This window comes from Callorhinus ursinus, unplaced genomic scaffold (assembly GCF_003265705.2).
Source record: "Callorhinus ursinus isolate GAN/ISIS: 27379988/994484 unplaced genomic scaffold, GSC_fseal_2.0 scaffold14, whole genome shotgun sequence".
Taxonomy (NCBI): domain Eukaryota; kingdom Metazoa; phylum Chordata; class Mammalia; order Carnivora; family Otariidae; genus Callorhinus; species Callorhinus ursinus.
The window spans coordinates 3,537,795-3,608,499 of record NW_027397076.1 but is presented as its reverse complement, the minus strand read 5'-3'; the positions used below and the strand labels follow the sequence as shown (position 1 = coordinate 3,608,499).

The following is a 70,705-nucleotide window of genomic DNA, read 5'->3' as shown; positions in this document are numbered from 1 at the left end:
GGCCAGAAGCGGCCGACGGAGGCCCCCTCCCCCGCCGTCTATCCTCCCGAATATCACCTCGATTCACTTCTCCGCACGTCCTACCTTCCAGAAAGTGGTCGCTTTTCTGTTCAGAGAGTTGCTGCTACTCTCTTCTTCGATCTCCTGTTGAATTCGTAGGTGTTCAGAATGGTTTGATCCCTATCCAGCTGAATTCCTGAGACCAGAGGAAATCCAGGTCTCCTACTCCTCCGCCATCTTGCTCCGCCCCCCCAATGTGGTTTTAATTTGAATTTCCCCGATGGCTAATGATGATGAACATTTTTTCATGTGTCTGTTAGCCATTTATATATCTTCTTTGGAGAAGTGTCTGTTCACGTCTTCTGCCTATTTTTTGACTTATTTGTTTTTTGGGTGTTGAGTTTGAAAAATTCTTTTAAAAAAATCTGTTTTGTTGAACCTCTGTTTTGTGTTCATTCTTTATGAATTTCTGTTTTTATATTTTTTTTCTAACTTCTAAAGTTAGATGTTTAGCTAATTACTTTTTAGCCTTTATTCTTTTACAGTATATGCGTTTAGGGTACTATACATGTCCCTCTAAATACTCCCTTAGCCATATTTCATTAATTTTGACAAGTAGTGTTACTGTTCAGTTCTAAATATTTTCTAGTTTTCATTAGGAATTCTTTGTGCTGTGAGCTATTTAAAAGTATGTTTTTCATTGTGCAAGTGTGTGATTATTTGCTTTATTTTTAAAAATTTCTTTCTAAATTAGTTGCATTATAGTCAGAGATTGTGGATACTAATTTTTTGGAATTTGTTGAGAATATCTTATGATTAGTCCACAAGTGATTTTTCATAAATTACTCCATAGAGCCTGTAAAGAATGAATATTTTCCCATTCTTAGATTCAATGTACTATATATAGATATTATATCAAGCTTGATCATGGTTATTCAATCATCTTTATTGTCACTGACTTTTCTGTCAGTTTAAGTATAAACTTCTTTATATGTTTATGTTTAATTTCTTATCTTGCTCCAGAAAGTTGTGTCCATTCTATGTTTGTAGTGCGCCTCTTTTCAAGCCTCTGTTTGAATCCCATTGGGTGACTCTGAAACTTAATGATTTAGTCTAACCTTTGAAGGTCATGTGAGATAACAAACAACCCCAAAATCTCATACATGTACCCCGATGTTTATAGCAGCATTATCTACACCAGCCAAATTATGGAAAGATCCCAAATTCCATCGATAGATGAATGGATAAAGAAGATGTGATATATGATAAAATGTAATATTACTCAGCCATAACAAGAATGAAATCTTGCCATTTGCAATGACGTGGATGGAGCTAGATAGTACTATGCTAAGCAAAATAAATCAGAGAAAGACAAATGCCACATGGTTTCACTCATATGTGGAATTTAAGAAACAAAACAAATGAATATAGTGGGGGTCGGTGGTGGGAAAGAGGGACAAACCTAGAAACAGACTCTTAACTATAAAGAACGAATTAATGGTTACTAGAAGGGTGGTGGGTGGGCGGAATGGGTGAAACAGGCTATGGAGATTAAGGAGAGCACTTTTTTTTATAACTTTTTTTTTAAAGATTTTATTTATTTATTTGACAGAGACATAGCAAGAGAAGGAACACAAGCAGGGGGAATGGAAGAGGGAGAAGCAGGCTTCCCACGGAGCAGGGAGCCCGATGCGGGGCTCAATCCCAGGACCTGGGATCATGACCTGAGCTGAAGGCAGATGCTTAATGACTGAGCCACCCAGGTGCCCCAGGAGGGCATGTGCGATGAACACTAGGTGTTATACGAAGTGATGAATTACTAAATTCTTCATCTGAAACAAACAACTCCAAAATCTCAATGGTTACAACCACAAAGGCTTCCTTTTTCTCCACCTTACATGTGATTCCCTAGTCAGCCCTGCTCCGTGTCTTCATTCTGGGACCTAGTTGGTGGAGAAATGCATACCTAAGATAGGCTGCTTTGTGTTAGAGGGAAAAGAGCAACGAATAACTACTAAAAAGCTGTGGAAGTTTCTGCTTGGATGAGGCATACAACACTTCCACGCACATTGCACTAGGCAAAACAAGCCATGTGGCCCAGCCTGATGTCAGGGATGGAGGGGTGGGAAGTATAATTATATCACAGAGAGGGAGGAGAGAATGGTAGGGAACAATAATATAAACTACACCTGTCTTTTTGTTCTCTTTGAGTAGTCTCTACATAGAATTTCTAAACAAGATCTTTTGGTAACTAATTCAGGGTTGCCCCTGCCTGGCCCCAATTTTAGGGTACATCCAGTTCAGAGTAGCTGAGCTGGATGATTTGTTTATGCTTTGCTTAGATATGCTCATGGACATTTTGCATGTAGTATTGTCTTAGCTCAACCATTAGACTGAAGATGATTAAGAATGTGAAAACAGTGAAAAATGCGCATCAACAAATATATCCAGTTGTGCTTACCACTTAAGGGATGTTTAAGAACTACCTGAATTTCACACCTGAGCCGTAGGTCCCTGTTAATTTTGCAACAGCCTATGAACACATCTGCATTCTCCACCAGACCACACAGTGAGGATGGGTTGCATCTGTTTTGTTCACTATTATGCGCTGTGACTAGCACCCCATTTGGCATATAATAAGCCTTTGATGAAAACGTGTGCAATGAATAAGCAAACTAAACTGGAATTAGAACACAAGGCTAAGGTCCCATATCAAACGAACGGGGTCAAGTTAGTAAAGATAAGCTATGGTCATCAGAAGCCCATGATAAAATAGAGATAATATTTATACGAAAACAGCAAAGTCTTTGGGGGAGTGTCTGCTTCTTTTGTGTAAAGTCCAATGAATGACAAAAAGCCTGGACAAATTGAGGTGGCTTCCAAGTCGGTGTAAGTGAACTTTTTATTTATTTTTATTTTTTTGCCCTCTTTTCCCTGCAAGCATTCAGAGCCAGAGCTTGTCAGGCTGGTAATGATTATCTCTATTTTATGTCATACCCCTCTGAGAACAGCACCCTGGGAAAGCCCCAGAAAGGTAGGCAGGCTGATGAATGAGTGGGACCATTCTGGAGTTTTCTGTTTGAGAGCCAGTGTCTCCTATATGCCCAGAACCACCAGCAGATGTCATGCCTGGTTTCTGTGGTGATTCTGCTGTCTGCTTTTGGTTAACTGTTTTCATTACACCATGTTTTTCTATATGTGGCATGCTTTGGACACTCAGGGCATATTTTCTCTCTCATCTCCCATGATTAAGGACAGCTTTGATATGCCTATTTATTTATTCACGTGATAAAGATTTATCATGTGCCTACTCCATGTCCTGGACGGAGACTACTGTGGTGAGCAAAACAGGCACAGCCTCTGCCCTCCTGAAGAATTCCACTGGAGAGGACAGTTAGTTCAAAGAGTAATTTTGAAAATTAGGATTTGGGTTATGCTGGTTGAAGTAGATGGCTCCAGGAGAGCAAGTGAAACAAAATGGACCAAATGTAGCCTAAGGAACCGGGGAAATTCTTCCAGGGAAACACGGTTTCCAGTGAGTTCTGAAAGATGAGTAGGTTAAATGGACCAAGAACCAGGGAGAGGGCCTCTGCTTTACCTTTAGGGAATCTGTTCTTTTAAGGAGGAGAAAAGACAGTGTCCTGTTAACCACACAGGTTCTGGGCTATGCTCCCTGGAATTGAATCCTCCCTCTGAAATTTACTAGCTATGCTTCAGTTTTCTCATCCCTACGATCAGGAAAGTAACAGAACTCACTTCCCAGGGTTACTGTCAGGATTAAATGAACTAATTCATGTGTCTGGCATAAAGTAAGCACTCAGTGTCGGCCCCTGCTGTCATTTCCTGGAAATGCAGCGAAATCCGTTGCGCCTCAATTATTTTTCAGATTCAGAAATTTTCTGTGAATTGGAACAGTGCAAACCCAGTGGACTCCAATCTGCTAAGTTTTGTTTCCGAGGCACAGCCACCTTTTGACTTTGGTTGTTGTATATGTGTCTTGTGTAGATGACATATGAGAATCCAGCCACGTTTCATATAACTTCATGCCACGTAATTTAGCTATGAGTACCATAATGTAATCTTTTCTTCCTAATCCCATAGATACCCCGGCCACATTGATAGAGAGTCCTTGAATCTTAGGGTAGCAAATCACAGAGTCATTTCAAAGTTATTGATACACAGATCTGTGTAGTGTTTTATGTTCAATTAGTTTTAATTGTAAATTTTCCTCTCACCTGATAATATTATCCCTTCAGTCTCAGGGCTGCACAACATCTGAAATCACGTCACTTTCCTTTCCTGTTTAATGAGGATCTTTATGGTTAGATTTTGGGGAGCGCTTTGAAGTTTTAGTGTCCCTGTTTTTAATAACAGGGACACTAAAAAAGATGTACAGGGCATAATTAAGTGGTCTTAGGTTTTTGTAGAGATTAGAAGCAAAAAATACAAATAAACATAGGAGGGAAAAAAAGCCTCCAAAAAGAAGAGCACACCTTTTAAATTACATAGTTTTGTTTTTTTAAATTATACTGTATTACAGAATATCAGTCAAATGTCATCCTGAATTTTATTTTTATTTTTAGTTAAAGTATAGTTGACATACAATATTATTTTTGTTTTAGGTATATAACATAGTGATTCCACAATTATACACATTTCATAAACGTTTACCACAATAAGTATGGCTTTCTTTCTGCTACTATACAACATTATTGCAATGTTATTGACTGTATTTCTTATGCTGTACTTTTCATCCAAGTGATTTATTTATTTGGTAATTGTAAGTTTGTACCTCTTAACCCCCTTCACCTATTTCGCCCATCCCTCCACTCCTCTCTGCTCTGTTCATTTTCTATATTTATGAGTCTCTGTTTGTTTTTTTGTTTATTCTTTTTTTTTCCCTTAGATCATCCTGGGTTTTGAATATTGTAAGTTTTAGTTTTTTAACTTGTCTATTATTCATTCTTGGTCAATCTTTTTGACTTTCAAAGTATGCCAGAACTTTCTTTATAGCTATTTTTTTAAAAGGGTTAGAGACTCAAAACCAATTTTATTCACATCTACATACAGATAGAGAAAAAGATACTGTGAGACATTACTGACTGTTCTCTTTGGGTTCTGGGATTGAGGGAAGCTCTTTGGTTTTGTTATCATTTTTCTATTTACAATTTTAGTTTCATAATAAAAATGTGTGGTGTTGGTTTTCTAAGGGGACCTAGAAAATAGTTCTCAGTCCTAAGCAATTCCATTTAAATATAATTCACTTATTTTATTTTTTAAAGATTTTATTTATTTATTTTAGAGAGAGAGAGTGAGAGAGCGTACGCAGGAGCAGGGGGAGAGGGGCAAAGGGAGAGGGAGAATCTCAAACAGGCTCCAGGCTGAGTGTAGAGATGGAGGTGGGGCTCGATCTCAGGGCCCTGAAATCATGACCTGAGCCAAAATCAAGAGTCGGCCGCTTAATGGACTGAGCCCCCTAGGCACTCCTAATTCACTCATTTTAGAACAATACAAATCTAATCAAAAAAAGTTAGTTGGTAATGGAAATGCTAGAGTTTACTAGAAAATGCCCCAGTTCCAGAACGGTTTGCTTGTCAAGGGTTAATATACCATAGCTGCAATTTCCCTTCATGTGGTTCTTAGGGGTCTTACCTTTGGATTGATTCATTATTGAGACTAGGTTAAATTTTCTGGGAAAGAGAATTCCAGTTCTCAGCAGGCTAGTTGCCTTCAGACTGGCTACATTAACTCTACCTATCCCCAACGTAGCCAAAGAATCAATAAAAGCTGGTGGCATTAAGACTAGTCATGAATTTGATTTCTGTATCCAAAATCATTTCCATTCCAGACTGATCTCACAGTGGCGATCTGATCTTGATTACAAGGTCATTTTCCCACAGGTTGTACTCAGCGGTTTGAAAGGTACAATGTGTTGGTTAAAATCGGATCCTTGGGGAATATTTGCTCATTTTACAAGCTGCTCCTCAATTTGACTTAATTCAATCCAATGGGCAGTTGCTCCTTAGGGACCCTGATGTGCTAAACCTCAGAGTTGTTCCAGCCCTGCCTCAAGGTGGCTTGACATCCCTCACAAACCCCCCCGCCCCCCACCTCCTTCCGACTCAAACTTTTAATAACCATCTACAAGGAAGTCTTTGTGCTCCAAAAATGTTCTCAAATTTATGATAGCTCTAATATGGGGGGAAAATAATCTAAAGATTTGATTGGAAAGTATTTTCTTAGCCTCAAATAGTCATTTTTATAATAATAACATTATTCCATTACCCAGAACTTTACAACCACTTTAAATGCAACAGAGCTCATTGATTTTAATTTCAGAGATGAAAAGGACCAGGTACACTAGAGATATGATCTGGTAAATGAAGAAACTGAGGCTCAAAGAGAACCAACTGAACTAGCCTCCAGTTAGATGGCTAGTTCTTAGTGGAGCTGGGACAAAAACCTTAGGTTTCCTAATTTCCAACCCAATGCCCTTTCCAACTGCCTCATTCTGCCTGTCTAGTCCCATTATTGATGCTGGCTAATGGACTATTGCATTCAATATCGTTATTATTAATAATGAGCACTACCATTTATTGAGCCCCTTTTAGGTGTTCTGATGCTGTATGACACACTCATACACACAAGAGGTAGGTCCTCTTATTATCCCATTCTACAGCTGAGAAAATTGAGTCCCAGAGAGGATAAGTAACTTAACCAGTATTTTAAATAACAGTGAGTAAAAGGCAGGTCTGAGATTCAAAATCCAGTTCTTCCTGATCTCAGCACCCAAGCTTTTAATTCTTTGGTACCATGGCTGGGTTTCTCAGAACCTTCTTTCCTTGGCAAAATATATAAAACTGTCTTTTAAAGTGTTTCAGCTTCCAAGGCTTAAGTTAACCTACCTGATATGAATAGCATCATTATCAGGACCTAGGATTCCATTACAATGCTCTCTCTTTTTCTGGCGGACAAGTCAGAATAGAATTCTTTTAAAATAGTCTCTCTTTGTCATATTCTTCTAACGCCCTTAAGTCTATTTTACATCAAATTCTGCTCTTTGGGGGACGGGCTAGCAACAAACCCCAACAGAATTCACACAATGATTTCAAGCGCCCTAGTGTGGTAGTTGCTGAAGACAACGGTTAAGAAGTAAAGGATGCTTGAGCAGAGGCCTCTTGTCTGCAAAAAGACAAGAGTGTGGGGCCCATCTGGGCTGCCCACGGGATCCAGGCAGGCATAGCACATCGTAAATAGCCTCCCACACAGGCCTTGCTGCCAGTTCGAAATGGGTTTTGAGTGTATTTGGTTTGTTTTTAAAGAGAGTGTGAGCTAAAGGCTGTCATTTAAAATTGCCCAGAACCCACGTCACAAGAACAGGTGGGCCTTGATTGAAAAGAAAATAAATGAAAGGCTGAATTTACCAAAGCAAACATTAGGGAGTAATTATTTTGCTTTAGAACAGGATTACCCTTGGGACTCCTTAAAACAGTGATCTCCCTTAGTGCAATTAAAATGTAAATTTCCCTATTCAGATTTGGTTAACCCTCAAGACCTGTCAGGAAAGTGCTTGTTTTATTAAGCGAGGGATCCCTTATTCAGGAGAAGAGCAAATTAAAGGTTAGGTCTTTCTTCTAAATACTGAAGAAGGCATGCAAAGTTTTACTCCTTTTTCTTTCTAAATGTTAAGGCTGTTACGGTTGCTGCTTTGTGGGAGGATTTTTGTTTTTAAGTATTACCTGAATTACCAGAAACTCTTCCCTGAAACATACTAATGCTCAAGAGGAGGAGGAGCTAACCCTTCCAGAGCACCTTTTATCTGCTGCCAAAAATCCCTTTATCAGTAGGTGGCGCTCTAAGAATGAGATTACTATACCATGGTGCAACGCATTAAGTTTAGGAAAGCAAAATTTCACCCTTCTTTGGCATCTCCCGGATGGAAATGGTTTTGCCCTGTGGCCTTAGATTCCTCCCCTTCCCGAGCTGTCCAGCTTTGCATCTGCTGTTTGAGTGTAAGGATGCCCACACTGAACCCTTCTTGGAATCAGTCTGTGAAGGCTAGAGAACACCTCTTACGTAATGACTTGGCTTGCAGCCTTTGGTCCCAGAATCACAGGCTCTGTAAAGCTTGGAGGAACCTTAGAAATCATCTTCAACCCTCTCATTTTTTTGATGAGAAAGTTGAGACCTGACATGACGAACTGATCACTCAAGGTCACCTTGCTAGTTCTTAGCTCAGCCAGGATGGGAGCCCCAGTGGGCTTGCTCTACATCTGGTGCTTGTCCGCTAATGGGTGAACATTGCGGGGGCACGGGAGAGAGGGAATAGGTACCAGATGTATTCAGGGAGACAATGGCCTGTTGGGGAGACGGGGTGCAGGTGGAGATCATTGACCATGGGTAGGCGATGTTAAATATCTAATATTTTCTTCCTCTACTCTTTAAACTCATGATTCCCACTCTAGGAGGACTTATTATAAATGTTAGGTGCTGAATCTCTCTCTCCAATCTAACTTTCCCAGGCATCTTGTTTCTGCCAACCAAACCACTGTTTCCCATCACCCAGACTGGAAACTCTGGAGTACCTATTGGCTAGTCCCTGCAGCATGGATTCAACATGTGCTTGGAAATGTTTTATTTTATTTTATTATTATTTTTAAAGATTTTATTTATTTAAGAGAGAGAGTGAGCAAGCGAGTGAGAGAGAGAACATGAGCAGGGGCAGAGGCAGAGGGAGAGAGGGAGTCTGCTGCCTGCTGAGCAGGGAGCTGGACGCGGGGGCTCAATCCCAGGACCCTGGGATCATGACCTGAGCCAAAGGCAGACACTTAATAGACTGAGCCACCCAGGGGCCCCTTAGAAATGTTTTAGGCCCCAGAATATAGACGTGAACATAACAAACGAAAATTTCTGCTCTCATGAAGGAAACAGAAAATAAGTAGAATAAATAAGTCAAGTACATGGCATGTTATAGCATGCTGAGCTCTAAGAAAGAAAGGGAAAAAAGCAAGAAAGAGGGATATCAAGTGTTAGGGAGGGACTGAAAAGTGGGTCAGGGAAAGCCTTACTGAGAAAGTCACTTTTGAGCTAAGACTGATGGACAGAAGGGAGCTAGGTGAAAGCTATGGAGAGATAGAAACTTCTAGGCAAATGGAACAGTAGGTGTGAAGGCCCTGAGTCAGGAGCAGTCTTGGAATTTTAAGAACATCAAGGAGACCAATAGATTATTTCTAAATTCTTACCAAGTGCAATTTTTTTTCCATTATCAATATGTCTTCCCATTCATTCCTGTTTTCATCTCCTTTGGCTTAATCCCTAAACCTGGATTCTTACAATTCTCATCAAACTGGTCTCTTCACTTTGAGTTCCTTTCTCAGGTTACCAGATCTTTGACTAAATGCTGAGCTTGAGATGTGGCAACTCAATGCAATGTGACACCCTGCACTGGATCCTGGAAAAGATACAGGACGTTAGTGACAAAACTGTTGAAATCCAAAGTCTGGAGTTTAGTTAACAGTCATGTAGCAATGTTGGTTTCTTAGTTGTGATACATGTGAGATTTTTTTTAAATTATTTATTTATTTGTTTGACAGAAAGAGGGAGAGAGCCCAAGCAGGGGGAGCAGCAGAGGGAGAAAGAGAAGCAGGCTCTTTGCTGAGCAAGGAGCTCAATGTGGGGCTCGATCCCAGGACCCTGGGATTATGACCTGAAGCCAAAGGCTTCACCGACTGAGCCACCCAGGTGCCCCTACATGTGAGATGTTAACAACAGAGAAATCCAGGTGAGGGTGTACGGGGACTCCGGGTACTATCTTTGTAACTTTCCTATAGATTTAAAGCTATTCCAAAATAAGTTTATTTTTAGAAATTCTATTTGTGATATGTCACTTGCTGCTCTGGAATTTTGAATGATGCCCTAGGGCTTTTGGGATGAAGTAAAAACGCCTCACTCTAGCATGTAAAGAGGCCCATAGATAGTCACATACCCAATCAACAAATAGTTTTTGGATCTCCTACAGTGTTCCAGACACTGCTAGACACTGAGTGGTGAACAAGATCAACACAGTCTTTTTTAAAAAAATATTTTATTTATTTATTTGACAGGGAGGGAGAGAGAGAGAAAGAAAGCGCAAGCAAGGGGGAGCAGCAGAGCAAAAGGGAGAAGCAGGCTCTCCGCTGAGCAGGGAGCCCAATGTGGGGCTCCATCCCAGTACCCTGGGATCATGACCTGAGCTGAAGGCAGATGCTTAACCAACTAAGCTACCCAGGCGCCCCAAGATCGGCACAGTCTTGCTCAGGCAACTTACTGCCTGGTGGGTGGGGGGCTCTGGCAAGTAGACAATGAATTACAAAGTGCTGGGTACTAAAATGGAGAGGCACTGTATGAAGTACAGTAGGGACCAGTGAAGGGAATCAGGGAAGTCATCCTGGCAGAAATGTCTAAGCTGAAACTGAGCAGATGAGTAGGAGTAAGCTAGGTGTAAGCAGTTGGGAGGGGTGGAGAGAAAGAAGGGATAAGAGGAAAGTTCTAGCATGCCATAAAGTTCTGTTGTTCCCAAAGACGCATTTTGAGCCAGACTAGAGGATTTACTGTCTTTGGAATCCACATTGTTCATTCTTCTTTTGTGGCCTTGCTGATTATTTCCCCATTCCACCTCTTGGGGTCCTCTCTCTCTCTCTCTCTCTCTCCAGGCTTAGTCTTCCACTAAGACTTGGACCATCTTTTAGGACCCACTAAAAATGCCATTTCTTTCTTGAAGGCCTGGGCTGTAACCCCATCTTCATATGATCATTCCCTACTTTGAGTCCCATAAAGTTATAGACTATGTATTTCATTTGCTTCTTAATCATATTATACTTTGATTTATTACTTATCTTTGACTCGGCTGTGTGTGACCGCACTGTTGTGAGCCACAGAAAGCTGGAGCTAGATCTTTCTCACACACATGCACACACACTCGCGCGCGCACACACACACACACACACACACACACACACACAGTACTCTGCAGATTGCCAAACTGGGAACCTGCAACAAGAAAGGCAGTTTCCTCATATGTAAACTGCAAGTAGGACAATCAGCCTCATAGGAGAGTTATAAGGATTATATAAGATACTGTAACTCAAGTCCTTATATAGGGTCTGGCTGCACTGTAACCATTTATTAAAAGGTAATCGTGATAGTGTGGTTAGTGGAACTAACTAATAGGACTTCTAGTTCAGCTTCTGGTACTGCTGCGTATCAGCTTTGTGACCTTGGACAGGGCATCTATCCAACAGGGCTTGTGGGGTTCTCTTCTCTCATCTGAGAAATGGGCTAATAATAATTCACCTCACAGAATGATTCTAAAGTCCGAATGGATAATCACGTGTGTGTAACAGTTCTTTGAGGGGCTCACTCTATGTAGGTACAAAAAACAGGCAGAAGTTTTATTTTTCCCAGTCTTGCTCGCAGCTGGGGTCTTTGTATTCCTTTCCTCTTGGGGAGGACCCCCTTGGTGATATCTTGGACAGATTTAATGACTTTCTAGTCATCTTGGTGATGTGAGCAGTCTTGTTTCAGCATTTAGGACCTAGTTCTGACCCCATGTCTTCATGACCCCAGTTAATGTCAAGCCTTATTAAAAGCTCTGTTCCCTCGATTCCTGGCCCTGGGGCAGATGACTCTCTTTGTGGCCCCAGGAGCATGGAGTGGAGGGCCAGAGAGGGCTCTGGGAAAACTGCCCCACCCTCTTCCCAGAGTTCTCCTGTGTCAATAGTGCTGGGAGGAGGCTAGAGGAGGCAGAGGTATTCTTTTGTGATTGCCTGCAAGAGGGCGGTATCTAGCTTCTCCCCAGTTCTGGCAGGTTCTGTCTAAGGCTAGTGCTGTCTGTTGGAAGTCTCCTTGCAAATGATGTGTGTGTGTGTGTGTGTGTGTGTGTGTGTGTGTGTGTGTTTGGGATGGTGTCACTGATGACTGCTTCCCCTAGTGGGCAGCCCATCACTTGTCCCCCAGTCGTCACTGGGTGAGGGTCACTCAGAGACTTCTGCTCTATTGCTTACCTTGGTATTGGTCCACCCAGGGGAGCCACAGAAATTTCCAAGGTTGTCTTCTGTACCCTCTAAAGGTGATAGAGAACTGGGATGGAGTGGGGTTTCTTCCTAGCCATATCTTACTGCACCATAGATGCTTCCAGCCCTGTGGGTATGACCCAGCCCATCAAGATGCTTATCTTTAGAAATTTTTCAGTGAGTACCAGTCTGTTTCCAAAGACTCCTGGATCGAAGGCTATATACATCAAGCACCCATTTTTCTTTACCATAGTGAAGAGAAGGATGATAAAATTGCTGGGCTGTTTCTAGGCTTCTAGAACATTCTCCAAGAGCTCTTGCACTATAGTATGCTTGGGAACAGTTTGATAGTGCGTCAGTGGATACAAGGATCCTCCACTGGGGAATGGGGAGTCTCTTCTTTTTACAAGCACCCCTAACTTCACAAGAAGTTTTACCTGGCTTAGAAGAGGAAATATCCTCTCTCCACAAATGCTGGATTTTCTTTAAAGCCAGTGATTGTCTTCTCTCTCCAGTTCTCTTATGGGCATTGAGTCCTATGTGAGGAGTGACCAGGTGGTGGTAGATGGAGGTATTTTACCAATCTGGAGCCTCTTCAGCAAGCCCTGCAGGGAAATAGCTGGAAAAAGCAAGGAAGGATTCTCTATTAGCCAGAGGTCTCCAGAGAAATAGAGCCAATAGTATGTGGGAGGTGTGTATGTGTGTGTGTGTGTGTGTATTATTATATGTATATAATAACATATATATAATAATAATTATATATATAATCTATCTATCTATCTATCTATCTATCTATCTATCTATCTATCTATGGAATTGGCCCACACGATTATGGGGGCTGACAAGTTCCCAGATCTGCAGTCGGCAAGCTGGAGACCCAGGAAACACCTTTGAACCAGGAGAGCCAATAGTGTAGTTTCAGTCTGGAGGCCCAGAGGCTTGAGACAAGGGAGAACCACTAGTTCAGTTAGAGTCCAAAGGCAGGAGAAAACAAAAAAAACAAAAGAACCCCCTACAACTTCCCAGTTTGAAGACAGGCAGGCAGGAGGAATCCCCTTTTATTCAGGAGTCAGCCTTTTTTGTTCTATTCAGGTCTTCAACTGATTGGGCAAGGCTCACCCACATTGGGGAGGGCAATCTGCCTTATTCAGTCTATCAGTTCAAAGTTTATCTATTTATAACCTCTACACCCAATGTGGGGCTCGAACTCATGACCCTGAGATCAAGAGTCGCATGCTCTACCATCTGAGCCAGTCTATCAGTTTAAATGTTAAAACTCATTGCAAAATACTGTCACAGAAACCCAGAATATTGTTTGACCAAATATCTGGACACCTCTGTGGCCCAGTCAAGTCGTCACATAAAGTTAACTATCACAACCAAATTGTCCATTTACCAATTTGTCAACTTGGCACCCACATGCCTCTCCTTAAACCATAATCAGTCTCCAGACGAAGACAATTACAAAGTCATAATTCCACCTAACATGGTATAACTGTCCTGCATGCAACCAAAACTACACTGACTCCTTCCCCAGGAGAGGAGATAAATGAGTGATGTTTACTCTTGAGTGATGTTTGCTATTCTCCTTGATATTCCATAACTTAAATACTATGATGTAAAGTTAACAAAACTTAACTATATTATGATATAAAGTCAATTCATCTTATGTTACATGATAAGGGAATAAGAGGGAAGAAAACAAAGATATTTGACACATATACACACACAAACATATTCATTACAAAATAAGGAGGAAATACTCATGACAATTACAGTCCTTGTTTCTTAACTGTTCATGTGGTCATAGCCAGTATTTGTAACTACCTTCTACTACCCATTCCGTATTCCCTTTGCCTTCAGCAAGTACTTCAGCTGGTTGTTCTTTACCTGGTGAGGTGACCCAGAACTTCGTTCTTGAAGGATCTGGACCATTAGTAGTCCTGCCTGAATTAGGTTGTTGTAGTTTTCCATTGGCTTTAACCATAGGGCATGGTAATACTAACAGAGGCCTTAAGGGATCTCCTGATTCTCTTCCTTAACTTCACAGTGAAATAGTAATCCAATTTCCCCTTGGGAGTCAGGACTAACGACCAAGTCAGCACAGTTACTCACTTCTTTATTAATTCAGAGGCATGAGGAGTACAAAGGAGCTGGGTAACTGTCTTAACTTCCAGTTCAGTGGAAGCATTGTGTCTCCTGGTAGAAGCATTCCTCCCTTTGGAACTAAGACCTCTAGGCCAGCAGAGCCTGTGGGAACAGGAGGCAGACATTTTGCTAGTGGGTCACTAGAGGTAATTGGGAACAGTGCCACTCCTATTTCCACCCCTTGATGCCTGGACCCATAAATTCTGGCTATAGGAGAAACGGTACCATCTACTGGACAATGATTCAGAGAATACACAGCCTTCTGAAGAACCTTGCCCCAGCCCTCCAAGGTATTGACGTCTAGCTGGTGCTGTGAGTGAGTCTTCAAAAGGCCATTCCTTTGTTCTATGAAGCCAGCTCCTTCACGGTGGTGGAGAACGTGACAAATCCAATGAATTCCATGAGGATGGATCCATCTCCCCACTTTTTTTGCTGTGAAGTGATTCCATGATAGTGGATAAATAATTCTGTAAGTCTATGGATGGTAGTTTTCGCAGAGGCATTGTGTGCAGGGAAGGCAAATCTGTACCCAGAGTATGTATCTATTCCAGTAAGAACAAAACGCTGCCCCTTCCATGGTGGAAGGTGTCCAGTGTAATCAACCCACCATCCAGTAGCTGGCTGCTCACCCCAGGGAATGGTGTCGTATTAAAGATTCAGTATTAGTCTCTGCGAGTGGCACTCAGCAGTGGCTGTGGCCAGGTTGGCCTGGCTGAGTGGAAGTTCATGTTGCTGAGCCCAGGCATAACCTCCAACCTTGCCACGACGGACACTTTGTTCATGAGCCATTGATGATGACAGGGGTGGCTGGGGAAAGAGGCTGACTGGTATCCAAACATGGGTCGCCCTATCCACTTGATTTTTAAAATCCTCCTCTGCCGGGGTCATCCTTTGGCGAGCATTTACATGGGACATAAATATCTTCATGGTTTTTGCTCATTTGGAGAAGTCGATCTACTCTCTTCCCTGAATTTCCTTGTCACCAGTCATGTTCCTTACAAGTTTCTGACCATCCAGCCATATCATTGGCCACAACCCATGCATTGTTATAAAATCACATGTTTGGCCACTTTTCCTTCTAAGCAAAGTCAACAACCAAGCTCTGCCCACTGAGAGGATTTCCCTTCCCCACCTGTCCTTCAGGGACATCCCAGAAGGGGGCTGGAGTGTTGCAGCTCTCCACCCTCTGGGGATGCCTGTATATCATGCAAAACCATCTATAAACCAGGCCTGAGTCTTTCCCTCTGTCAGCTGATCATGGGGGAACTTCCCAGAAGGCCATAGGTGCAGGCTGGGAGAGAGACGGTGTAGCCTGAGGGGGACCTTGGGCATTTGGGCCACTTCTTCAGGTCACTTAATTGTGTCTTCAGGGCCTGCCTGCATCCTATGATGGACAGCTCCTCTGCATGCCCACCTCTGTGGCTTTGTGTGGCAGATAACACCCAGTGCATGATGAGCAGTTCGGGTCTCCTGGTAACTTGATGGCTCATGGTTAAGTGTTCCATCTCTATTAAGGGAGCAGGCCACAAGCCGTTTCTCAAAAGGAGAATAGTTATCCATGGTAGGATTGTGCTGCAATTCACCCAAAAGGACCTTCCCAAGGCTCCAAACAGCGTCTCTGGCTTCCACTGACATTCAAGCACCCCTGGATCTGCTGGATCGTATGGTCCCAGGTGTCAGAGCGCCTGGCCTGCCCTCCTGGACCCACTGCAGAGCCTTCTCATTCTGGGCCCCTAGCAGCTTTTGCTCTGTGATGCCTTACTAAGGCATTTCTTTCCCCTTAAAAGCATTTCCTTCCTCTTAAAGGCATTTCCTTCCTCCCTCTACCTTTCCATATTGGCTTTAGAGGCTTAGAGAAGTTAGGTAAAGTGCCCCCAAATAAACAGATAAATATATGGTGAATTGCAAAGAAGGAACTTGGAACTAGTCTAATTCCAGAGTCTATGTACTTAACCACTATACTTTGTAGGATATATCACACATTGGTAAACTGCCCCCCACTGAATAATATATGATAAGCATTTTCTCATCATATGTTTCTCATAACATTAAAAATATAAACAAAAAAATAAAACAGAGCGTTTCTCATAACATTAAAAATTCCTCAAAAGCATAATTTTTGTGACTGCTGAATAGTCACTGGCATGACCTTTTTGGCTATTAAAAACAGCATATAGTCAACATCTTTTTGCATGGAATTTTTGTCTGGCTTTCCAATTTATTTAGAGTAATCTTGGAATGAGATTACTGGGTTAAAGAGATGAACATTTCTTAAGGCCAGATTTCTTTCCACAGCGTTCTTGGATTCTTTGTCTTGGGCACTTCTTGGGAAAGAGATGATATGATCTGTGCTGTTAGGCATCACTTCTAAATTTCCAGGTCCTCATGCAGCTCAGGGTATAGCTCCACATACATATGAGGCATGTCGTATAGTTGGGTTGGTTGAAATGGCTGGAATGGAATCACTTGGGGTGCCTTATTTTGCGTGGAGGAAATGAGACCCAGGTGGAAAATGACTGGATAAGAAGCAGGGACAATTCAGTTCAACCAGCTTGATCCATGTAATTAAGGGGGGAAGTGCACATAAAAAGGGACATATGTCCCATGTTAACAGTGGCTGTCTCTGGACAGAAGCCATAGCAGACATGGTTGGTTGGCTGATCCTATGCCCATATTCCAGGCCCCAACCCCCATGCATGATCTCCTTAATCCATCGACAACCTTATTCTCCACTGCCTTCCAGCCAGATGTGAGCATATGACACAGTTCTGTCTAATGAGATGAAAGCAAAGTCTGCTAAGCAGGACTGTCAGCGAAGCAACTGTAGTCTTGATTTTTAAAAAGCCAGATTTAGGGCACCTGGGTGGCTCAGGTCATAATCCAAGTGTCTTGGGATGGAGCCCCACATCAGGCTCCCTGTTCAGCAGGGAGCCTGCTTCTCCCTCTCCCTCTGCCCCTCCCCACCCAGTTCATGCTTTTTCTCTCACTCTGCTGTCTCACTCTCAAATAAATAAATAAAAATCTTAAAAAAAATTTATGCACGTGATGTGATGAGCACTGGGTGTTATATGCAACTGATAAATTATTGAACACTACGTGGAACAAATGATGTACTGTAAGTTGGCTAATTGAATTTAAATTAAAACAAGAACAACAACAATAACAACAAAAAAAAACAAAAAAAAAGAAAGAAAGAAAGAAAAAAAGCCAGATTTAGCTGGCATGCCATTTTCATATCTTTCCCCTTCTTCCTGTCCAGAATGCTATATGATGCCTAAGGATGTGGCAGCCTTCTTGAGACCATTAGGAGCCAAACATGAGGACAAAATCCAACTTGTTAAGGCTGGCAGGATGTTAATATTAACAACTGTAACAACACATGTTGCCTACTGCACTATTCTAGTGGTTTGTTTATATTAAATTATTAATCCTTTCAATAGGCCTGGGAGGTGGGGGCTGTTATTATTATTATTAAAATGACATGTTTTAGAGCAGTTTTAGGTTCATAGCAAAATTGAGGGGGAAGATACAGAGATTTCCCATACATCCCCTGCCCCTACACATGCATAGCTTCCCCCACTATCAAGATTCCTCACCTGAGTTGTACATTTGTTACAATTGATGAGCTTAGATGGACACATCATAATTACCCAAATCCCTAGTTTACTTTAGGGTTCACTCTTGATGTTGTACATTTTATGAATTTAGCCAAATGTATAAATGACATGTATCCATTATTATAATATCATACAGAGTGATTTCACTGCCCTAAAAATTCTCTGTGTTCTGCCTATGCATCTCTTCCCTAACCCCTGGAAACCACTGATCTTTTTATTTTTTCCATAGTTTTTCCTTTTCCAGACTGTCATATATTTGGAATCATGCAGTATGTAGCCTTCTCAGATTGGTTTCTTCCACTTAGTAATACGCATTCAAGATCCCGCCATGTCTTTGCATGGCTTGAGAGTTCATTTCTTTTTAGTACTGAATAATATCTCTTGTTCGAATGTAGCACAGGTTTTTCATCCATTCACTTACTGAAGGACATCTTGGATGCTTCCAAGTTTTGGCAAATATGAATGAACACCTGGTTATAAACATCTGTGTGCAGGTTTTTGTGTGGACATAAGCCTTCAACTCCTTTGCACAGATACCAAGGAGCACGATTATTGGATCGAATGGTAAGAGCATGTTTACTTTGTAAGAAACTACCAAACTGTCTTCCAAAGTGGCCGTACCATTCTGCATTCCTACCAGCAACAAATGAGAGTTCCTGTTGCTCCACATCCTCACCAGAATTTGGTGTTGTTAGTGTTGTGGATTCTGGCCATTTTTTTTTTTTTAAGATTTTATTTATTTATTTGAGAGAGAGAGAGAGAGCACCAGCTGGGTAAGGTGGGGATGGTCAGAGAGAGGGAGAAGTAGGCTCCTCGCTGAGTGTGGAGCCCAACTCGGGGCTCAATCCTGGGACCCTGAGATCATGACCTAAGCCGAAGGCAGACACTTAACTGACTGAGCCACCCAGGCGCCCCAATTCTGGCTATTCTAATGGGTGTTAGAAACATGTCATTATTGTTTTAGTTTGCATTTCCCTGATGACATAGGACATGGAGCATCTTTTCATATGCATGTAACCATCTTTCGTGACATGTCCGGTAAGGCTTTGGCCTATTTTTAAATCAGGTTGTTTGTGGTCTTACTGTTGAGTTTTGAGTTCTTTGCATATTTTGGATAACAGTCCTTTATCAGATGTGCCTTTTGCAGGTATTTTTTCCAGTCCATGGTTTGTCTTCTCATTCTTTTGATATTGTTCTTTGCAGAGCAGAAGTTTTTAATTTTAATGAGGTCCAGCTTATCAATTATTTCTTTCACGAATCGTGTCTTTGGTGTTGTATCTAAAAAGGCATCAGTAAACCCAAGGTCATGTAGGTTTTCTCCTGTTACCTTCCAGGAGCTTTATAGTTTTGAATTTTATATTTAGACTGGTGATCCATTTTGAGTTCATTTTAGTGAAGAATGTAAGGTCTGTCTCTAGAGTCACTGTTTTGCAAGTGGATGTCCAGTTGGTCCAGCACCATTTGTTGAAAAGATTATTTTGCTGGGCGCCTGGGTGGCTCAGTCATTAAGCGTCTGCCTTCGGCTCAGGTCATGATCCCAGGGTCCTGGGATGGAGCCCCTCATCGGGCTCCCTGCTCAGCAGGAAGCCTGCTTCTCCCTCTCCCACTCCCCCTTCTTGTGTTCTCTCTCGCTGTCTCTCTCTGTCAAATAAATAAATAAAATCTTTAAAAAAAAAAAAAAGAAAGAAAAGACTATTTTGCTCCATCGTATTGCCTTTGCTTCTTTGTCAAAGACCAGTTGACTGTATTTATTGTGTGTGGGGGGTCTATTATTTTTATGGCCACTTTACAGACAAGAAGACCGGAGAACTGGAGAGAAGTTAAGTAACTTTCCCAGCATCACACAGTCACAGAGCCAAGATTTAATACTACGAGTTAACAAGAGTAATTGTGCCAGCATCCCTGTACTTAACCATGGTACCACACTCCCTGTCTAGATATATAGGCTCAGTCTGAGTTCTGGTGTCACGTTCGAGCGGTTGCACCTTCCCTGGATCTTATATTGATATTTCTCTGTATGGAAAAATAAATCTCTATTTACTCGTATTTCTTGTCGTGTGTGAAAAATCAACCTCTGTTTGTTTAAGCCACTATTATTCAGATTTTCTACTATAGGTAGCAGAATAAAGTCCTGAAACCCAAGCCATAGTGTAGCTCATCCCCTAAACCACCTTGATGTACCTTTGTAGTACATCACCTTTCCCCCTGTTAGAGTGTTAGCCCAGTGAGCGTGGGGACCACACCCACCTTGTGCAATTCGGTGCCTTAGTACAGTGCCTGTACATATGAGATGCTCAATAAATAAGTTGGAATAAGATTGATAGTGAAGACTGAATAAATAAGTAATCTCCTCTTCCTGCCATACTTAGCTTTGTACTAATTTGCATTCACTGTATATAGGCTAGCAAAGAAAGAGGGCAGGAGTTCTGTATTTTGTGCTCATGTCAGTCTAACCTGGCACTAAAAAAAAAAAAAAAAAAAAAAGAATAAATCATCAAGTCCATGAACTGTCGAGAGGTAAGTGTACTTTCGGGTTTTTGTTTCTCTTGCCATTTTTTGTCCCCTTTCAGCCCTGTCCTGACGTATCAGTTTCCTACTTCCTTTTAATCCCATACCACCTCTCACATCAATTTAGCCTTTTGATTCATGTATCTCATATATGTTCTTTTCTTCTTCCTTGTCTCTCCTTATTTCCCTGGACATACTGCACAGCTCCTCTTCACTTCTGATAGAGTAATTTCTCTAAGGTATAGAGAACTGTTTGCTTCCCTCTAACGTACCCAGCCTGTGCTATCCTCACCACTCATTTCAATTTCCTGGTGTGATTTATCCAGCAATCAGACCAGTGCCCAAAATTGGCTTTGCAGAACGGCTTTTAATGTGTTTGTCTTATTCCTTCAGGGACTGCTTCTGATTATCATACAGAGAAGCTCAGGTCCCCATTTTGCTGATCCTTCACTTGGGCCAGATCAGCCACGTGAGCCATTTCGTTTAATACCAAATTGAGCTATTAATTCCCAGAATAACGTGCAATATGTGGAAGGAGTCCTGTGCCTCTGTCGGCAGGAAGGGATTCTGTTTCTTGCCTGTAATGCAGCGTGCATTTTCTCCCTGTGATGCGCTAGAGAGAGCGCTGGGACACTGGTGAGCTGGAGCCTAGGCTCATCTCAGGGAGACACTGATTTTGAGCAAGTCATTTGCTTCGTTTCCTCCCTGGACCTCAGTTTCCTAACCCTCAGAGGGTTGAACTTCATCAACCCTAAGATATCATCCAGCCTTATAATTTATGATTTTATAAATAATTAATGGAAAAATAACTTCTAAAAATCAATATTACAAAGGCAACCTCAGTCAAATGTTAGGAAAAAGGCTCCAAACTCTTCCCATAAACATTTATTACGATATTAATCACATTCAATATCATAGCTCAAGTTCAGAAAATTGGACTATAAGAACCAAATAGCAGGTAACATCAGAATCCAGAATTCAAAGTTAGATTAATGACGGGAATCAAGAACAAAGGATCAAGTCTAACCAGTGACTTGGGTGGGGTGCAGGGGAAGGAGCTTCTCAGAGGTGAAATGTGTTCCTGCTATTCATGTTCTCCTGTTCCCTGACCCCTGCCTTCCACTGTCCTTCCTCTCCTTCAACAAGCACATTTTTTATATTTGTTATTTAACTTATTTTAATGTTTTTACAGGAAATTTCTAAGATAAGAAAGTATGTATTTTCTTGTTCTCCCATGATCGTATTTAGGTATGCTCAGCCTTCCTGGGCTATAGCATCTAGCCACCAGGCAGCTACAGTTGTGGTCCCAGGTCAACAGGTAAATGAGCTCCTTTTTTTTTTTTTTAAGATTTTATTTATTTGACAGAGAGAGACAGAGCGAGAGAGGGAACACAAGCAGGGGGAGTGGGAGAGGGAGAAGCAGGCTCCCCGCTGAGCAGGGAGCCTGATGCAGGGCTTGATCCCCGGACCCTGGGATCATGACCTGAGCTGAAGGCAGACGCTTAACGAGAGCCACCCAGGCACCTGGCAAATGAGCTCCTGACAGACTGCTGGAAGTTTCCCTCCAGGTGGTGATGCCAATGCGCGGAGCCAGGCAAAACATCATGGATACATAACCACATGACTTATTATCTGCATGGACTCCATCTGAAGTCAATAGGAAAAAAGAGAACATCATTTGGAAACCAGAAGCTCTAACTGCACAAGCTCAATTTAAGCCATTTACACATAACTCACATGAGTTCCCCCTAGTACACAAACCTTTCCCAAACCCCCTCCTTGACTTCCTCCCATGGTGGATCCAGTTAGACCACACAGCTCTTTTTTTTTAAATATTTTATTTTTAAGAGGGAGTGGGGAGGGGGCAGAGGGAGAGGGAGAGAGAGAGAATCTCCAGCAGACTCCCCACTGAGTGCAGAGCCTGATGTGGGGCTCAATCTCATGACCCTGAGATCATGACCTGAGCCAAAATCAAGGGTGGGGCACTTAAGTGACTGAGTCACCCAGGCACCCCCACACATGGCTCTTTGATTTTGCTTGAATGGAATTGCCTCATCACGAAGTAGGGGGTCCCTTAACTGAAATCCAGCTGTTGTGATGGTTAATTTTATGTGCCATGGTTCCCGGATATTTGGTCAAACATTATTTATTCTGGATGTTTCTGTGAAATCGTGTTTTGGACAAGATTAGTATTTAAATTAATGGACTGTGAGTAAAGCAGATTATGCTCCAGAACATGGGTAGGCCTTGTCTAATCAGTTGAAGATCTTAACAGAACAAGACTGTGGGTCCCCAGCAAGAGGGAATTCTGCCAGCAGGTAGCCTTCAGTCTCAAAGTGCAGCTGTTCCTCAGTTCCCAGCCTCCTGGCCTACTCCATCAGATTTTGGATTTGCTAAGCCTCCATAATCATGTGAGCCAACTCTTTAACAGAAATCTCTATTTATATGTGTATATACATCCTATTGGTTCTGTTTCTCTGGAGATCCCTGACTAATACAGATTTCCAGGGCAAGTCTTGTACACAGAAAGCCTCTGGGCAGACAGAAAAAGAAAGCCCCTGGCCTTGAAGTATAAGTGCAGATAACGCAAGATTATGCCAGTGCAGAATTCCAAGTCTTGGAACCAGGACCATTCGCTTAGATGACCTGACTGACTGAGAAGCAGAGTTTCGGCCTTCTATGGTAATATTCGTTGTTTCTAGCCTGCCCTGGCTGAGGGTGGAGGAAACCTCGAGCTGGTGACTCTATGCTCCTCTGATCTGGCAGATATTGCATTCGTGTGGGCTAAGTCTAGGTGCACCTCTCTGAGATAAGAGAGAATGGGGGCCAAGTCCATGGTCCTGCATACTTGTACTATTCATACACTTTCTGCTGCTTCAGGAGTAATGCTGAGGAGAAGGAATTTTTAACTGAGTGTAACCTAACCTAGAACCCAGACCAGACGTTATGGTCTGGCCAAGTACATGTAGTAAAGTTAAGTCCTGCAATTGTCAGTCTCACACGGACTGGCTGCTCCATTTGGTCAAACTCCAGCTGCTCTTGGCTACCTGGTTTTCATGGTCATAGGCTGCAAACATTCTACAGTTTTTGGTTTCCTTCTCCTTATTTTATCTGAATTTCCGCTTGTTTTTATTTGCATTTGTACCCATTGCCTTAAATTCACAGATTCCTTATCTACTCTTTATTCCTGAGTCCACTCCCTTCTCTAATATGATTGATTCTTCCTCTGATCAATGCTGCTCATTCAACAATGCAAAGAAAAACAAACAAACAAACAAAATTACCTGTGATTCTACTGTCCAGGAACAGCCCCTACTAATAGATGGGCCTGGGCAATAAGGTGAATGGCAGTGCCCACTTACTTAGATTGGAAGTGCAAGTTTCAGAGATGGATCTTGGAGGGGTAGAGGAAATTATGAAATCAATTTTGGACAAGCTTGCATTGCCTATTAGATATCTAAGTTTAGAAGGAGAGTAAGCAGTTTGATATAGGAGTCGGGAATTCAGGACAGAAACTCAAGCTGGAGCTAGAACTTGCAAGTCATCATAGTGCATAGAAAGTGCATACAAGGCATTTAAAGTCATGGGCAGGATGAGACCCCCAAGAGAGTATGAAAAGAAAAGAGACCTGAGGACTGCGTTCTGGGCACTACAATGTCCAGAAGTGAAGAGAGTGAGGAGGAACCAGCAAAAGAAGACTAAGAGACAGTGAACTGGGAGGTAGGAGAACAAGAAAGAATCAAGTCTCAGAAGCGAAGTGCAGGGAGAATTTCAAGATGCAAGCCATCAACTGCGTCAAATGCTGCTGTTAAGGTCTAGAAAGATGAGGAATGAACATTGGTCAAATGGACTTGCCAATGTGAAAGTCATTGGTGACTTTGACAAGAACAATTTTGGTGGAGCAGAGCCTGATTAGAGAGGATTCCAGAAAGAATGGGAAGAGAAACTGCTGACAGTGAATTTAGGTAAACCCTTCTAGTAATTTTGCAGAAAAGGGAGAACAGAGGTGGGATGTGGGATGGAGGTGGGTCAAAGGAGGGTATCTTTTTAGATAGAAGAAATATGACACAACATGTTTGAATGCTGCTGGTAACAACAATAATACATTCCATTTGTTAAGGAATGTGTATTTCATTTATGGGTGTACCATAGTTAATCTAATTGATCTTAAATTAGAACACATTTTGTGTCTCCAACTTTTGCTCTTATAATTAAACATCTGCACTACTTCAGGTGCAAGGGAAACCCAACTTGAAAAATAACTGGCCATCCCTGGACCAATAAACGACAATTGGTCAAGGGGGTGTGGGAACTCTCACTGGCCTAGGCTGGGTCAGGTGCCCAGTCCCACTTCCTCCAGTCAGTGGTGGCCAGGGGGTCGGATGGGTGGAAAGATGACATATCAACCATGAGAGAAGGAGAATTTCCACAAAGGTACGTGTGTGTAGTGGTTGTGCTGGACAGATTTCAGAAAAGGTATTTATAACAATATCCCTGGATGCCAATCATTGTTTGCATTTCTAATTATTTCCTTAGGATAAATTCTTGAGTGAAATTCATGGGCCAAAGAAGATGAACCTTTTAAAGGCTCTTGCTAAGCTGTTTGCCAATCTTTGTGCCCAAGCAGTAAGTCTGAGAAAATCATTCCATGCCCCTACCTTATCTCAGCATTGACTACTATAAAAAAAAAAAATCAAGTATTTGAAAAGTGGGAAAAAAACCTCTCGTTGTTATGATTTTAATTTAAAAAACTATCATTGAGCTTAAATTCATGCAAAAATTCTCATTAACCAACATGTGCTTTATAGTCCAGTCATTGGGCTATTTAACATGGCGGAGCTGAAAGGTGCTGACCCTCTGCCCCAGCCACTTCCTGTCACAGCAGCACTGCAGTGGAATGTTTCAGAGACCTGTCTCTCTTCTAGAAGGCTACAGCTTGAATTGTTGGAGACTCCATCCATCCACTTCAGGGTCACAGTGAAGAGTAGAGGCCAAGGAGACGCTTGGGGAGCCTGTCTCGATGTGACTGTAAGTGAATTCCAGCCTGAGCTCGGGATTTCTTTTGTGTCCTCTGTTCACCTCAGTGACTTTTCCTGTCAGCTGAAAGAGAACATGCCTGAGGCCTCGGAAAGCAGCAGCTGATAGCCAGTCAGCCCTGCTCAGTCTCCTCCTTTTTCCCAGGGGCTTTTTCAGATGTCGGTATGATCCATGGGCCCCTTTCCATTCCAGGTACCTCTAGCCCCAACCTCTGAGTCCCTAACACATGAACATTGTTCCCAGACGATCTGCTGTAGTGAGTGAGTTCCTCAGGAATGAAAAATAAGCCTTTATTTCAAAAAGGGGAGAGGAGCAGGGGAAATAAAGGTTCATCTTTAAAATGTAAGTCTGAGGCCTCTGGGAGCTTTTCAAGCTCAGAATTATACAGAAGAGCTCCATCTTTCATCTCACTGCTAAACAGCCCGGACTAGGGTCCTAGGGCACCCCGCCAAAATGTATTTTGATTACTTAATTGTATTTGGGTAAGTCTCGTGATCTCTGTGCATCCAAATTGGTCAAATAAGGAGAATAATGGGTGTCACTCTCTTGGGTGTCATTAATGCCTGTATGAGTGGATTTATAGAGTGTTTGCTTCTAATAGTGAGTTGAGCATTGGATGACTAAGATGTATTGAATGATGTCACCTATTTTCTGGCTTTTTAGCGGGTTAAAAACGAGGGACCTTGAAAAACGTTAGAAAAATTAAATTTCTCCCCAGTATACAGCAGTTCCGGAGTGAGACAGACGCGAGCTCAAATTTCAGTTCTCTCGCTTCCTAGCCGCGTGGACCGGGGGCGGATCCCCTAACCTCTCCTTGCCTCAGGTTTTCACGTATGAAATGGGGACATGAGTTGTAACTGCTTCACGAAGTTGTTAATGTCAATACATATACAATAATAATGCTATTATTACTTAAATTATCAATAGTTAGAGCTAAGGCTCTGGCATGAGCTGGACCATGGTTCAAATGCCAGATCTCCTGTTTATTTAAAATTCCTGTGCCTCAGTTCCCTCATGTGTAAGATGGGTTTAAAAACAAGACCACCTAATCTCACAGGGATGTTGTAGGGATTCAGTGAAATGATGTGAGTAAAATGCATGGTATAGAATGAATGCTCTGTAAACATTAGTTATCTTGCTACTGGTTCCTCTCCTGGGCCCACCTTAAGGTAAGCTTATGAAGCTGGTAAAATATGTCATCTGGGCCCTAGTGCCCACCTGCTTGGCTCTGGCAGGAGCTCCTATCCCTTCAACGCCCCCTCTGCCCCAGATGTCCATCCATTATCACGTTCCTTCCCCACCCCAGACTGAAACCCAGTTCAAGCTCAAGAGAATAAACTTCACTTCTTGAGACATCTCTCTCATGGGTATTTGCAACATAAGCCTTATCTTGAGTGCGAAAACAAGACTCTGGCCACTATCCCAGGGATTTTAGGCATCAGCAACCAGGTGAGTATATTTCTCAAGCAGACGGCTATTTCAGTGCTTTTAATATCGCAGTACTTTGGTGGCAGCTCTTGGAGAAGGCCAGACCCAAACAGAAGAGTAATTCAAAGTCAGGTGTATAAGGTGATGTATCAATTAGGAATTGTGTTCAGCTGCTAATAGCAAGCAGAGACACAACTACAACCAAATAGGGGTTTATTCTTTCACATACAAGAAGCCTGTGGGCAGAAATTTTAAGGAGAGGATAGCATCTCTGTGATAGCATTAGGGATCTGAATGTATTTTCAGCTATGCCAACCTTAGCCTGTGACTTCCATCCTTAAAGTAACTCCATGGGTCCAATATGGCTATTGGAGGTCCAGTCATCACATCTCCTTTCCAAAAGATGAAAAGGAAGGGCAAAGGTTAAAAAAAAAAAAAAAAGCCCCCTCCTGTTGAATTAGTATTCTTCTTTAAGGAGCTTTCCTTTTTTTTTAAAAAGATTTTATTTATTTATTTATTTGAGAGAGAGAGAATGAGAGAGAGAGAGCATGAGAGGGGAGAGGGTCAGAGGGAGAAGCAGACTCCCCGCTGAGCAGGGAGCCTGATGCGGGACTCGATCCCAGGACTCCAGGATCATGACCTGAGCCGAAGGCAGTCGCTTAACCAACTGAGCCACTCCTGAAAGCCCCACCCAAAGATTTGCATGTACATCTCCCTAGTTGCAAACGAGGCTAAGAGAAGTAGACTTTTAGCTGAACACATTATTACCCTGAATAAAATCAGAGTTCTGTTCATGATACAGAAGGCGAGAAAGGATGATGGGTAGGTAACTTTTGTCGCCACCACAGATAATATTTCTTTTAAACCAGCTACCTTCTTTATTTTGTTTTGTTTTTCAGGGCTAAAGGTGGACATAGGCTAATGCACTTGGCAGAGTTAGGTCATCATCAAAAAATAAGTAGTTTTCCCCCAGCTGATTAGTTTTCTTTCAGCCAGATCAAAGGTCTGAATTATAGGAGATGCAAAAAACAAAACAAAACAAAACAAAAAAACTACACTGTAATTTTCTCTCCAAATCCCTAACCATGCCTTTAGCGTCTTCTCCCTTCTCCGTAGCTTCACTGCAATTTGTTTTTTAAGCCTGAAATTGCTCCTATCAACGTCCCTTTTGACTTTCCTAATGGCTAGATTTCAGGGATCCACTTCAGTTCGTCTTTTTCTTGAACTTGCTGTTGCTTTGACACCAGTGACCATGTTGTGGTCTTAAAACCATTGACTCCATGCTGCTCAGTGCTCTTTCAACTCTTTCTTCATTGTCTCCTGGACCCCAGGGTTCTATCCCAACCCCCCTTCTCCTCTTCCTTCAACACACTTACTGAGGAATGTCAGTCACTCCAATGACTATGTGCCATTGCTGCCAAATCTGTATTTCCAACTCAGACTTCTCTCTTGAGATCCTACGTTATATGTTCAGAGGCTCACCAGGCATCTCCACTTGGAAGACTCACAGATAACTCCAACTTAAGCGTCACAACTGAGCTCCTCTTCTTTTCCCTCAGATCTGTTTCTCCCCCTTTTTTTCTGGTGAGAGCACCCCTACCCACTCCAGATGCCCAACGAGAAACTTGGTAATCACCCTTTTCCTTGTCTTCCCTCCCCCACAACCAATCTCAAAATCCTCCTGTTCCAATTTCCTTTCTATCCCTTGCATCTGTCTCCTCCAATTTCCCCTTCTGTTATGTTGGCTCTCATGTGAGTAGTCTCTCTCATGGATTTTGCAATAGCCCCCTTCCTGACTTCTTTCCTTTGTCTCAAATGCATTCTCCCCACTACTGACAGAGTTGGCTTTTTTAATACAAATATGGTTTTGTTGTTTCCCTGATGAAAGTCTTTCTATGGCTTCCACTTAGGCAGAGATAAAATTGAAAATTTTGGCACAACACACAGGGATCTTGATGATATGATCTCTTTTGCTTGTCTTGTCTTGCTTCCTAACATTCTCTCCTGAGTGTTTCACCACCAGACCTATAACCTGAAGTCCTACATTGATCAACTAGTTTAATCCATTCATTAAACAAATATTTATTGACCTGTAATTCTGAGTATGGGAATACAGCAGTGAAGAAAACAAAGTCCCTGCCCTCCTGGGGCTTCCATTTCCAGTGGTGGTGTTGAAAGGCTATAAATAAGTAAATAATATGTCAGGTGATGCTAAGTGTCACAAACAAAAATAAAGAAACCCAGAGAGTGCTGGAGGGCGGTTGCTATTTTAGCAGGGTGGACAGGGAAGACTGCTCTGATGGAGTGACTTTTGAACAGAGACCTGAAAATAATAAGAGGGGGAGCCATGAGAATGTGGGAGGAATGGCATTCTGGGTTGAGGTTGCAGTGATTGCAGAGGCTCTGGGTCGAGAGCGTGTCTGGAAAGAGCAACAAGGAGGCCTGGAGAGTGGGAGTAGAGTGAGCAAGGGGAACAATGGTTGAAGATGGGGTCAGAGAAGTAGAAGGGAAACTGGATCACATAGGATCTTAAGGCCGTAGGAAGATTTGGCTCTGAGTAAGATGAGAAGTCCCTGGAGAGTTTTGAGAAGAAAAGGGACAAGATAAGACGATGGTTTGAAAGGACCTCACCAGGGCAGGTGTGTGAAATACACACTCTAGTGGGCACGTGTGGAAGCAGACATGCCAGATGGAAGACCATGAAAATAATCCAGACAACAGATAATGGCGGCCTGGACAGGGTGGTTACAGCAGAGATGGTGCGAAGGGGTCAGATTCTGGACATAATCTGAAGGTGGAGCTGATAGGATTTGCTGAGGAACCGGATACGGAATATGAGAGGAAGGGCAAGGATGACCCCAAATTTGTGACATATCAGCCAAATGGAATGACATCGCCCCACTACAACCGTGATTATGAAGACTCTGTGGAAATATTGCCAAATAGTTATGATAAGATGTTAAGTGAAAAGAGTAGAATTCAAAACAGCATGTTTCTGATGATTATAAGCCTGTAAATTGCCAACAAAGGGTAATATGCCAAAATAGTAACAATTCTATGATAAATAAATTCTAAAAATTTATCAGCCTTAAATCCAAGGGCAATTCTGGCGAAAGGTTAGTATGCCCTTTTCAGGATTTGGCCATCATGTAACTCCCTAAATTGGCTCTCTTGATCTCAGCGCATAAGAAACAGAATCACAGAATTTAGACATGCACGGGGTCTTGAAGATCACCTGGTACGATCCTCTCCCCTTACAGATGACAGAACCAAAGACCTAAATGTTCCATAAGGTCACACCGCTAATTATGAGCACAACCCAACCAAAAGTGCAGCCTAACTCCTGATCCCCTAGGTCATGTAAATCCTTGCACCTAATTTTATTTTCTGCTTTAAAAATGATCTTGGAAATATGTTTCTTACAGCTTATTGAAACCTTGTTTCTTGGTGATTTATTCAAAAGCACTATACTCACATAGATTTGTTTGCATGCAAAGTATACCCTATTTTCAAAGTTGAGAAGACGTGAAATGTCTTTTTCTCTGCAAAGCCTTGCACAACATGTGAATCCTAATATTAGACCTTCAAATGCAGAAACTTGGTAAATCCCATATGTGCATAACAAATGCTTACTCCACATTTTTTCAGGGTCTCTGATTTATTCAGCAGGGCAAGTTATTAGTAACTCTGTAGTGTTGGGTGAGATAGAATTACCTGTCACAATACATTTGAGTCTGGAAATAAGTGAAGTAAAAAAACTGGGAAAACCCCACAAACCCCACCAAGATCTTACATTTATTAGATTTCCATCAATGTCACATTCCTATTACTAAGGTATTTGGATAAATACTACAGAGGGAATTGGAGAGAAAACCCTCGATAATAAGATTGGTTATAGATACTGCAGGGAGAGAACAATGATTCTTGGAAAGAATGAAGAACCAAATACTCATATAACTGGATTTATGGTATTGAGGTGGTACTAGGTAGTGGATGGGCTGAAACCCAGCCTACCTAGGTCCTAGTCCCGTTCTACTACCAGGATGAACTTAGACAGTTAACTCATATCCATCTCCCCTTCTTCTCTGCTCATAGAACCCCGATTTTTGTGGAGGAGGTAATGTGTTCAGCTAAAAATTCTCTTTTCCAGCCTCCCTTGCACTAGATCATGTGACCCAGTTTTGGCCAAGGACACAGAAGCAAAAGATAGCTGGATATTTACATGGAGGTCAGAAGTTCTTGGAGGGACAGAGAAGACTTGGTGCCTTCCTATGAAGCATTCAGAATCTGGTTCTCTCACCAACATGTTCCATGACAGAGGAAGGGTACCCCACTCAGCTTGAGAGAGGGAAGAGAAAACTGGAAAAGCTTATTGGAGGAGGTGATACTTAAATTGGGTCATGAAGTATCTCTGGTCTTCTGGGCTTCTGTTTCCTTATTTATAAAATGAGAGGATTGAAGTAGATCCACTATTTATGTCTTGAGGTTTAAAAAAGACCTAGTGATTTAAAAAATCCTACTTATAAATACAGAAGAAATTTAAAACAACAAAAGGCACATTTTATTTGGAATAATAAATAGGGCATCTGGAGATACACACACACACACACACAGACACACACACACACTTTTTGGAGGGGGTGGAATGCATAGAAGTCCAACAACTTCACTGAGAAACTACAGCCCAGGGCAAAGAATGAGCTGTATTGTAAACCCATGGTCTTACAAGGTACAGAAGATATTTCTATTAATTTGTTTTTGGACCCAGTTTTTAAAATCATTCTTCCTTGGGCAAAGCTCAAATTGCAAAAATTCTGAACAATAAAAAGAACTACTTTCTTGTTAATAGAGGTGAGAGAGAGTGGAAGGAAGTGAACCTCACCATCTGAGAGAAAAGGAGGGAGAGCTAACTTGACAACACCATGACCATGCATTTAAAAGGCAAATGCAAGTTGACTCCCTGTGCCTGGAGATTAGAACTGATTTTGTCTGAAGCTTTATTGTGAACAAAGTTTCCATAGCCCTTATCTTATTTGATCCTCAAAACAACCTGACAGAGAGGCATTATTAATATCCTTGCTTGACAGAGATGAGGGCTGATGGGACCTGCCCAAGGTCAGGCGGCATAAGGAAGTGGTAGAACTTGGACTCAGATACTCCGAATACAATATTCTTTATATGATTCCAGGACTGCATCAAACTGCAATTTTACAAAAAGAAAATAACGTGGATGTCTTTTAACAACAAAAACATTCAGTGCAAATGTTTCTGTCACAGAATGGTCAAACAGTAAAATCTTGGTGAGGCAGCTAGTGGACAATTTTTCTACTCGTCTTTTATTCTGACTCCTATAATTTGAAGCCAAGGGTGAGGAATTTGAAAGTGAGATTGCAGGAAGTAACTACAGAGTAAAGGGTCTTACATTTGTTAGGATAGGCTAACAGCTGTAACAAAGAACTAACCACTCTTAATAAAAGTTTACTTGTCACTTTTTTCAAAATGTGGATATTCTGGTCAGGTGACTCTCCTGAGTGGTGTTCATGGAAGTGGCAACTTAGGAAATTGGGTCTTTCCATCTCATGACACCACAGTCTTCACACATGACCCCGAGTATTCATTATAAACGGGGAAGTGAGCATGCGGTCACACCTTATCCCTAATGACTTTGGCTCTACAGACACAAATCACCTTTGCTTTCGTTCCATTGGTTAGTACTAGTCACCTGACCTTCCTCTAGAAGAAAGTGAGGCTGGGTAATGTAGTCCCTCCCTGGCTGGCTGCTTCCCACTACCAAGGCTGCATAATGGGAGGGAACAGGGCTCTTTGGTGCCAGCTGTCTCTGCTGTTGGTTTCAAAGTAACCAGGCATCTGGTTCTTACCCTCTTAAAACCTAGTAAGATCTAAAGACATTGTTCCATTGCAGCTATCTAGAAAGAAGGCATTTTGTACAAGAACATTTGCAGAATTGCAGTGAGTAGCACTGTCAGTGTTGGTTCAGGTGTAAGTAATAGGTCAGAGAGAGAGCAATAGCTAGAGCCAGGGAAATATGTTGGGAAGACTCTGCTTTAAGGATGTTTTGCTAGTTACTATCCGGTGCCTATTTTACATGGTAATTGTAGACACACCAAGACATTGAGGCATGTGCCAGCTTCTGCGGATGCCCTGGATTCTCTCTCACCATTTTTGGCTCCTCTCTCTGCCCTAGGAGTTTCCCAGTCTGTTCTACACTAAGGTCTCCGTTGCCCTCTGGGTCCCAGCTGGATTTAGCCAATGGCAAACCTTGCAGGAGGCTGAAGGGAGAAAGGAGGCAAGGGCAGGGATTTACGCTTTCTTCCTGTAGGGCAGCCTTGGGTTTTGCATCGTCCCTCTGCTGAAGGTTACTGCTCCTCTCAAGGCTCCCCGCTCTTTATGACCCTCTCCCCCTCCAGGTCCTGGTAATCTCTCCCCTTGGATTCCTTCTGTCCTCCAAGTGGCAAACAACTCTTCTGTTGCTATTCCAGGATTTCTGCACTATCTCTTGTGGTTCCCCTAGTTCCTACTGGACATTTTCATTCTTAGTTCCTTTCTAAACATATTATTTGATTTTGCCAGTTGTTTCCATTTGTTGCTTTTTATTTTTAAATCTGTTAACAGTGTGTTTTCAGCCCCAAGCAGCAGGCCTAATCTCTATAAACTACAAGAATCCTTTTTTTTTTTTTTTTTTTTTTATCATTCGTAGCATTTTTAAATAAGCTTTAGAGATCCGGGCATTATTCGTATAGGGCTTTGCTCGTCTTCATGCATTCAGTCTTGATTATGTGTCCCTCATCCCCTCCTCTTGTATGTACTGTCTGAAAACCTGAGCTCATCATCAGCACACTCTCCACCCAGTCACATATCCCTAATCATTGCTCCCTGGATCTTCTAAAAGAAGAAATTGCTAACAAGGCAAGTGGAGGATTCAGCAAATGTTTTGCTTTTGCAGAATGAGAGTTCCATCAGATATCAGAAAAGCTGAATTAGGAAGAATCTAGTATGGGAGGTAAAAACTTGTTTTGAGATTTCCTGTGATACCAGAGAAATCCAGACACACTGGGTATTAGAATTCAACAGTTCCTTGTCCAGTTCTTTTTCTGATTATTTTAGAAGCCTGGGTTTTTTTTTTTTTTTTTTTTTTTTCAGTTTTATCTGTTTCTATCCCAGCTCCAAGCTAAGTTGTCTCCGTCCCCCAATTCTCTCAAATCTCCAAGGAAGTTTGTTTCCTTTCCAATTCCTCCATGTAGCCTACACTTCTCCGATCCTGCCTACCTGAGAAGCACCTTTCTTCCAGCCTAGACAGTTCCAGAACCCACTCCTCCTGTTCATTTTCCTCTTTTCTCCCCCTGTGGAGTGTAGTGGTGAACAACAAGATTTTTGACTCAGCTAGAACTGAGCTTGAGTCCTGGTTCTGTTGCTTTCTAGGTTGAGTGACCTTGATGAGCTTACTCCACTGAATTCTAGTTTCTTCATTTATAAAATGGAGCTAATAAAGAGTTGTTACAAGGGTTAAATGGAAAAAAATGAATATACAATATGTGGCACATAGTGAGCACTCAATAAATATTGGTCATTTTTATTATAACCCTGTGTACATCACCCAAATACAGGGTTGTAACTGTGATCTATCGTTCAAAGTGGACCTCAGGTCTTTATGTCTCTTCTGAAAGATCCCAGAAGAGTTCTTACTGATTTCTTGAGAACTGGTGCCCATCAATTAGTTCTGGTTGTTTCTCTAAGTAGAGAATAGTCACTTAAAATATGTTAGGCAAAATCAGATTCAACCAATATTTATGGAGTACCTTGTAAATATCAGATATCTTGCTCACAGATTTTTTACCAAATCAGACGCGGGCATTGGATAGCTTTGTTTTGGGTAGGACCTGCAGGCAGTCTGCAATGCCTTTATTCCTTATTCCAGTTTGACTTTCAACTTGTTCTAATCATCTGATCATAGGCGATATTTTCTGGAAAAATGGAGGCTATAAAAAGCAACCATAGACGCATAAAATTTCGATGGGAAGAGATCATTTTGAAGTCACTTGTCTTTAGTACTCTTTTACTTATCAAAAGACAGCACTTACTTTGAATGAATATAATTTCAAAAGACTTTATGGTCATTTGTTTCTCAATAAAGCCATGCATTTGTTCAGGGTATATTTACTGTCTAATTCTGATCCTACGGACTTGCACCAGCTCTTTTCCTTCCTCCACAGGGACCTGACCTAATTTTCTGTTCATAGGGGCATTTCAATTTGCATTTCCACGTTTTATGCCATGCCTGTCACCTGATTGATATATCTAAGTTTAGCCCACCTCCAATTGTTTCTTCTCCTTTTAAAACTTCTATCACTTCATATATTCCCTGACAATTACTTTTTTTTCCTTTTTGAAATGTTATTTAATACTCTGACAATTTTGGATCTGGAAAGACTTCTAAAAGTTATCTACTTTGTTAGTTAGGAATGTTTTTGGCTGCAAGTAAAAGCATATGCAGATGAAGTGGTTCAAACAACGGGGATGCACATTTTTCACATAACACTCAGACTGGACATAGGTTGTCCCAGAGTTACTTCCAGGGCTCAACAATATCACTGAGGACCCCAGCTCTTCTAATCTTTCTGTGCTGGATCTTCAGTGTGTTTGCAAGTTCTCCTCTCAAGGTGCTAGGCAAGGGACAGTGGCTCCAAGTATTGCAATCTTACTTTTCAGCAACCCAGGAAGAAGGAAATGGATAGGGCCAAAAAGTCTTCTATCTTGTGCAGCTTCCTCTTTTATCAAAGAGGAAAAACTTTTCTCAAAGTTCTCTAGCAGATTTCCCCTTAATCTCATTGGCCATCACCTGATTACAAGCTTACCTTTAGACTAATTAGTGTCCAAATACAAATTGCCATTGTTGGCTTAAATCAATCACAATTAATCCTCTGAAGGTGGGGCAGCTGACACCTACTAACAATTGGGGTTCTGTTATCCAAGAAGAAGTGAAAGGACTACTGGATAGGCACCTGATGGTCTCCATATATCTCCTCCCACCATTTGTTTATTATTATTTTTAGAGAGAGAGAGACAGAGAGAGTGCATGGGGTGGGGAGGAGCTGAGGGAGAAAGAGAATCTTTTTTTTTAATTTTTATTTTTATGTTAATCACCATACATTACATCATTAGTTTTTGATGTAGTGTTCCATGATTCATTGTTTGTGTATAACACCCAGTGCTCCATGAAGAATGTGCCCTCTTTAATACCCATCACCAGGCTAACCCATCCTCCCACCCCCCTCCCCTCTAGAACCCTCAGTTTGTTTTTCAGAGTCCATCATCTCTCATGGTTCGTCTCCCCCTCCGATTTCCCCCCCTTCATTCTTCCCTTCCTGCTATCTTCTTCTTCTTCTTTTCTTTTAACATATATTGTATTATTTGTTTCAGAGGTACAGCTCTGTGATTCAACAGTCTTGCACAATTCACAGCGCTCACCATAGCACATACCCTCCCCAGTGTCTATCACTCAGCCACCCCATCCCTCCCACCCGCCACCACTCCAGCAATCCTCAGTTTGTTTCCTGAGATTAAGAATTCCTCATATCAGTGAGGTCATATGATACATGTCTTTCTCTGATTGACTTAGAGAAAGAGAATCTTAAGCAGGCTCCATGCTAATGGGGCTTGATCTCATGATCCTTAGATCATGACCTGAGCCAAAATCAAGAGTCAGATGCTTAGCCAACTGAGCCACCCAGGTGCTCCACCTCTGACCCTCTTTGTAGATGAGGAATCTGAAGTGCGTTAAGGTGAAAAGTTTTGCTAAAGACCACATACCTAGAAAATGTCAAAGCCAAGACCAAACCCTTCGTCTTATGTTCTAGAATTAATTTCTCCATTTTGTGCTCTCTAAAGTAACCTTTTAAACCATAGAAGTTCTGGGGGAAGAAATGGAAGCTGGTGAGGAGCCAGCTCAAGGAAAATTTCTTTCTTTTTTTTTTTTTTAAGATTTTACTTATTTATTTCACAGAGAGAGACACAGCGAGAGAGGGAACACAAGCAGGGGGAGTGGGAGAGGGAGAAACAGGCTTCCCACTGAGCAGGGAGCCCGATGTGGGGCTCGATCCCAGATTCCTGGGATCATGACCTGAGCCGAAGGCAGACACTTAATGACTGAGCCACCCAGGCACCCCTTTAGGAGAATTTCTGTTTGTATTCCAAGTCCTAGACTTATAGGTTGATGAACTTTCATGTCCAAATTTGTGAGGTTAATTAATTTATTAATTCTACAAATATTTAGTGCTCTCCTACAATACGTTATGAATAGTGTTTGGTGCAAGGGATATAGTTCACTTGGTTCATTTTCATAATTACCTCCTTAAATATTAAATGGAAATCTAGGGGTAGAATTGTAGAAGTCACCATAATTGGGACAGAGATAATCTATACATTTCTCAAAGCCTGTTTTATTTTCCTCTTCCTAGTCACACAGGAAGACTTCATTTCCCAGCCTTCTTTGCAATTAGGTTGGACCATGTGATTAGCATCTGGCCAATGGGATGTGAACAGAAGTAATGTATGCCATTCCAGCCTGGCTGTAAAACCCTATACACCCTTGACAGGGGTCTCAAGGTTAAAGCAAGGCCATCTCTGCTAGTCATTTTGCCTGTAGTTTGGATTGTCACACAGTACCTCCACCTTTTTCCCCTATAGCTTTATATGGTTTAGAAAACTGATAGCTTTGGGATTAGTCTTGAACTCTCACAGCTTTTTCCCATGGATTCCTTTTATTTTATTGATTGATTGATTGATTGATTAGTCTTGAACTCTCACAGCTTTTTCCCATGGATTCCTTTTATTTTATTTTATTTTTTAAAATGATTTTATTTATTTATTTGACAGAGAGAGAGACAGAGAGAGAACAAGAGAGCACAAGCAGGGGAGCGGCAGAGGGAGAGGGAGAAGCAGACTCCTTGCTAAGCAGGGAGTCTGATGCAGGCCTTGATCCCAGGACCCTTGGATTATGACCTGAGCCAAAGGCAGACGCTTAACCGACTGAGCCATCCGGGCACCTCTATTTTATTTTATTTTTAAGATTTTATTTATTTATTTATTTGGGGGAGAGAGAGAGAGAGCATGAGCAGGGGGAGCGGCAGGCAGAAGGAAAGGGAGAAGCAGGTTCCCTGCTGAGCAGAGAGCCAGAGGTGGTGCTTGATCCCAGGACTCTGGGATCACGACTCAAACTGAACGCAGATGGCCAACTGACTGGTGTCCCCCCACCCCCATGGATTCTTTTTTTTTTTTCAAGATCAGCCTCCCTTTATTTATTTATTTATTTATTTATTTATTTATTTATTTATTATTATTATGTTAATCACCATACATTACATCATTAGTTCTCGATGCAGTGTTCCATGATTCATTGTTTGTGCATAACACCCAGTGCTCCATGCAGAACGTGCCCTCTTTAATACCCATCACCAGGTTAACCCATTCCCCCACCCCCTCCCCTCTAGAACCCTCAGTTTGTTTTTCAGAGTCCATTGTCTCTCATGGTTCGTCTCCCCCTCCGATTTCCCCCCCTTCATTCTTCTCCTCCTGCTATCTTCTTTTTTTCTTTCCTTAACATATGTTGCATTATTTGTTTCAGAGGTACAGATCTGTGATTCAACAGTCTTGCACAATTCATAGCGCTCACCATAGCACATACCCTCCCCAATGTCTATCATCCGGCCACCCCATCCCTCCCACCCCCCCACCACTCCAGCAACCCTCAGTTTGTTTCCTGAGATTAAGAATTCCTCATATCCACGTCGTTGCAAATGGCAGGATCTCATTCCTTTTGATGGCTGCATAATATTCCATTGTATATATATACCACTTCTTCTTTATCCAATTAATAGCTTCATCTTGTTTCACTTCAGCTTCTTTAAAATGAGGAAAGGCTTTCCTTTTTATTTATTTATTTATTTTTTTTAATAGATTTTAAAGATTTTATTTATTTGACAGAGAGATAGAGAGAGCACAAGTAGGCAGAGTGGCAGGCAGAGGCAGAGGGAGAAGCAGACTCCCCGCTGAGTGGGGAGTCTGACATGGGACTCGATCCCAGGACCCTGGGGTCATGACCTGAGCTGAAGGCAGATGCTTAACGACTGAGGCACCCAAGGCTTTCCTTTTTAAAATCTGAAACAGAATTCAACTTTTCCATCCAGAGAGAAAGGTCTAGAATTAATAACCCTGTTAGTGGAGGTTCAAGCCCAGCCAGAGAGAGTGGAGAAGGCTCGTATCAGGGGTTGTGCTTTGTTATTGTTTACTTCCCCTCCAGTCTTGAGATTCTGTGTTTTTTTGGCATCCACTCTATTTCTGCCTCCTAATGCCAACAGCTAAATGGGAGAAGAAAGAAAGCAGAAACAGGTAATAAGATAAATCTCATCTTTTATAGTTCTAGACTCCTCACCTCTAAAATGGCAACAGCAACCCCAACTTCACTGGGTAGCTGAAAAGTTTAAAGGAGATAAAAGATGGTCTCAGAATACTACTCAGCACCTGCTAAGAGCTGGAAAAAAAATGATGTCATTCAAATTATTGTTAAGAGATGCCAGAGTGCAGTGGTTAAGAACCTGGATGTTGGAGCCAGACTGCCTGCATTTGAATCCCTGCTCAACCATTCACTTGTCATATCATCGTATAACTCACTCAGTCTCACATTACACGTTGTCCCCATCTGCAAAATGACAATAATAATACTATCTGCTTCACCAAGTTGTTGTGAGGATTGAGTTAATACATTTAAAGTGCTTAGAACAGTACTTAGCATAGTTAAGCACCCCAAAACGTTAGCTATTAGTGTTGTATTTTTAAGTTCCTGTGTCCTAATTACATCTCTTTCTCAAATGAGGCAGCATAGCATCAAAGAACTGTCAGGACTTGATAGGGGCTAAGTAACATTGGCCTTTTTGAGTTCTCTGTTAGAAAATGGGTAAGTCTCCCTCCTGGTTTTGTATATGCAGGTTACTCTTGACATGTTTTATAACTCTCTGTCCAGTACTTGGTATAAAGAGTAGGTCCATAATTAACCATGTATTAAAATTCTATACCTGCCCTTCTTTTTTTTTTTTTTTTAAAGATTTTTATTTATTCACTTGCGGGAGAGACAGAGAGAGAAGAAGCAGGGGGAAAGGCAGAGGGAGAGGGAGAAGCAGACTCCCTGCTTAACAAGGAGCCCGATGCGGGACTCGATCCCAGGACCCCGGGATCATGACCTGAGCCGAAGGCAGACGCTTAACCATCTGAGCCACCCAGGCGCCCCCTGCCCTTCTTGATATATATATATATATGAACTTTTATTCTGTGATTATGCCACATGTTCTAGTATTCAGAAGTGTTCAATCCTTTCTTTCTTTCTTTTTTTTTTTTAGAGCACACGTGTGCGAGAGAGAGAGAGCACGAGCATGGGAGGGGCAGATGGAGAGGGAGAAAATCTTAAGCAGCCTCCACGCCCAACACAGAGCCTGACGCAGGGCTCGATCCTACACCCTGAGATCAGGACCTGAGCCAAAATCCAGAGTCAGATGCTTAACGAACTGGGCCACCCAGGTGCCCCCAGAAGTGTTCAATCATTTCTAAAAGCCATTTAATACTTACCTGAAAAAAACCATGTTCTCATAAAAGTGGAAGAAAATACAAATTGGTGGCCTTAGCAAATTTAATGTATCATGAGATGCTTCAAGTTTTTATTTTTCAACCTATGCCATAACTTTTCTGAGTAATGGTTCAGTGTTAGCCATTGGCTACATATAAAACATCTCATAGGGACGCCTGGGTGACTCAGTTAAGCGTCTGCCTTCAGCTCAGGTCATGATCTCAGTCCTGGGATCTAGCCCTGAGTTGGGCTCTCTGTTCAGCGGGGAGTCTGCTTCTCCCTCTCTTTCCCCTTGCCCCCCTCCCCCCCAACTCATGCTCTCTCTCACTCACTTACTCTTTTTCTCTTAAATAAATAAATAAATAAATAAATAAATATCTTTAAAAAATCTCATAAGTAGGGGCGCCTGGGTGGCTCAGTCAGTTAAGCGTCTGCCTTCTGCTCAGGTCATGATCCCAGGGTCCTGGGATCGAGCCCTGCATTGGGCTCCCTGCTCAGCAGGAAGCCTGCTTCTCCCTCTCCCGCTCCCCCTGCTTGTGTTCCCTCTCTTGCTGTGTCTCTATCAAATAAATAAATAAAATCTTGAAAAAAAATCTCATAAGTAAGTACTGGAGACTGAAAACAGTCTTAATCAATATGTCATTAAATGCATGGGAACATTGGGGCATCTGGGTGGCTCATTTGGTTAAGTGTCCAGCTCTTGTTTTGGCTCAGGTCATGATCTCTTGGGTGATGGGATAAAGCCCCATTATCATGCTCCGTGCTCAGCGAGGAGTTTGCTTGAAGAATCTCCCCCTCTACCCCTCCCCCCCTCTGTTTATCCCCCTCTGCCCCTCCACCCTCAAATAAATAAATAAATAAATCTTTTAAAAAATGCATGGGAATATTGAAAAGGTAACTAATGATAACCAGTGACCAATGTTGTATATGGAAATGTCATCTAACTTCTAGGCCATTTATAACAGATTTGGACATAAAAGGAAGGTAAACTACAATAGCTTTTGAATCTTTTGAATAGACAATAGAAATCAATTCCATATGTCTTTGCAGTCTGTTCTAATAACACACAGCATCACATGTTTAAGCTAACCTTCTGTATGTTTCATTAAAGGTGATCTATTTGTGGGAGATTAAAAGCAGGGACAGAGAAAAGCAATAGATTGACTGTCTCTCTACCTCTTCAGTTTAATAGGATCTATGTCCAAAAGGACCCAAGAACAAAGAAGCCAGTGGAGGACTCTGCAGAAGTCAATGATTCACAACCCCTTATGTTGTCTTACTTATCTTACCCAAGAGGATGGGAGATGAACACTGGTTGTTACAATACAATGAGTTATTGACTCTGGGAAACTGCAGAGAGTTGTTCCTTTAACTTTAAGCCTGGACTTGAGTCCTGGCTCCATTGTTTCCTGGTTGTATGGTTTTGGGCTCGCTGCTTCACCCTCATAGTGTCACGTTTTCCTCATCTGTAAAATGGGGATAACAACAGTCCCTATGTCTGTGAGTAACTGTGACTATAGTAATGGTGAGTAACTATAAAGCCTTTCACAATGGACCTAATGCTTAGTAAATGCAAAATAAATGTATCTTTTATCATCATTATATTTAATTTTTATTAGGTAAGTCACTTTGACTATCTGGGCCTCAGTTTGTCTCATAAGTCAAAAGGAGCATGACAATTTATACTCATTTGAGGGCACAAGGCTGCATTAGATGACCTCCCAAGGTCATGTCCTGTGATTTATAGATGAATATATATATATTTATCTCTTTGTCTTCATGGCATAGGATTAAAGCTGATCTCATAATGAATCAGGCTATGGGCAGACCCAGCCCGAGATGGAGTCACTTTGACACCTCTCTCTTCTTTACACTTCATATTCAATGTATTATTCATTAAACAAATACATAACAAATATATATTGAATACGGGTTATACAGTAGGCACTATTTTAGGAACTGCACATAAAATGAGGAAAAGAAAAGTCAGACCAAACAAAACACAAAGTTCTGGCCCTCTTCGAGGTCATTTTCTACTGCCAGACATGGCCAATAAATAAACAAGTAAATGAATACTCTGGCATCACATCTTGTGAAAAGCATCTTCAAAATATATCTCAAACCTGACCAAGCTCCCTGCCTCTCCTGCTCCTACTGCACAAGCCACCATCATTTCTGGACTTTGGTTACTGAACCAGCCTCCTAACTGTCACCCTGTGTTCCCTCCTGGTTCCCTGATGCCTGTTCTCTACCCAGCAACCTATGTAGATATCACACCATATCACTTGCTTACTCAAAACCCGTGATCGGCTGCCTGCCCATCACTCTTGAAACAAAAGCCAAAGTATTTCCATATAGATCTAGCCCCTGGCTACCTCTTCCATGTCTTCCTGCCCCTCGTCTCTCATCTCCCCTCCAACCACACTGTTCTTTCTCGAACATGACACACACACTGCTGACCCCAGGGACTTTGCACTTCCTGCCCTCCTGCCTGGGGTACACTTTCTGTACCTTTCTCCTTCACCCTTTTTGGGTCTCAGCTCTTCAGAGAGGTCTTCCCAATGACCCTTTCACAAATAAGCCCTCCAACCCATTCTCATTAGCCCCTTATCCCGCTTTATTATCTTCGTAGCACAATCGCATGGCATTCTATAGTTATTGGCTTGCTTGTTTGCTGCTGTCTCCCTGCAGTGAACTGTAAGCTCCAAGAAGATCAGGACTGGGGTGCACTGCTGCACCCCCGGTCTCTAGTACCATGCCCGGTCCACTGTGGTCCGCAAGCACAGGTGCAGCGCGCAGGTTCCAGAGCTGTATGGCCCGGGCTTGAAGGCTGGCGCCTCGCCTACCAGTTGTGAGATCTTAGGCAAGTCCCTCAACCTCTCCTCATCTGTGCAATGTGGAGAAGAACAGGAACGCAGGCATCAGGTTGTAATTATGAAGATTAGGTCGGTTAATACTTGTAGAATGCTCAGAAGAGTGCATAATGCATAAGAGGTCTATACAAATACTTTCCATATAAAATGAAATATCTCTGAAATGAATGATGTCAGAGGGCTCACCTGTCCAAAAACATCTCACATGGCTTGCCTTTGTCTCTTCAATTCTATCATCATTGATGCATTAATGAATTTATTTATCGTACTGCCTAAGGAATACTTACATACGCTGCGTTTTTGTTGTCTCGCTTTTCCCCTCTGTCTTCCGCTCATGCCTCCCTCCTTGCCTTGGATCCACACACAACAGCATATGATGCTTAAGGAGTATTCCCCAAGGTATAGCACTCAGGGAAGGAAGGTTTCTTCGAGGCCATCAAGTGACCAAGCCCTGATCTGATCTGCGGGTCCCTCCACATCTCTGCCGACGTGGCTGTCTGCTTTCATGCTTCCAGTTACGGGGAACTCACCTCTTTTACTTTTTAACTGCCATTTTATTTTACAGCAATTTATTGAGTACTTGCTCCACGCTGAGCGCTGCAATAAGAGTTTGATATGCATTATCTTCTCTAATCCTGACAACAACTTCAGGGTACAGATATGGACATTACCCCCGTTTTACAGATACAGGAACTCCGTAGTGGAGCCAGGCGGACAGTCGGACTGCTCACTGTATACCATAGTGTCCCCCCAGATTTCTTCCTTAAAATGATCTCTTTGGTCTTGGAAGGCTTTTTTACTTTCTTTTAATCTTCCCGATCTGTGTCAGGGTGTTTGTTCTGACGTGTCTGTTGACTCCGTCACCATGAGTCTTTGAAGCCGGAGATGAAGTTTTATTCGGTTGTGCATCTCCACCATCCAGCAGAGTCTGGCAGGTAATAAGCATTCAGTAAACGTCTGCTGAACTGACCTCTATTAGAACTTGCAGTGAGCTGGGAGGAGCGTCCGGGCAGAGTGCAGCCTCACTGCCTCCCCCCCTTCTCCCCATCACCCTTGCCCATGCCTTGTCAGTGCCACACTGTTCAGAAGTTTTCCAGGATGTGGATTTTTCAAACTGAAGATCACAAATGATAGCGACAGAAACTGAGGTTCTGTTTGGCTCTGCTCTCATCTTTGAGTTCAGAGCAGCAGTGGGTGGGTGGCCGGACCAGGAGTGGCTCTTACTTGTAAGTTCGGTGGAGTGGAAAGCGTGTACACACAATATATACACACAGGCACACACGTATACTTTTATCTACAGAGAGGGACAAAGCAAAAGAGGTTTCACATTTCTCCAGCTCTAACCACAATATGTTGTTTTAGTTTACTGGAGTAAGTGATTATCCACTCCACAGAAAATTACTATTTTGGTTTTTGCTAAAGGGTGGTTTGTTCTACAGCAGAGAAGTACAAAAAGACTAAGTTTCCAAAAAGAGTATTTTTGTCCTGTAGCAGAGCCCCAGGGTGTGGAAAAAAGAGGATGGGCTTGGGGGTCAGAACTCCTGCATTTACTCCCCTCTCTGCCCTGGATACCCTGCTGTGTTGGGGGCAAGTCCCCCTTCTGAAGTACAGACGCATTTGGGATGATTGCTCATCTATCTATAAAAGAAATATTAAAGAAGAAACCCTTACCTTCCACTTTCTACTGTGCAATCTGACCCACAGTAACCCTGGGACACTGAGAATGCAGGTTTGGGGTCAGATGGAGCCAAGTTAAGATTCAGCTTGGCTGCTTCAGGCCGGTGACTCAGCCTCTGGGAACCCACGTTTCCTCCTCGATGAAACAGGGTTAATAATGGTACCCACTTTCTAGGGCTGCTGTGAGGATTAATAAAGGGGTGCATGTGAACACTTGGTTCAGTGTTTGTCACATGGTATGTCCCTGACAAGGGTGACTGTAAGCATGGTGGAAATAATTAACAAAATAGCACAATATAAAAAAATTGTCAAATAACAATAATTATCAAAACTGTGTGCCAGAAAAGATGGGAGGCACAAAGCAGAGGACAGTCTGTGACCTTGAGGAGATAAATGTATAAAACATGAAAACAATAAAAGCCAAAATGAACTGAGTGCCAGGGAGGGGTGGCGAGAGGTGATGTCAGGACTCAGAGGGGGTGAGAGCCCCTCGGACTGATGTGGTCAACAGAGGCTCCCCGGATGTGGGCGGGAGAGGAGCTGGGCCTTATTACATCTGGGCGGCAGTAAGGAAGATGGTGAGAGTCCCAGGAGGGGATGTAATGGGCTTTCAGAGGTCAGTACACAGACTGCTTTGATGGAGCAGAGGGTTTTTAATAAAATATAAGTGGGGCAAAGGCCTGTCTAGTTTCTTTCTTAGGGAAATAAATAAACAAGCATGTCTTCTTACACAACATTCTAAATCTAAAATTTATTTCAGTGAATGGCTGGCTTGGTACAGGGGACTGTGTTGCAGTGGCCAGAGCACTGAGATGTCTGCCCCTTCCTGGGGCACGTGTGTCACTTACAGACACAGCCGGGGGCTGGGCTGGGGGCAAGGGGACAGTGGATGTGTTCACAGGGGCCAATCCCAGCTGTCCAGCTGGGCAGGGCCTCCAGGTAGCCAGAGATTTTGGCTGGAGAGTACTAGAAGCTGAAACCTCCTTGGTAGGTCTCTTTTATTGGCTTGCTCTGTTATCTGTGGTTTGGATCCTCTAATGTGGCCATCTAGAGGTCCACATGCCCAGAATTATTCTGTTGAACAGGTTGTGAGTCTGGGTGCTGAGTCTATGGTTTGTAGAGATTCTGTAACAGGATAAATTATTCACACACACACACACAAGACTAGCGTACTTAGCCTCTACTTTCCCCACCCAAACCCAGGAAATAAAGCCAACACTAGATTTCTAAAGACCCACCACAAGTTGGGATGCCTGGGTGGCTCAGTCAGTTAAGCATCTGCCTTTGGCTCAGGTCGTGATCCCAGGGTCCTGGGATCGAGTCCCGCATGAGTGGGGAGCCTGCTTCTCCCTCTGCCTGCTGCTCCCCCTACTTGTGCTCTCTCTCTCTGACAAATAAATAAATAAAATCTTAAAAAAAAAAACCTTAAAAAAAAAGACCCACCACAGATTATGGTGAGGGGAGGAGCTTGTGGGCAGGGGAGGTGGGAGTGCTCATCCAAGAACCGGGGGAAGTGTGGAGATGGGGTCCGAGATTGGAGGGTGACTGCAGGATGCCATGTCCTTGAGCCATGGGGACCAGCCCTGAGAGGTTATTTCTGGGGCCATTTGCAGAACAGCATCCACGAGATGGTTGGTGGAGGCCAGTGCTCAGCAAACAAAGCATGGAGAGGCAGTGGTAAAGCTGGTGACCACCCCAGTGTGGTCACCTATCCAAGTTTTCTGGCCAACTCCTATCCAAATTTTCTGGCCTCACCAATTCCAGAATTATTGAATTACCCAATGCAGAGGGACAGAGGTCTACCCTTCCCCAGACACACACCAATTACCGAGTTCCCAATATGTCTCCTGCCAGCCAAGAGAAGGCTGGGGAGCTCGGTGCAGATTACATTTGATTTCAAGAAATGGGATACTTTGACATATCTTGCACCCTAGATTTGTGGACTAATTTCTTTTCCCACTAAACTTCTGTTTATCTTAAGTTAACTATAAGCAATTGGGTAAAGGAGCCAATTGATTTGCTGGCATCTCCACTGTTTCTCCATGTGGAAAGCCCAGGCTAACCCAGAAATCTCTGTGGCTAACCTTTCAAGAAGGCAACCAAGTCTCCTAGGTCTCTCACCATGGTCTAAAGATCAGTTGTTGGGTAGGCCTGCCCCCTGAGAGCAGAGACTGCCCAGGAACCAGGCCAGGTGACAAGCAAGTATGGGATTTGTACTCACCATGCCCACACAGTTCAGTGCCTCAAGGCCAAAGGGCATTTGCAACTGCAGAACTTACAAAGCAAATTTCCAAGAACAATCCTGTGACCCTTGAATTCCTGGACCAGATCAAGGATGTAAAAGGGGTCAAAGTGTGGGAGAGAGAATCTGGGAAAAAGGTTCCTTGGGCAGGTGCTTTGCAAATCCTGTCTGTCCCCCAGGAGGGTGGGCAGTTCTTTCTCCTTCATCCCAAGACTAGTGCAACCGTTGCTACAGTCAATTTTGTAACATTTGCATGACCCCCAAAAGAAACTCCATACCCATTAGCAGTCACTCCCCATGTTCCCCCAAGCTCCACAACCCCAGGCAACCCCTCATTTATTTCCTGTCTGTATAGATTTGCTTAATCAGGGCATTTCATAGAAATGGAATCCTATGTAATGTGGTGTTTTGTAACTTGCTTCTTTCACATAGCATCTTTTCATGGTTCATTCATGCTATCTCATATATCAGGACCTCGTTCCTTTTTCCTGCCCGATAATATTCCATTATATGAACGTATCACATTTTGTTTATCCATTTACCAGATGATGGACATTTGGGTTGCTTCCACTCCTGGCTATCATGAATAATGCTGCTATGAACATTGGTATACAAACTTTTGTTTGGACATATGTTTTCATTTCTCTTGGGCGTACACCTAGGTCTATGTTTTAACCTTTTGAGGAACCACCTGGCTGGTCACTGAATCATAGAATCACTTTTTTTTTTTTTTGTCACTGAATCACTTTTAAAGAAATGGTAGGGGACAAATATAAAATTGTGTCTTGATTATGTCACGTGTTGTGCTTGTTTAACATACTGATCACAGATAACCTCAGCCTCCACTACCCCCCCATCACCCACCCTGTGTGGCCTTGGAGTTCAGGCCCAGAGGGAGGAGGACAGAGGGAGGAAGGGAGGGAGAGAGAGAGAGAGAGAGAGAGAGCGAGAGCAAGGGCAAGGGAGCAAGACATTGCAGGCAAACAGAAGCTTAAAGACAAGGCATAGAGACCCCAGATGAGACCCCAGGAATGGTGAGAATTGGCTAAGAATGGATAAAGAAGACATGGTACATATACACAATGGCATATGACTCAGCCATCAGAACAATGAAATGTTGCCATTTGCAACGACGTGGATGGAACTAGAAGGTATTATGCCCAGTGAAATAAGTCAATCAGAGAAAGACAATTATATGATCTCACACATACGTGGAATTTAAGAAACAAAACAGAGGAGCATAGAGGAAGGGAGGGAAAAATAAAACAAGATGAAATCAGAGAGGAGACAAACCAAAAGAGACTCTTAACCATAGGAAAAAAACTGAGGGTTGTTGGAGGGGAGGGGGTTTGGGGGGTGGGGTAACTCGGTGATGGGCATTAAGAAGGGCATATGATGTGATGAGCACTGGGTGTTACATAAGACTGATGAATCACTGACCTCTACTTCTGAAACTAATGATACACTACATGTTAATTAACTGAATGTAAATAAAATTAAATTTAAAAGAAGAATTGGATAAGAAGTGGCTTGGACCCAGAGGTCCGTGAGGCAATTAAGATAACAGTGTGTGCTTGGAACTGATTTACTCAATATTCAACCCATCTGTGGCCACTACTGTGTGCCAGGTACTCTCTTTAGGTGAGGTTGTGATTATACACGAATGTTTTACCTAATCTTCACAAACATCTGAGGTGACTATCATCCCATTTTATAAACAAGCAAACTCAGGCTCAGATAATGACTTGGCCAGGGTCATACAACTCTGACTGACAATCTGGGATCAGGAAACTTGTCTGCCTGACTCCGAGGCCAGTGTTGTTAATCAATACATGCCTCTCAGTTGACCTGGACTCCTGGGCTTACCTTGCCAGCTTCTGATTTTGCATGCCTCCAGAAATCCTTCTATGTAGTGAGGCGTGCTTGTAAAATGGGTCTCAAAACAAAACAAAACAAAACAAAAAACCACCTCAGGATATGTAGTGTGTAACTATTTCCATGGTGTAAATATTCCTACCACAGCAGATTTCAAGACAGCATCACTTTAACAACTAGTTCATAAAATTCCGGAATATTTAATGATCAGCGTTCAAGAACCAGTATAGCAATGTCAGCACATCTCTGCTTCTGTGCCTTTGCATTGTATGGATCTTTCCGCTTAGTCCTTAGAATCTGATCACCAAAGCTCCAGAACGACATGTGTCCTTGAGCGTTCTGGTAAATTGCAGGGTTTAACCTGTAATACTGACTTAACGAACCATTTCTGGGGGAAGACATGTTCGTAAAACCTGGTGTTTCATGACTCACAGAAATAGAAGCAAAGTCATATTAAAGAAATGCACTAAATTTGTATGCGTTTTCTCTTACCTCTAAGTAATAGTTAAGATACTTTTAGGCTTATTCCAGAAATGTCAGTTATAAGCCAGTGACCATATGATAGAAGTTAAAGTTGACAGAAGCCAGACCTATTTCATCTTTTTTTGTAAGATTTTAGTTATTTATTTGACACAGAGAGAGAGCACACAACAACACAAGCAGGGGGAGCCTCAGGCAGAGGGAGAGGGAGAAGCCGGCTCCCCACCAAGCAAGGAGCTGGATGTGGGGCTCGATCCCAGGACCTTGAGATCACGACCTGCGCCAAAGGCAGACGCTTAACCGACTAAGCCACCCAGTGCCCCAACACAGTATTTCTTAAACTGGGGTCTGCATGTTCTACTAGAATTTAAAACTATAATACTTGTTTTCCATGGTAATTTAAAAAAACTTTATCACTTATAAGGATAAAATTTCTCTTTGTGCATGATTCACAGCCATTTAACAAACAAGCTTTAGTTTCTTTTTTTTATTATTATGTTACGTTAATCACCATACATTACATCGTTACTTTTTGATGTAGTGTTCCATGATTCATTGTTTGCGTATAACACCCAGTGCTCCATGCAGAACGTGCCCTCTTTAATACCCATAGTCTCTTAGCGGAAACGAATTCTTTGGGGGTAGCGGGCACATTTTTTTTTCCCTTTAAAATGAGTATATACATTCCTCATGGATGAGAAACCCTACTCCATCCCTTAGACCCTGATCACCTTTGAGAAAAAATCACCCTTCCATATTGTTTCCAGATTTTTTTTTTTTTACAGATTCCTTTCAGCTTTATTCAGCTTCTTTTGTTTTCACACAAACAGGCAACCAGTAACAAACCCCAACTCTCGCTGTGTAACAGATCAGGGCGAGCAGGATAAATTGGTAATCTGTAATCTTCCAGCCAATTTCATGTGGTTCACCAGAGCAAGATCTGCAGGAATGGTATTCCTAGCTGCTAATGACCAACTTCATTATCACACCACCCTGAGCCCACATTTTGCCGTTAGCTTATAATGGGAGTCATTAGGTTCTAGAAAATTCTCTTTCTGTCCTATTTCTAAATTTGATTTCCCCAGAATCAGAGAGAATACAAATTCTCCTGAGCTTTGTGTATAAGCAGTGAAGGTGTGGATGAAAGGAGAACTTGCATCATCTTTGTGCTGCTGCCTGCCATGGCCGCACACAGCCCCGACCCAACCGAAGAAGCCAAGCTCCAGATGGACACTGCCGCTCGAGCTCACTCCTGCAGCATGCTTAGAGTTTTCCATAGGAAATTAACTAAATAACACTAACATTCCTTCCCTCTCTCCTTTCCACTCTTCACTTCCCCCTGTAATGAAACAGCTTAAGCTCAGCACTTAGGCTGTCTCGCGGGAGCAAATTTTGACAATTTCATTCTCTCGTGACCCTCCGATCAAAAAGAAAAGTCTCTTTACTCCTTCACTTGCTTATTCTAAAAAGAGTTTCTCATCAAGACTGTTGTATTTCACTGAAGATGCAACTTTCTGACACACTCTGTCCCGAAATGGTAGTTCAAAGATGCATCCTTTAAAAATAGCAAAAGCGGCACTTTAAGGAGAACCCATTCACACTGTAAGCGGATCCGATCCTGTATTCAACAAAATAATTGGGGCACAAATAGCAGTTTGCTGGTGCCGTAGACATAAAATCATCCAATGAATCAAAATGAAGGTCAAATCTTCCCTGAGTGGTCATTCTCTTGTTTAATGTGTGTGTTCCTTCTTCATTATGAACCCAATAATGGAAAGTTTAAATGGAAATGTTCAGTAGCAATTTAAAAATATTGATGGGGGCGCCTGGGTGGCTCAGTTGGTTAAGCGACTGCCTTCGGCTCAGGTCATGATCCTGGAGTCCCGGGATCGAGTCCTGCATCGGGCTCCCTGCTCAGCAGGGAGTCTGCTTCTCCCTCTGACCCTCTTCCCTCTCGTGCTCTCTGTCTCTCATTCTCTCTCTCTCAAATAAATAAATAAATAAACTCTTTAAAAAAATAAAAAAAAGAAAGGTTGTTTAAAAAAAATAAAAAATAAAAAAAAATATTGACGGAGTACCTTGTAGGTGCATAGCAATTACTATCTACTTTAGACACACCATTCCGTCGACTTCAGTGCACTCATGGCCTACAGGGCAAAAAGTTCTGTGACAGGTGATGGGGGACATAAGCAGGTGGTCCCCGCCTTCAGAGAGTTTATAATTCAGGGTGGAAGAGAAGCAAGCCTAGAAATAACCAGAATCCAGGCAGTTCCACACTCAGTGTGTATTCCCTGACCCCTCACTGGCCAGCACTGTGCTAAGATGATTGAGACTCAGTGGTGAGCCCAGGAGAAATGGTACCTCCCATAATGAGGGAGAATGCAATGTGAAAAGTCCTTCCTTCCTTCCTTCAACAAATATTTATTGAGCATCTTTTGTGTGTCAGCTGCTCTTCTTAGAGCTGTGGGTATAGCAGTGAACTTTCAATAATAATCATGGCGATTATGTGCTTTTGGGGAGATAGAAAGCAAATACGTAGTTTCGGGTAGGGGTAAGTGCTGTGAAGAATTTAGAGAGGGGTACCCGGATGAAAAGTGACGGTGGGGGGCTACTTTAGAAAGGGTGGTCAGGGAAGTCCTCTCTGGGAAGACGTTTGAGTAGAGACCAGATGACGGGAGAGAACTGAATTGGCTTTTCCTGGGTCTTGAGCCTGCCGGCCTTTGATCTGTAACTACACCACCAGCTCTCATCCGGCAGATCCCCCGAGACTTGTCACCCTCCATAATCACGTGAGCCTTTTTGTTCTCTTTTAGAACACGTGATTGGATGGAGGGTCCCCCCCCCCACATTAGGGAAGGCAATCTGCTTTCTTCAGTCTGTTGATTTAAATATTAAATTCCTCCAAAAACACCCTCGCAGAAACATCTAGAGTAATGTTTGACCTACTATCTGATCGCCTTGTGGCCCAGTCAAGTTGGCACAGAAAATCATCCAGCACACGGACAGGGAGATGTACTTCGCCTCTTTTTCCAGTCCCACCTCTCAATTACTCTTCCACATGCTCTGCACCTCACTCTGGACCCCCGACTGCATTCTACTCATGCCTGGCACTTCCTGCCTTCCTGAGCTGCTCCAGCAGGGTCCCCCCCGACCCCCCGCCCCATCATCATCTCTGCCTGTCCAGCTCCTGCCCATCACTGAAGCCAACACCGCCTCCTCCTTGCAATACGTCCTGTCATCCTCAGTGTGACGGTACCTCACTTCGCCTTCCCTTATGTCCCCCTTTGGCATTTAACATACTTCCCTCATGTCATTGTTATTTATATAATTCAGGATTGAAGCGAGATGCCTAGCAAGAACAATTTCCTCCCCCCTCACTCTTCTGAGAGATGTTTTACGAATTCACCTGGGAACCACGGGGAGGACAGTTGAAGCTGTTTTACAGGAATGAGTGGCCGTGGCAAACGGTTTGCCATCTCTTGCTTCCTCATCTGGAGAGCGATAGTACCTACCTCCCAGGGTTAAATGTGATGAAGCCTCGGAAGCACCTAACCCAGGATGTGGTGAAGAGAGAGCCCTCTGTAAAGAAGAGTTGTTGCCAAGGCCACTGAGGAGAGGCTCCCTCAGGAGGTGGACCCACGGCTCCCACAGCTCCCACAAGTCCTGAGGGGAGTTTTGCACAGGCGGGTGGAGCAGATAACACAATTCACTGGAGAGGATGTGAATTGGGAAATGAATCCTTTAAGGTTGAAAAAGAACCGGTCTGATCCCCTCTGTCTTTCCCAGAACAGGGCAAGTGGTTCTGGATATGAAAGAGGGGGATGCTTAAATGATCCTGATAAAACCTTCTGGGGCAGCCAGGGCACAGAGGCAGGGGAGGTGGTGGAAAGGGCCTGCTGAAGGAGCTGAGGACTTGGGAAGGTGGAGGCATCCTTGGTCCTTCGTGGCCTGTGGGAGGCAGAGGGCGTGCCCTGGCATCCCCCAGAGGACCCTGGCAGCCTTCTGTCCTGGGAGCTGAGCTGGCCCACAGAGGCAGCGCTTGGGAGTAAATCAGTTGTTCCTATCAGGGCTCTGGAGACCCTGCCTCAACTTTAGTTATTTACGTTTTTTCATTTTTCACTTATTTTAATAAATGTCTTATTAAAGTATAACAGGCATGCAGAGAACTGCAAAAATCTAATTGTCGTAGCTCAATGAATTTTTGTAAAGTGAACCCAGCCACCGAGCCACCACCTACGTCAAGAAATAGAACATTACCAGCCACCAAGAACCCTCCCTCCTCATGCCCTGTCATTAATCTCCACCCCCGTCCTGAGAAGTCATCACTAGCCTGACCTGGACAACATAGATTCATTTGCCTGTTCTTCACGTGCATGGAATCATACGATATGCGCTCTTTTGTGTCTGGCTTCTTTTGCTCACGTTATTTTCGTGAGATTCATTCCTTTATCGTGTGTGAGATGTGAGATTCTTTCTTTCTCAGTGCTGACTAGGTTTTCGTTGTATGAGTATGTCGTAATTTCTTTGCCCATTCTACTGCGGAGGCCCATTTGGGTTGTTTCTGGTTTGGGGCTATTGTGAACAATACTACTAGAAACATCTAGAAATGTTTGCATTTCTGTTGAGTAAATACCAAGAAATGAAATTACTGGGACTTAGGGAATGTGTATATGCAGTTTTAATGGTAAAGGGGTTGTGCCAATTTACACTCCCACAAAGAGTGAATGAATGCAACAGTGTCACCGTACCAGCCTCTCTACATTGTTGCCAATATTTGGTATTGAAAGACTCTTTGACCTTAGTCATTATATTGAGTGTATAGAAGGATGATCTGCTTTTCATAGCCCTGGAATGTGGCAGTGGAAAGCAAGTGCCAGAATGGGTCTGATCCATTACCCCCGAGATCTCCAAAGTGAGGTGTGTTTCCCCAAAAGAGCATGAACCAAGGGGTCAGGAGAGGCAAGAGAACTTGTATTTGTATGCTTTATTAAGATCTAATTCGTAAACCATACAATTCACCCATTTAATGTATACAATTCAATGGCTTTTAGTATATTTACAAATATATGCAATCATTGCCATAGTCATTTTAGAATAACTCATTATCTCAAAAAGAAACCCCATGCCCCTAGGTATTACACTCCTATCACCTGGTATCCCTACTAGTCTTAAGCAGTCACTAATCTACCTTCTGTCTCTATAGATTTCCCTATTTTGGGAAATCACATCCTGTGTGGTCTTTGGTGACTGGCTTTTTTCACTTAGCATAATGTTTTCAAGGTTCATCCATGTAATAACATGCACTTGTAGTTCGTTCCTTTTTATGGCCAAATATTATTCCATCGTATGGACTATATGTACTTTTAATTATTTAAAAAATGTTGATGTTTTCTGTGTTTTATAATATAACATAGAATACTAGTATAAAATTTAATATATTAATATAAAAGGACTCACCTGTGGTTTATAAATAAGTAAACGTATACATACAAACATACATACACCAGGGAGAAAATCTTAAAAAAGGCTTTACTGATAGAAATTCACCATCAATAGAGTTTGAAGTTCCCTGCATTAGAACCAATGTTCTCTTTCCCTTGGGGTTAAAAGTAGACTTGACTTCCCTTTCGGACTGCCTAAGTTCCAGAATTTGTTTGTTTCAGATAATCATGGTGGGAAAAGGAGCCAAAAGAGTGAGTATTCCTGATAATGTGGTAAATGAGTGGTCCAGGTGGTCTAAATTTAATTTAGAAAAATAAGACAGATTTGACCATATTTATATTTCCAAATGTTAAAGAGCTAATCAATCTAAAATTACATCATTCCCCCTGTCATAACCTCTAATAGGAGAGGCTGTGCTTCTCTCAATTTTTTGTCTTCTCGAAGAGTCTGGTACCAAAGTGCAGTCTAACTCCTCTGTCTGAGCACCCGTTCTGCTGTCTCTGCATCTGGCAATGCTCCGGGAGAGCCCAGCCTCCTCCTGAAAGGATCTCAGTCAGGGCCCTTTCGGTTGCAAATAACAGAACCTCACTCGCTCTGGCACAATGGTTCTCCATGGAGGTGAGATTTTGCCCCCCCCCACTCCCACCCGACCCCCACTGGGGATATTTGGCATTGTCTGGAGACCTTTCTGATTATTACAACTGGAAAGTGCTACTAGCATCTGGTGGGTAGAGCCCAGGGATGCTGCTAAACAATCCTATAGTACAGCAGCCGCTCCCCAGCAATGAAGAATTATCCGGCCCTAAATACTAATAGTGCCAGTCTTTCTCCGTCTCTCCTCTGTCTGGGTCTCTGTCTCTCTCTCTCCCCTCCCTCTATCTCTCCACGGAGTAGTCCGTCTTTGCATCTCTCTAAGACTGAGTTTTATTCTTCCCTGTTTATAGACTGGCCATCTGTTTCGCTAAGCAACGGCAGCAGACGACCACCCACAGCTCCCAAATTCACATGTCCTTAGTTCAAGTGATCAGTGAAGACTGATGAGCATCCCTGAACCACAATTCCAGAGGAGAGGGACCCTAGTTCACCCAGTTTGGATAGCTGTCCACCTCCTACCTCATCTGTTAGAGCTGGGTGGCGGGATCACTGTCCCACATCGTTGCCAGGTCCTATTCCTAGAAATCAAAAGGCGGCAATTCTCAGAGAAATGAGAGTCTGGGTTGAATGCACCATGGCTAACCATTCCTAACTCCTATCATGCTTCCTGGAAATCTTTTGCTACCTGTCTTTTGTCTCCTCCACTACACTAGAAGCTCCCATGGGGCTCATCTCTCTAGCACACTGCCTAGCACATTGTGAACACCTAACAAAGATTCTTTAAATGAAGGAGCATTTACTCATTTGCTTCCATTCATAAGTGATGACAAAAGCCCCTGTTTACAAACCTGTCCATAAAATACTACGAAACAAAACACAGCGTGTGATTGACAACAACGGGGAGGGTCATGTGCCATAAACTTGGAAAGTGGCAAAAGGAAAGAATAATTCTGAAAAGTGCTTGAGCAGAAAGTTACAGAGTGGGAAAGTTTCCTTCTAAGGTAATCACTGTCAGTCATGGGCAGTACGGATGTTACATATGAAAATCCTGGTGTCAGACCTCATTACGGAAGGTGATCTAAAACCTCACTTGGCATTTCCTTCCACATTTTATTTATTGATTGATTTTTATTTTTTTAAATTTATTTATTCATGAGGGGGGGGGCTCCCTGTGGAGCAGGGAGCCCGATGCGGGACTTGATCCCAGGACCTGGGATCATGACCTGAGCCGAAGGCAGACGCCACCACGACCTGAGCCACCCAGGCGCCCTCCTTCCACATTTTAAGATCAGAACTTCTTTACATAAAAAAAAAAAAAGAAGGAAAAAAGAAGAAGAAGAAGAAACAAAAGAGATCAGATCCTGCAGCCTCAGAGACAACCTCTAGGTTAGGGCTGCCCATCCACCATCTGCCCGGCTCAGGCTTTACTGTCTAAAACCTGCTTATGCAAAAGTCCTCCATGGTGAGAGCAGAGTGATCATAGAAGTTTAAAGTGAAAACGATATTAAATCACTTTTAGGGGCTGAATTGCATTACCCGCCCCCCCCAATTCATATGCTGAAGCCCTAACCTCCAGTACCTCAGAATGTGAGTGTATCTGTAGATGGGGCCTTTACAGAGGTGATTAAGTTAAAACAAGGCTGTTAGGGTGGGTGCTAATCCCATCTGATTGGTTTCCTTCTAAAAGATTAGGACACAAACGAGCCTGTGCGCAGAGGGAAGACCGTGTAAGGACGCAGCCAGCGGAGGATGGGGACCTCAGGAAGACACCTTGATCTTAGACATCCAGCGTCCAGAACTGTGAGTAAATAAATTTCTGTTGTTTAAGTCACCCAGCCTGTGAAGTTTGGTTATGGCAGCCCTAGCAAACTAATAACTTCATTTTCTCTGATGGCTCTTCATCTTTCCAAGTATAGTTTTATTATTTGTTTATTATTGCATTTGTAAATTATTTCATTGAACCAGCAAAGGAAAAGCACAGATACTTGACCTCCATAACAAGTTTATCGGATATCCACAGAAAGAGAGCCTGAAAAAAACCAAGAATTAGGGCCCACCCTAATCCAGGATGACCTTTTTTTAACTTGATTACATCTGCAAAGACCCTGCATCCAAATAAGATCCCACTCACAGGTAATGGTGGTTAAGACTTAAGTATATCTTTTTGGGAGACACAATTCTACCCGCTACAAATGACTACACTTGAAGGGAGTTGGACAGTGATTGTAAGAATCAGGAAGAATCTTCTGGAATGCCGGTGATGTTCTTATTCCTGATCCGGGTGCTGGTTACACTGTGGTTTCAATTTACGAAAATTTGCCCAGCTATTCCTCTCTGATATGTGCACTTTTCTCTATAGATATATGCTTTGATTTAAAAAAATTTTTTTAAGTCACCTTTGTTTAGAATTTACACTTGTTTATTCTTTTCATTTATATTTCTCTAAAATATTAGGAAAAAGCAAATCTATCAATGTCTCAAAATAAGGGGAAAAGAAGACTGTACTTGAATATATCACCATGGGCTTTGATTTTTCCTTTTTATCGGTGATCAAGAAACTAATGAGTAAAAGCCACAATGTATTCTATATTTTAAAGTTGAATTGATACTTTATTCTTCACAACAGCATCTATATATATTTGAAAAATATTTGGGGGCACCTGGGTGGCTCAGTCATTAAGCGTCTGCCTTCGGCTCAGGTCATGATCCCAGGGTCCTGGGATTGAGCCCCGCATCGGGCTCCCTGCTCAGCGGGAAGCCTGCTTCTCCCTCTCCCACTCCACAACCCCCCCCCCCGCTCATGTTCCCTCTCTCACTGTGTCTCTGTCAAATAAATAAATAAAAATCTAAAAAAAAAATATTTGTACACCAATGTCTCAGGCATTCTCTATTTCTTTATAGATTATTCTTGCCTGCCATATGGATTCACAGGCCCCTTGCATTAGTTCCAACGGCCACCCTGTGGTCACAGCTTGAGGATCACTTGTCTATGTGACAATGATGTGGGAATAATGTGCAGTGGTAAAAAGCATGGAATTTGGAGTCAGACTGGCTGGGTTGGAATCCCAGACTGTCATTTTCTTAGTATGTGAATTTGGTGTGTGTCTAAGCTTTTCCACCTATAAAGAGGACTGATAATAATAGTATTTAACTCATAGGATTATTGTGCTAAGATAACTTAATACATGTGAAACACAGAATCTGTAAGTTTCTGTTACACAGTAATTGGGTCAGATTATATATATTAGCCATTATTATTATTATTATTATTATTATTATCACAATTTGCAAATCTGTGGTTATTGCCAGAATGAGGGTCCAGGGCAGGTAGCTGCCCAGCCCCTGACTGGAGTAGATATTAGGGATACAGATTATTTGGGGAGGGAGGTTCTTACCTTTTGGCTACTGTTAATTATGCTGCCATGAACATAAATATACAAACATCTGTTGCAGTCCCTGCTTTCGATTCTTTTGTGTCTATACCCAGAAGTGGAATTGGTAATCAAATGGTAATTCTGTTTAATTTTCTGAGGAACCACTATACAATTTTCCACAGCCATGACCCCATATTATACTCCTACCAGCAAAGCACAGGGGTTCTGGTTTTTCCACATCCTTGTCAACACTGGTTGTTTTCTGTTTATTTGATAATAGCTGCAATGATCAATTCTATGTATTAATTTAGCGGGGCCTCGGTGCTCAGATGGCTGGTCAAACATTATTCTGGGTGCTTCCATGAGAGCATTTCTGGATGAGATTAACAAGTCCGTGGGCTTTGACTAAAGCAGATCTCTCTTCATAATGTGATGGGGCCTCATCCAATCAGTTGAAGGCTTAAGCAGAACAAAAAAGACCTGCCTTCCTGAGTTGTGGGAATTCATCAGCAGTTGGCTTCTAGACTAGAACTGGAATATTGGCTCTGCCTGGTTCTCCAGCCTGCTGGTCTACCCTGGAGATTTTTGGATTTGCCCACCTCTACAATCATGTCTCAACTCCTTATAATAATAAATAGATATATAATAAATATAATAATTTACATATACTAAATATATAATAATATGTGTTAAATATATAGTCTCCTATTAATCCTGTTTCTCTGGAGAACCCTGACTGATACAATAGTTATCCTAATACAAGCAGAGGTCTCATTAGTATTTGAATAAGTACTACAAATAAATACATAACATATGTACATTGTATATAAAACGTTTTCTTTTCATATATAAAACTTTCATCAAGACTTACTGTAAGCCAGGTACTACCCTAAGCACTTTCCATGTCTTAACTCGTGATGTGGACAACTCCCTGAAGCAGGCATTATTATCTCAAATTTATAGATGAGAAAGCAGGTACGTAGAGGTTAATAACACTTGTCTAAGGTCATGCAGCTGGTATGGGGTGATTCGAACTCAGCAGTCTGGCTCCAAAATCCTTGCTTTTGCCAAATGATGCTCGGACGCCTTCTGTTCTGGTAGCTTCACTTAATTCTAATCATCTTGGTGACTTCTCATGCCCTGGATTTCTCCTTCCATCACTTTCCCTGTTCCTAAAAGTCCTACCGTACTTCTGTTCCCTAAAATCAGTCAAGGCTGAGTGCTGCAATATTTCCGATAGTGGCATGTGGTGTGACGAGGAAGAACGATGGTTTCTGGTCATAACTGAACTTTGCAAATATGCCCTTGAGAAAAAGAAATGAGGAACCGCTAAATCCTTTACACTAGAAGAGGAAAAATTAAATCGTTTAAAAGTGAAAATTATTCCCATAATGTATTTCAGCCAAATAATTAAAGTGTACTTGTACATTAATGACACTTTCAAGACTCTCCTTGTCCTGCTTTGCGGGGCTCTCTCTTTTTCCCAGGGTTAAGTGAGGACAAGGTTTTTGAGGTAGGACTCAATTCCATTTCAAGAAAAGTCTCCCAAGGCTGGTTAGGCAAAGATTCCCATCCAGAATAATTGCCCAGCCAAGCAATTAAGTCACCTTTAGAAGTTACTAACTTGCAGCTGAACTTTGTGGAAACCAGAGCCACAGTTAAAATACACAGGTTTGGTATTTTTTAAAGATCAAACTCCCCCTCCAGAAAAAAACATATCCAGCACTTAAACTTGGAAATAGTACTAAGCTAGGTCCCTCTCTTTAGAACTGCTGCAAATGTTTTCATATCCTGTTGACCTTACCGTGTCCCATCTTTCAAAACCAAAGCCTGGATAATTTCCTCAAAGCCGTTTGCTTTGCCCTTGACCAGCTTCCCAGGATAATTGTCTCCACCTTCTGCAATGTGTCTTGGAAATGTGGACCTCTCCAGGTTGTAAAGCATTAGCTAGTGCTAGAAGGAGGCTTAGCAGGGCATGTCACACCTTGAATAGTTGTGAAGACTTCTAAATCAGAGAGGAATCTCAAAGACCATCATATCATTCTCCTTAACTTTACAGATGAAGAAATGGAACTCAGGGGTTTCATGGGAAGACACTAAAGGAATTTAAATAGGGATGGGCCAACATGGCTCTCCTGCTGTAATTACTTACTAAATCTGTGGGGTAAAAGCAAAGAATCTGATGCCTATACATTGGAACAATGGGCCCAAAACAGCATGATGAAATTCCACAAATAATAATAATAAAGGACTGCTTCTAGTCACAGAACCAGGAAGTTTCCCCAACGTGGGAGACAGATGAGGTTTGGCTGACCCCAATCTCTGGATGAGCCTGCAGAGACAGTGGTCAGCCAGATGTTAAAAAACCTAATTAAATTCTAATAATGGCACAATCACGTTGTGTTAGGATACGGATGAAATCTAGAAGGACATATAAAATGGTTCTTTGTAGTTACTTTTGGGCAGTGGAAGTAGGAAGAAGAGAGGGCTATACTTCTTACTTTATACGCACTGTATCACCTGACTTATTTTACAATGAGCATTGTATTAATTTTGGAATAAGCAAATCTGAACAACTTAAAAAAAATAGTGATTAACAAAAACTGAGGCTGAAGGAGAGTTTCCAGAGGAAGAACAGGAATGTCCTAGATAGATTGAATGGGACGTCTACTGTCTAGCCTTGGGCATCAAAGCGATATCAATAAGTTAAAAGTACTATATTTAGAAGGAAAGAGATCAAATGGTGGAGGGGGCTGGGAATCAGGTCACAGAGATTACTGAACAGATTTAACTAACTTCATACTTTTGAAACAACAGGGGAGTTATCGCTTATCTCATTCTGAAGAGCTAGTGCATAGAAATCCATCCATCCATTCATTCATTCACCCATTTATTCATCCAACACCACAAACAAAGTGTATCTTCCTTAAAAAAGCATTTGAGAAAGTATTTCTGCTGGCAAAGAATTAGGCTACTTTAAAAGGCTAAGTCACTTATCCTGGAGCATATTCAAGGAATGGTTGGCTGATCTATTCTCAGAGACAGACACCTGCATTTTTAAGGATGATGGACTAGGAAATGTCTAATGATTCTTACCAGTTTATATGTACGTCATTTGCCTGCTCGGAAGTACTGTGAAGGCCCCGAATTGCTAGCAGTGTAAAGGAAGGTTGAATTATTCACCGTGACATTCAAGGGCCTTCAGAATGTTGCTCTGATTGCCTTTCCCAGTGTTTCTCCTACCATCCCCATTAGGCACCCACTTCCCAGCCTCCCCGGTTCGTTTGTCAGGCACCTTCCTGCTCCTTGCATGTCCTTTGTTCATGCTGTTCCTTCCTAAAATGCCCTTTTGGCTTTTCTTGACCTAGTGAAATACAACTCATTTTTCAGTTTGAATCATTGACTACTACCTGGCTTTGAGGCTTTCCCTCTCTCCCAGTTACCACTTTTCAATGCTGACATTCCCTGGTGAGAATTCAGTTACACTGGTAGTTTACAGCTGGGGTCCAAACTACTTGGTTGGTCAGTGCTCACACATATTAGAGGTTATAATGTAAAACTCTACGCCGATGTCCCTGTAACGCATCTAATATTGTGTCATGGTTGGCTTTGGGTGCTCCTTTACTTACTGCTAGATATGAGCCCCTTGAGGTCAGGATCATGTCCAGTCAAATCTAGATTCTCTGGGCTTTGTAAAACCCTGTCACCTCCAGAGTCACCTGGAAATCTGTGCTGAATGAATTCATGGACTTGAAATACCTCTCATTCTGTTCCTTACCAGTCAGTTAAAATTTCCCACTTCAACAAGTCGTTACCTCCTCCGTGCTTTGAGACTTTAGTTGAAATTGGTATGATGTACAAATGCAGTATTTCTTACTACTTTAGAGGTCCTCAGGAACATTCTGAGAATACACCTAGCTGATGTAGTTAGGCCTTCAAAGAGAAGGATACCTGAGACTGTCATTCTCAGAGTGGGGAGTCTAGGGTCCAGCAGGTAAGAGTCTACTCTAGAGCACAATCCAACTTAAGGGTCCAATAGATCTGACTTTGAATTCTGCCTATGCCACGTCCTAGCCATGTGACCTTGAGTAAGATACTACTGTGTCTAAGCCTCAGTGTCCTCGAAAAAGGGAATAAAAATGGTACCTTCCTCATTGGGTTGTTGGAGGGACAATATCATAAGATCCTGCACACAAAGCACTAAGCCCAATGCCCACCACAGAGTAAGCACTCAGTAGAAATAGATATTATTATAGCTGTGTGTTCTGAACTTGGCAGCCACATAAACAACCTTGGATTCATGAGCAACTACTACCTGCTATAACCGCCCGCCCCCCACCAGCTGCTTCCAATACCATGCACACATAGTTATAGCGTCTGGTTCCTAAAAGGCATTATAAAATGTTGAAAGCACTCAAACATGGATTTTAATATTTGGAGCATTAGCTTCCAAAAGGAATGGGCTTTTACATTTGTTATGTCTAACATTGCAGTTTTTGCCTTAAATCCACCACCAAAATTACTTGACCCATTTGTATTAAGCCCTTTACGTGAGCAGAACATTGTGGCTTGCGCTTACTCAAATCCAAATTAAGGTCTAAATCTGAAGAAAGAAAAACACCTTTTTAAAGAACCAAAATCCATGAGGAGAGAAAGTAGGCCAAACACCTACTGGACAAGCTGTTGGAAAGGAGACACCATCTCTTTTAACTTTTGTTACTTGCTACTGGCCCTAAAATAAATCCGTTTGTGCCAACGCCTATTATTTCCCCACTTCCAAAGAAGATCAGCATTCAAACAATACAGAAGATTCTGGATAGGATCTCATAACGGTGATTACTTCCTACAGAAAGTTTAAGGTCTGGTTCTGCATCTTTCTGGCTGTGTGATTTTGCCGTACCTCAACCTTTCTTTTTTTTTTTAAATTTTTATTGTTATGTTAATCATCATATATTACATCATTAGTTTTTGATGTGGTGTTCCATGATTCATTGTTTGTGCATAACACCCAGTGCTCCATGCAGAATGTGCCCTCTTTAATACCCATCACCAGGCTAACCCATCCCCCTACCCTCCTCCCCTCTGGAACCCTCAGTTTGTTTTTCATAGTCCATCGTCTCTCATGGTTCGTCTCCCCCTCTGACTTACTCCCCTTCATTCTTCCCCTCCTGCTATCTTCTTCTTTTTCTTTTTTCTTAACATATGTTGCATTATTTGTTTCAGAAGTACAGATCTGTGATTCAACAGTCTTGCACAATTCACAGCACTCACCATAGCACATACCCTACCCAATGTCTATCACCCAGCCACCCCATCCGTCCCAACCCCCACCACTCCAGCCACACTCAGTTTATTTCCTGAGATTAAGAATTCCTCATATCAGTGAGGTCATATGATACATGTCTTTCTCTGATTGACTCATTTCACTCAGCATAACACCCTCCAGTTCCATCCATGTCGTTGCAAATGGCAAGATCTCATTCCTTTTGATGGCTGCATAATATTCCATTGTGTATATATACCACCTCTTCTTTATCCATTCATCTGTCGATGGACATGTTGGCTCTTTCCACAGTTTGGCTATTGTGGACATTGCTGCTATAAACACTGGGGTGCACATACCCCTTCGGATCCCTACATTTGTATCTTTGTGGTAAATACCCAGTAGTGCAATTGCTGGATCGTATGGTAGCTCTATTTTCAACTGTTTGAGGAACCTCCATACTGTTTTCCGGAGTGGCTGCACCAGCTTGCATTCCCACCAACAGTGTAGGAGGGTTCCCCTTTCTCCACATCCCCATCAACATCTGTCGTTTCCCGACTTGTTAATTTTAGCCATTCTGACGGGTGTGAGGTGGTATCTCATTGAGGTTTTCATTTGGATTTCCCTGATGCCGAGCGATGTTGAGCACTTTTTCATGTGTCTGTTGGCCATTTGGATGTCTTCTTTGGGAAAATGTCTGTTCATGTCTTCTGCCCATTTCTTGATTGGATCATTTGTTCTTTGGGTGTTGAGTTTGAGAAGTTCTTTATAGATTTTGGATACTAGCCCTTTATCTGATATGACATTTGCAAATATCTTCTCCCATTCTGTCAGTTGTCTTTTGGTTTTGTGGACTGTTTCTTTTGCTGTGCAAAAGCTTTTTATCTTGATGAAATCCCAAATAGTTCATTTGTGCCCTTGCTTCCCTTGCCTTTGGCGATGTTTCTAGGAAGAAGTTGCTGCGGCTGAGGTCGAAGAGGTTGCTGCCTGTGTTCTCCTTTAGGATTTTGATGGACTCCTGTCTCACGTTTAGGTCTTTCAATCATTTGGAGTCTATTTTTGTGTGTGGTGTAAGGAAATGGTCCAGTTTCATTCTTCTGCATGTGGCTGTCCAATTTTCCCAACACCATTTGTTGAAGAGACTGTCTTTTTGCCATTGGACATTCTTTCCCGCTTTGTCAAAGATAAGTTGACCATAGAGTTGAGGGTCCATTTCTGGGCTCCCAATTCTGTTCCATTGATCTATGTGTCTGTTTTTGTGCCAGTACCATACTGTCTTGATGATGACAGCTTTGTAATATAGCTGGAAGTCCGGAATTGTGATGCCGCCAGCTTTGCTTTTCTTTTTCAACATTCCTCTGGCTATTCGGGGTCTCTTCTGGTTCCATACAAATTTTAGGATTATTTGTTCCAGCTCTGTGAAAAAAGTTGATTGTATTTTGATAGAGTGGATTGATGTATAGATTGCTCTAGGTAACATAGACATTTTAATGATATTTGTTCTTCCAATCCATGAGCATGGAAGTTTTTTCCATTTCTTTGTGTCTTCCTCAATTTCTTTCATGAGTGTTCTATAGTTTTCTGAATACAGATCCTTTGCCTCTTTGGTTAGGTTTATTCCTAGGTACCTTATGGTTTTGGTGCAATTGTAAATGGGATCAATTTCTTTATTTTTTTTTCTTCTGCCACATTGTTAGTTTATAGACATGCAACTGATTTCTGTGCATTGATTTTATATCCTGAGACTTTGCTGAATTCCTGTAGGTGTTCTAGCAATTTTGGGGTGGAGTTTTGGGTTTTCCACATAGAGTATCATGTCATCTGTGAAGAGTGAGAGTTTGACTTCTTCTTTGCCAATTTGGATGCCTTTTATTTCTTTTTGTTGTGTGATTGCTGAGGCTAGGACTTCTAGTACTGTGTTGAACAATAGTGGTGACAGTGGACATCCGTTCTGTGTTCCTGACCTTAGGGGAGAAACTCAGTTTTTCCCCATTGAGAATGATATTTGCTGTGGGCTTTTCATTTATGGCTTTTATGATATTGAGATATGTTCCTTCTATCCCTACACTGTGAAGAGTTTTAATCAAGAAAGAATGCTGTACTTTGTCAAATGCTTTCTCTGCATCTATTGAGAGGATCGTATGATTCTTGTCCTTTCTTTTATTTATGTAGTGTATCACATTGATTGATTTGCAGATGTTGAACCACCCTTGTGGCCCAGGAATAAATCCCACTTGGTCGTAGTGAATAATCCTTTTAATGTACTGTTGGATCCTATTGGCCAGTATTTTAGTGAGAATTTTGGCATCCATGTTCATCAGGGATATTGGTCTGTAATTCTCCTTTGTGGTGGGGTCTTTGTCTGGTTTTGGGATCAAGGTAATGCTGGCCTCATAAAAGAGTTTGGAAGATTTCCTTCCATTTTGATTTTTTGGAACAGCTTCAGAAGAATAGGTATTAGTTCTTCTTTAAATGTTTGGTAGAATTCCCCTGGGAAGCCATCTGGCCCTGGACTCTTGTTTGTTGGAGATTTTTGATTACTGCTACAATTTCCTTACTGGTTATGGGTTTGTTCAGGTTTTCTTTTTCTTCCTGTTTCAGTTTTGGTAGTCTATATATCTCTAGGAATTCATCCATTTCTTCCAGATGCCTAATTTGTTGGGCTATGGTTGCTCATAATATGTTCTTATAATAGTTTGTATTTCTTTGGTGTTTGTTGTGACCTCTTCTCTTTCATTCATGATTTTATTTATTTGGGTCCTTTCTCTTTCTTTCTGATAAGTCTGGTCAGGGGTTTATCAATCTTATTAATTCTTTCAAAGAACCAGCTTCTAAGTTTCATTGATCTGTTCTACTGTTCTTTTGGTTTCTATTTCATTGATTTCTGCTCTGATCTTTATTAATTTTCTTCTCCTGCTGGGTTTAGGCTTTATTTGCTGTTCTTTCTCCAGTTCCTTTAGGTGTAAGGTTAGGTTGTGTGTTTGAGACCTTTCTTGTTTCTTGAGAAAGTCTTGTATTGCTATATACTTCCCTTTTAGGACCACTTTTGCTGCATCTCAAAGGTTTTGAACAGTTGTGTTTTCATTTTCATTTGTTTCTATGAATTTTTAAAATTCTTTAATTTCTTGGTTGACCCATTCAGAGAGAATCTTAAGCAGGTTCCATGCCCAGCACAGAGTCAGATGCAGGGCTCGATCCCATGACCCTGAGATCATGACCTGAGCCTAAATCAAGAGTCAGACACTTAACTGACTGAGCCATCCAGGTGCCCCTGTAGATCATATAAATACATACTAATTATTAGCATATATATGTAATATATATGCACTCATATATAGTATTATATTAATTATATTAATTATTTTATATATATGTACATGTGTATACTCTTCCTCGTTGCTTATGGGGTTATTGTAAGGACAGGAGGAATTATGGAGTATGATATGTCATGAAAGTATGCTGTGACTTACAAAATATTATATGAGTATGAAGTGCAATAATTAATGAATATGGATGGCATAATGGAAGGGATTTTTATGCAGCATTTCACTTGCTGAGATGGTAAATCAGGAGACCTATGTGGCCAATTTACTACACTTGTTTGCCATACTGATTGGCCATCCCTACCTTGCAGAACTTTCCTTTAAATCATTTTGTTCTTGTTTCATAAATACTCATATTGTATAAAATTATAAGATGCAGGTAAGCAAATATAAAAAAAGAACTAGAAAAATCACTCATAATCCTGTCATCCAGATATAATTTTGGTGTAACCCTTTCAGACTTATTTCCATGCATGTATTTGTGTTTATTTCTTTTTAAAGATTTTATTTATTTGTTTATTTGACAGAGAGAGACAGCCAGGGAGGGAACACAAGCAGGGGGAGTGGGAGAGGGAGAACCAGCTCCTGGCTGAGCAGGGAACCCGATGTGGGGCTCAATCCCAGGACCCTGGGATCATGACCCGAGCTGAAGGCAGATGCTCAACAACTGAGCCACCCAGGCGCCCCTTGTGTTTATTTCTTAAATGATGTAATCCCGTATAGTGTTTTATAATTTTTTTTTTTGCTAATAGAATGTCTTGAGCAAATTTTGTTGTTGTTGTTTTTAAAGATTTGGTTTATTTATTTATTTGAGAGAGACAGCAGAGCGAGAAAGAGAGAGCACAAGCTGAGGGGAGAGGCAGAGGTAGAGGGAGAAACAGACTCCCCCTGAGAAGGAAGCCCGTTGAGGGACTCAATCCCAGGACCCTGAGATCATGCCCTGAGCCAAAGGCAGCTGCTTAACCAACTGAGCCACCCAGGTGCCCCTAACATCTTTTGTTGTTAGTAAATATATTTCCATATCATTTTTAAATGTATAATATTGTATAGTATTATTGTTTAGCATTATAATATTCTACTGTATAGCTATACCACATTTTATGTAATCATTGTTCAGTGTTGAACCATACAATTTATTTCAAATTGTGTGTTATTTATAGTTAAAGTTATGATAAATATCCTTAGAGCTAAAGATTTGATTACATCAATGGTTATGATTATAAAAATAAATTGAAGTGGAATTACTGATTAAAATGTACATACCTTTTTTAACAGCTTGATTGAGGTATAACTTGCATACCATAAAATTTACCAAATGAGTATAATTCAATGGTCTTTAGTGAATTTATAGAGTTATACAACCATAACCATAATTCAGCTTTGGAATGTTTCTGTCACCTCTTAAAAGTTCCTTCATGCCAATTTTCAGATAAACCCCACTCCTATCCCAATCCCAAGGAAATACTGTTTTGCTCTATAGATTTGTCCTTTCTGGAAATTTTATATAAGTGGAATCATACAATATTTAGTCCTTGTGTCTGGCTGCTTTCATTTAGAATACTGTTTTTGAGGTTCGTCTAGTAGCATTTATCCGCACTTCATTCCTTTTTATTGCCAAATAGTATTCCATTGTATGGATAGACCACATTTTGTTTATCCATTCATCAATTGACCCACATTCGAGTTGTTGCAATTTTTTGACTATTGTGAATAATGCTGCTGTGAATATTCATGAATGAGTCATTGTGTGGACATGGGCATACATTCCATTTCTTGAGTAAATACCTAACTATGGAATTGCTGGGTTGTATGGTAAGTTTGTTTTTAAATTTTTAAGAAATTACACATTGGTTTCCAAAGTGGCTATACCACTTTACTTTCCTATCAGCAACACTTGATGGTGCTGGTTTCTTTACATCTTTGCTAACGCTTGATATTGCTAATCTTCTGGATTGTAGCCATTCTAGCAATGCATAGTGGTATCTCACTATAGTTTTAGTTTGCATTTTCATAATTATTAATGACATTGAGTATCTTTTCAGATGCATATCAGCCATTTGTATATTTCCTTTGGTGAAATGTCTATTTTGCCAATTTTTAAATTGGATTTTTTTGTCTTTTTAGAGTTGCAAGAGTTATTTCTATATTCTTGATGCAACTCCTTTATCAGATATGTGCTTTGTAGATATTTTATCCTGGCCTATAGCTTACCTTTTCATAGTCCTAGATGTTTTGTTCTTGTTGATGGTACGGTTAATGGAGTTTTTTTTTTTAATTTCATGTTCAAATTGTTTGCTGTCAGTATACAGAAATATAATTGATTTTTGCATTTGATTTTATTTCCTGCAATCTTGCTAAAATCATATATTCTAGTAGGGTTTTAAAAAAATGGTAGATTTCTTAGGATTTTCCACATGTAGGATTTGTATCTTTTTTAATTGAGGTGAAATTCACATAATAAAAAATCAACCATTTTAGAGTGTACAGTTAGGTGGCACTTATTACATTCACATGGTTGTACAAACACCAACCCTATTGACTTCCAAAACATAACACCCTAAAAGAAAACCCCATGCTCATTAAGCAGTCATTCCACATTTCCCCCTCCAAACCCTAGGCTCTGACAATCATCTGCTTTCTGTCTCTGTGGATAGACCTCTTCTGGATCTTTCATATATATGGAATCATACAAAACGTGACCTTTTGTGCCTGACTTCTTTCATTTAGCACGTTTTCTAGGTTGATTTGCATTATAATATGTAGGAATACTTCATTTCTTCTTAAGGCTGAATAATATACTATTGTATACATACATCTTATTTATCCATTCATTCACTGATGGGCATATGAGTTGTTTCCATCTTAGGGCAATTACAAATAGTGCTGCTTTGAGCATTTCTGTACAGGTAGTATCTCTTTGAATCCCTGTTTGAGTTTCTTTTGGGTATATACCTAGGAGTGGAATTAATGTATTACATGATAATTCTATGTTTAACTTCGTGAGGAATCACCAAACTGCTTTCCACAGCATTTGTACCATTTTACATCCTCACCTGCAATTTATGAAGGTTCCAATTTTTCAATCCTTACCAACACTTTTCCTTCCTTCTTTCTTTTCTTTCTCTCTCTCTCTCTTTCTCT

General features: G+C 41.8%; 1 pseudogene; it reads right to left on the bottom strand.

The window, feature by feature from the left end:
- Window positions 1–13,854: 13,854 nt before the first annotated feature.
- LOC141374140 (uncharacterized) lies at window positions 13,855–60,922 on the bottom strand (annotated as a pseudogene).
- Window positions 60,923–70,705: the final 9,783 nt, after the last annotated feature.